This window comes from Camellia sinensis, chromosome 11, assembly GCF_055761805.1.
Source record: "Camellia sinensis isolate YWXY chromosome 11, ASM5576180v1, whole genome shotgun sequence".
NCBI lineage: Eukaryota > Viridiplantae > Streptophyta > Magnoliopsida > Ericales > Theaceae > Camellia > Camellia sinensis.
Window position 1 is genome coordinate 92228529 of NC_138971.1, and position 60948 is coordinate 92289476.

General features: G+C 37.7%; 1 protein-coding gene across 3 annotated transcripts; it reads left to right on the forward strand.

Annotated features, from left to right (window-relative positions):
- The first annotated feature begins 42127 nt into the window (after positions 1-42127).
- LOC114314844 (appr-1-p processing enzyme family protein) lies at positions 42128-60728 on the forward strand. Of its 3 annotated transcripts, none has more exons than XM_028261350.2 (15): positions 42128-42270; positions 42699-43138; positions 44273-44350; positions 51990-52045; positions 52988-53107; positions 53229-53299; positions 53597-53690; positions 53862-54071; positions 56594-56845; positions 58583-58691; positions 58910-58977; positions 59683-59752; positions 59832-59906; positions 59997-60088; positions 60383-60728. In XM_028261350.2, exons 2-15 carry the CDS (start codon positions 42827-42829, stop codon positions 60456-60458), a joined length of 1683 nt encoding a protein of 560 aa, XP_028117151.2. In that variant the 5' UTR covers positions 42128-42270; positions 42699-42826; the 3' UTR covers positions 60459-60728. The 3 variants fall into 3 exon arrangements, 2 of the variants coding, with proteins under 2 accessions (XP_028117151.2, XP_082750443.1); XR_014344240.1 differs by having other exon boundaries at positions 42135-42270; positions 59676-59752; XM_082894317.1 differs by having other exon boundaries at positions 42269-42365.
- The last annotated feature ends 220 nt before the right edge of the window (positions 60729-60948 follow it).

Genomic DNA, 60948 nt, shown 5'->3' on the forward strand with positions numbered 1-60948 from the left:
ACAATGAATGCATAAAATAGACTAAATAAGCTAAAACAAAATAATGAACGTCCTGGAGGTCTATGCAATTGAGTCCCCACTACGCCATGAGTCCACTCTAAGTCCTTCTATCACTTGGAAATGATAAACAACTAAGTCAACTAATAGCTCATTGAGTAAAAGCATGGATAGTAAATACAGTTTTGAAAAACAGGGTTCAATTCCAAAATAAGATGTATATCACAAAAACTAGTTTGGCATATAGTTTTGATAAAGACAATTTGTTTCAAAAAGAAGGTTCCGCAGTTCAACAATTAAAATACTCATGTCTCTCAAGAACATAACAAATGACATTCCCCACTTAAAATAGATTACAACATGATCATCAATAACTTTCTGGGTAACAAGAATAACAAATAACACGCCACAAAGTTCTCAAGGCAATAAGCCTGTTAGATCCAATATCGAACGAAGAGTCATCCTCTGGGTGGCAACCCGGGCCTTTTCTCTAAGACAATTCGATTGAAGGTCACCAAGCATAGCCCAGCCTAGGTTTTTTCTGTATAATCATTGAGCACTAGAGTCATCACAGCCCAACCCGAATTTGTTCCCTAGTGGCCAAAGTCACCACACACAGTGGAGTAATTTCCCTGGACTTTTATATACAAATGGTCCTAATAATCAATATAATTCAGTTTCGCAAAACATGGTAGTTCACCATTATAAACATGAGACCATAAAATATAGTTTACAGTATGCCAAGTTTACACATGTTTTAAAAATAATTTAATTCCATTGATACCATAATAATTTATCAAAACAGTTTAGTCCTAAAACAACAATTTAATTTTCCAACAATTCAGGATAGGGGAACATTTATAAAAATATGCAGCATGCAACTACTCACCTAAAAAGGAAATAATATAATCTTCGAATAGAGTATGAAAGTCTAACTAGTGCCCTGAACCAAGTATGAAAACTACACGTCACTACTAATTCAAAAATACTAAAAAGAATAATAAACCCCACACTAAAGTGCACTAACACAGCTCAACCCCACTCACCATTACTCTTAAATAATATCTAAGTTCATGTTCTTCAAGGTCTCAAATTACTCAAGACATGCCTTCAGATCAAAACTTAATTAAATGTGACTTTGAGATAAAATAGAATTTTATACAAGTTTTCACAATCTATTTGATAACTTTGAAAATTAAAAACCCACTCCACAGTGTTAGAAAAATTCCAAAACATTTCAGATATCAACTAATATATCCAAAATTTCAAACCTAATTTGTTTTACTTGATTTGCTTGTCAAAATAATTATTTACAATTAATTATATCCAAACAAGTTGTTTTCTGCAGCACTTTAAAGAAATTGACGGTTCTCTTAATATACATGAGCAATCAATGCAAGGCCAAAAATTTAAGAAACAACACTCATAACTGGTTCTAAGGACGCTGATTTGATAATTTTCAAATTTATACCCCAAGAGAACGACACTTCCAAAGTACTGTTTTGTATTAGTTTTGTGGACAGATTTGAACACATCAGTTTATATGGGTTTTGACTCCCAAAAAATTATAAGCAAATTCTGGTATGAAATTCAATATGTAATTAATATACTGTAAAAATTTCAATTCAAAATTCATTCGTTTGATATGATTCCTCTATTTTTAAAATTCATGGTTCTGTACAGAATTTTTAAACTAAGAATTACTCCCATTCTTTATACATGAATTTAGCTCCTCAGATTTTTTTTAATAGTATATATATAATACATACACCTACAACCTCTCCATCAATGAATTAAATAATAATGGAATAAGGATAAAAAAAAAAACAAAAGCCAAAGGAAGAAGAAAGTAAGAGAACACACCCAAAAAATTTTGTTTGTTGCTACCTCTTTTCTCTTTTCTATTTTCTCTCAACCCACTCTCACGTTGCTGCTGCTGCTATGGTATTGTTAGGAAACTGGGGTTGCTTTATATATCTAAACCTAAAAGACTCTAGATTATTATCCTTTGTTTTATTTTATTTTATTTTCTCTCACCATTAATTTAAATAAAATACAACTATTATTAGATCAAAATATACTTATTAACTTGTCCCCTATTTTTTGGGGATTTTTTTTTTTAGGTCCTTGATATTAAGATTTATAGCATAAAGGACATTCAATATTTTCATAATGTCTAAGGTCCCTCAACATTGATCTAGAGAAATTTCAATCCAGAGAAATTCTGGACTTTCCAAAGAATTTCTCTGGAACCCAGAGAAAATTCAAATTTCTCTGGGTTCATTTTGTCCAATTTTCTCTGGTTTCAAATACAAATTCAAATTTCTTTGGGTTCATTTATAAACCAGAGAAAATTCAAATTTCTCTGGATTCATTTTAACCAATTTTCTCTGGATCACAATATCATTTTATGAAATCATTTTGACAGACCTTAGACCAATTTCTCTGAGTTCAAATTCAAATTCTTCCTCCAGAGAAATTCTTTGATAGCCTTCATCATCATCATCATCATCATCATCATCATCTTCTTTCTACATCAAATAAGTAGCTGTAGTAGCACCATGAAAGCCATATAAGCAAGAGCACTTTGATAGCATCAACAAAAATACACAACATGACAAATGATCAACTGGAGGTAGCATAAGGCAATAACAAAGCTTCCAGAGAAATTTGAACAACCCAAAGACCTACCAGAGAAATTTGAACAACCAGAGAAATTTAAACAAACCAAAGACCTACCGAAGAAATTTGAACAACCCAAAGAAATTTGAACAACCAGATAAATTTGAACAATCCAGAGAAATTCTCTGGTCCAAACCATTGCAAGGTTTATGTTCTTAAATCTGTTGTTTAATTAATAGTTGAGGTTGATTTATTCAAATGGTTATTGTTGTTGAAGGCAGAGAAAATGGTAAACAAATCAAAGAAAATTTTAAGTAAACCGGAGAGAATTTTTTTAGTTTGGAGAGAATTTCTCTGGTTTGGACCAGAGAAATTCAAAGCTAGATGGTTGTTGTTGTTGTTGAAGGCAGAGAAAATGATAAGGAATTTCTCTGGATATCTACAAAGTTGTGTTCTCATGGGAAGCCACTGATCTTTCTCTCATATTTGGATTTTTGATTTCTAAATTCTTACACTAACAAACACACTGCAGACACATCCATTGGAATGAAAAAAATTCCTTTTTTCTATTAACCTTTTACACTTGAATGCAAACACTAAGCATCAATTTTGAAAGCTTTTGTGATTTGTCTTTTGCAACCCATTAGACCAAATTAAGCAAGCACTGAACAACCTTTCAAAGGGAGAAGAAGAACTGTTTGAAAGCCAGCTATTGAACCAGTCATCATCATTCTGTGGTGGAGATTTTGTAATGGCGAAGATCTATTGCGAAGTAGTGAGTGATAGCAAAGCATCGATGACGTGGGAACCAAGTTCACGAGTGGCGAGGCATCAGAGAATAGAGATCCAACGGTTCAAGTACGTCGCCGGTGTGGCCTTGCTTGAGACTTCAAACAAACGGAAGCATCAGAAACTAGAGCACGATAACGAGGCTAAAGATGGCGCGGGAGGAGCGGAGGAAGCTGAATTTAGACTCGAACTGGATGATCTTCCATGCGACGCGAGATCTGTAGCCGTGTTCTTGTGCTAGATGGTAGTACTTGTCCAAACGATGTTTGCCCTTGACTTTGCCCATCTCTTCTCTCTAAGGTTTCGGAGAGAGAGAGAGAGAGAGAGAGAGAGAGATTGGAAATGCTGCTCTGTAGTAGAGAAGGAAAGACAAAGAGTCAAATTTCTCTGATATATGTTTAGGGACCTTAGACATCAAAAAATAATATTGTGGATCTCTGCCATTACTAAAAATGGGAGAGAGACCTTAGACTAATTTTTTCATTTTTTTTAATAATAAATCTTACCTCTAAATTAAAGACTTTCACCATAAATTTATTTTAGGTTTAAAATTAATTAAAAGATCGTTCAGTAATATTTAATTTGCACCTTAAGATTCACAAGTAAAAATTTTGAGGTTTGTAAAATAATTATTATTTAATTATTTATTTTATTTGTATATTCAGGTTCTCACATTCTCTTCCCTAAAAAAAAAATATAGTTTTCGTGCTTGAAACTAACCTGAGTGAGTCATGAGAATAGATGTGGGTACTTCTCGCACATCTCGTCCTCGCGTTCTCAAGTCGCCTCTTCAACTAGATGATTACGCCACAATACCTTAACTAATTTAATGGCCTTTGTACATAACATTTTCTCTTTCGAATCCAAGATCTAAGTAGGTATCTCCTCATACGAAAAATCCTCTCTAATCTAAAATGGCTCATAATCTATCACATGCGATGGATTGTGTACATATTTCCTCAGCATAGACACGTGAAACACATTGCGCACTCCTGCCAACCTAGGGGGTAAAGAAACACGGTACGCAACCTCACTAACTGTGATACCCCTGTTCCGTAATATGTTAATTGGTCCTTAATCCAAGTATGATTATGTGTTTAATATGATTTTGTGTGCCATTATGTGAAAATATGTGGTTTTGAATTTCTATCTGTTCCCCGTAGGAATATCTGTTTGATTTTTCCACTTCGGAAATTAAATTGAAGGCCTTAATGGCCACCGAAACCAAAATTGATTGCGCCATTGTGATTGGCATAACTTTTAGAGCCTACGGTGAAGTTTAATTGAAAATTTGATTTTGATCAAATTAAGTTGATTAAATTGGTGAATTAGTGTCCAACTATTTAATATTATTAAATAAGCATTAGTGGGACTTTTTATATGGCCATATACACTCTCTTTGCTCCTTTTTTGAACTCAAAAATCTGAGATAGGCATGGAGAGGGTGTGAAGGCCGGTTATAGAGAGAAAGAGAGAAGAATTGTGCAAGTTTTGCTCTTGAACTTTGAAAGTCTTGAAGATAACTCAAGAATTTGCCATAGATTGTGAAGATTAAGACTCCTAGGTGAGTATCTCATGGGTTTTGTTTGGAATTTGTAAATTCAAGTTTGATTAATGGCCAAGAACATGAATTAGTTTGATTATAAGGAAATTTAGTTGATTTTATTGAATTTGAAGTCATAGAACACATGCATGTAGAGAGTTGTCATGGATTTCCATGTTTGAGCTTAATTTGAGTAATCTATGTTGAAGTTTGATTGAAATCCATGTGTATGACCATTTCTTCACCAAATAATTTGTTAATAATGTGTATTTCTCACATGCAAGAATAGATCATGAAAGTGTAAGCATTGCATGTTTGAATTTGATGTATTGGTGATAAATTTTGATTAATTTGAGACATGCATGTAGGTAATGCAAGAAATTGAGCTCAGAAAGCCAATCGCATATCATCGCACTGTTTGTGCACCCCTTGGTCTAAGGAGACCTTAAATCCTACATTCGCGTAGTGCGATGATTTGCGATTAATTTGAGACATGCATGTAGGTAATGCAATTCTCAATAAGTTCCTGTCATTCCCAACCCTGCACTAGGAAAAGATTAAAAAGCCAAGGCAGTGCCTGTCGACCCTTTCGCTAGTGCGTTTAGCAAGAACCCTCAGACTTCGAAGTATCTGCCTCGAGGGTGCAGAATCTTTCATGCCCTCTACATGCCTTTGTCTAGGGCATTTCAAATTTTGGCTAAAAATGGGCATCTTAAACCTCTCGAGCCTCGGCCTCTCCCGAAGAATCTCCCTCTCTCACATGATGCTACCTTGTACTGCGCGTACCACCAACAGTCCGGTCACAGCACCGATGGTTGTTTTCGCCTTCGTCATGAAGTGCAAGATTTGATCGACGATGAGGTCATCCTCCCGCCTACCTCAGCAAAGTCTGTTACCACTGAGCTGTGGTTTCTGACTTAGGTGTTGAGTCAGTTCGGTAGTCTTGTTTTGAGTCTGTCTCTTTGTTTTGAGTCAGTCTTTTTGATTAAGGGTCTGTCTTGTCGCGTCGAGTTAGTCCCATTGTATAGAATGTCGGGTGATTCCGAAGTTGTTGCCTTGAACACCCTTTTGTTTTGTAATTACCCTTTTGCTTTCTTTTGAGTCTGTCTCTGCCGTGGAGCCAGTTGTAACCAGGAAATCTGAATGAAATAGCTGCAGCTATCATGTTTCTGTGCTTACTGCTATTTTGAGCTAGTTGTGCCAGAGGATTTGAATGGAACAACAGTACATTCCACCTACTCTCTTGTGCCCTGAAAATCATTGCATTGACCTAAGTTTTTCAAAACCTTTTTGAACACTGCGGTGAAAACAAAGAGGAAGGAATTCCTCGGGATTTGCAAAACTTTGATCAAATTGAGAGAGAGAAAGGCGTGCTAAGCTCTTAATGGTTGAAATCGTGTTTGTCAATGTGAATACTAAGAAGAACCCTGGCTTGATCCAGACTGGTTCCACACTATCTTCGGCGCGAGCGATTTGTCGCTTCTTTAAAAACTTTCAAAAACAAAATGTTTTGCGCGGTCCTGCAAAGACCTGTGTGGAATCGTTCTTGAGATTGTGCAGCTTAGGATCGCTCTCAGCCTCAAGACTCGAGCCCCTGCTTTAAAACCTTGAACCACAATTCAGAGTGTTCAATGATCGACCATCAAGAGGGGCCTGTATGGCCAGATCGGAGGCAGCTCTCGAACAAGAGGCACCAAAGTCAGATCAAGAAGATCAGATCCCATCAGAAGAAGCTTGTGAAGCTAGAACAGAAGCACCCATCCAACTAGGGTCAAAAATGTCCGACATGCTCGAAGAGCCCAAAATGGATCGCTCTGCAAATCAAAGAAGGTCGGCAAGAATGCCAAATCCCAGAAGGGAGGAAAGAAGACAGTTTCTGCTGAAGAACAACTGAGTTCCTATCCGCAACACTAGGGGCAAAATCAGCCCCCCGTTGGATAGACTCCTGCATCGTCAGCGAACAGCAGCCATTCTCCTGGATTCAGATGACTTCAAGATCCTAAAACCATTTGACATGGACAAAGCTACACTTTTACCCTTGAGAGGCTCGCTGGGCCGAAAACCCGGAAGGGCGACCAAGGCAAAAGTTAGAGCAAGAGAAAGAAGAAGAAGAAAAAAAAAATACAAAAAATGAAGAACAAAGAAAAGAAAAAGAAAAGATGAAAAGAAATGAAAAATCTGAAAAGAATTGAAAAGAAAAGAAGAACAAAGCTCGCAAGGTTGAAAACCCAGAAAGGGCGGCCTTGGCAAAAGTTAGAGCGTAAAAGGAGAGGTTAATACCCGAGTGTACCTTAAACCCGAACTACGTAAGGCTTGATTCCCATGTTTGGGATACGTAAGCAACTTCATCTTGAAGTCCAGCCCCCAACACGTTCATAGCGACTGAGTTCATGTAATGGTTTTGATCATCCTTGCCTTCTCTAAATCCGATAGTTCGGTTGTGACGCCCCCTGAACTACGTGAAGCTTGATCCTCATGTTTGGGATACGTAGGCAACTTCATTCTGAAGTCTAACCCCCAACGCTTTCAAAGTGACTGTGTCCATATATTGGTTTTGACCATCTTCGTCTTCTCTATATCCGAGAGTTCAGTTGTGGTCATCACTAAGGAGGACTGTTTACAATATGCTGCGGCGTCATCCTGACAAGGGGCAACTTTCCGTTGCCATGAGTCGCCATTCAAACCAGGGGCAACTTTCCGTTGCCATTCAAAGTGTTGCGGTGCCATTTAGACAAGGGGCAACTTTCCGTTGCCATTCAAAGCGCTGCGGCACCATTCAAACAAGGGGCAACTTTCCGTTGCCATGCAGTGTCCTTCAGAAAAGGGGCAGTTTTCCTTCCGATCTAAGGTTGTACATCTCGAGAGTAAGTTCTGCGCTCGTTGAGCAGTGACCGTTTGTAAAAATGGTTTTTGAGAATTTTTACTGAGGTTGACCATTTTCTCAAAAATTGTTTCATTTTCCAAAAATGGACCATTTTCTTGGACCCAAAAAAGGAAAATTTTCAGTGCTCATAGCCTGACTTGCATGATTTCAAATCAAAATCGAACAAGCATGTTAATCTGACTCTCATTTTGGTTAAAATTTGTTTTAGTAGAAAACCAAAACAAAAAAAAAATGGTCAAAATGATTAACTAGGGGTACAGTTGAGTCAGGCTTCCTGTCTTTCCCCCGTCGCCAGCATACCTGCCAGAATAGGGCACAACTGAAGTCAACGACAAAGGGTTGAAAGCTCTCTCACCCTCCAAGAAGCAAAGTATCAAGCCAAGTGCGAAGCACGAATTGGAATGGATTAAAACACTCCACTCCCTCATCTGGAACATCGACTAAACGTCACCGAAGGAAATAGCTGTGAGCTAACAGTGTTGGGCATGAACCCACGACCTCTAATTTATCCATCAACCATCCAGGGGAGGGATATAAAATGAGAGATTAAAGAATAGAGAGATGTAAGTTGAGAGAAAAGTGAGCAAAAGGGTTTTGAGTGAAAAAAAACCGACCCCGAGGGCCGAGTGATGTGAGAATGACAAATAAGAAAGGGTGGGAATAATACCCGAAGAAACTGGCTCCTCATAATATGGGAAGTCCCTCATTTTTATAACGCGTCTGTGTGTCGTGTCTTTTGTTTTGTTTGCCTTAACTCTTGCTTTGGAGTCGTTCCGAACGTGTCTCGTCGTGTTTAGGTTGTTTACCTTTTGTTTTTCGTTATTGAGTCTTTTTCACTATGTTCAGTGGTAGGCTCAATACCCGGTTGAAAACCCTTTTTCTCAAATCGTTTTGTGCTCAGAGTGCTGTGCCATTCTCCACATTTCTGCAAAAACAGGTTTGGTTCTTTTGTAAAACCACAGGGGTTCAACCTGGGTCACTCGGAAACAGTGAACATGTGGGTTCCGGATTGCATCTGAGTGTATTTCAGCTTCTGCCGATTCTACCTTTGTATTCCGTCTTTTCAGATTCAGACTGTTTTCCCCGTGTGCAGAATGAACTAAGAATACTGTGTTATGGGCTATGAAGTTCAGAATGAGCAGTGTTCAGAATCAGTTGTGAGCTGTGTGGGCTGTATGCAGATTAAACCAAGCACTGTGTTACGAGCCGAGTGTTCAAAATGGGTAGTGGTTTGTTTGAGTTGTTTTGCTGTTGGCCAGTCGGCCAAATTTTTGGCCAGTAGACTTTTCTGATGGCCAGCGGACAGCCGATGACCTCCCCTGATGGCCGGTGAGCCTCCTAAAACCTTGTTTGGGTCAGAGGTGTGGTTTGGGGCCTTTATTGCTCAAGACAGTGCAAGAAAGTGCATTTCCGAAGCTCAGTCGATCTCCGTTTCGACCTCAGACCGTGTCTTCTGTGCGTGGCACCTGAATATGGGTGCGGTGTATCCTTTTTGTGTCCTTTTGTCTCTTTCAAGATTCGAAAATTGCCCCCACATGCATTGCCTTGCACTCGCATACCTTACTTGCATTGTTTTGCATTTTAAATCGCCCTGGTCTGGCGAGACCTTAAACACATATGGTCTGGCGAGACCTTAAACTCGCTCAGTCTGGCGAGACCTTAAACACGCTCGATCTAGGAGACCTTAGATCCTCTAAAGATACAAGACCTTTGGTTTTTGCATGCATACATACGTCGTAACAAGCACAACTTACATTGATGTGCACTGCTCACATGCGTTTTCATGCATCTCAAGCAATACGCGTTGTCGCGCATTCGAGTCCATATGCATTATCATGCATCTCAAGCAACACGCGTTGTCGCGCATTCGAGTCCACACGCATTACCATGCATTTCAAGCGACGCGCGTCGTCGCATATTCGAGTTCACATGCATTTCAAAAGCCGCGCGTTGTTGCGCATTCCAAGATCATTTGCATTGTCATGTATTTCAAAAGCCGCGTATTGTCGTGCATTCCAAGATCATTTGCATTTTCATGCATCTCAAAAGCCGCGCGTTGTCGCGCGTTTCAAAAAACAACATACACCATTTGCATTTCAAAAAAAAGAGAGAAAACAACAAAAACAACATGCATCATTTGCATTTCAAAAAAACAAAAAAAAAAAAAAACGAACATGCATCATTTGCAAAAAAGAAAACAAACAAAAGAAAACAACAAAAACATGCATCATTTGCATTTCAAAAAAGTGCATTATCATGCATTTTCCCTTCAACATGCATTGTCATGCATTCAAAAAAAAAAAAAAAAAAACAAATAGTGCATATGTCATGCATTGCATCGTAAGTAGTGTATATGTCATGCATTCATTGTAGATAGTGTATATGTCATGCATCCCTTGTATACATTGCATATGTCATGCATTTCATTACAAATAGTGCATATGTCATGCATCACTGTAAATATCGCATTTACATCCATCCATTGCATATTTGTATATATTGCATTGTAGCTTGCATGCATTCATTGCATCACATCCATCTACGGCTTGCGCCTTTCCATGTTGAGCTTGGTCTGGTATGTGCCCATACTTTTCGCATTAAAGCACAGTTCTGCATGTGTACGCGCCTATTCCACTGCTGATATTGTGGTTTGAGGGTTGCGGCACCTTTTCTGTGTTAGACGCAGTTTGTTTATGTACATGCCTTTCCTAGGCAAGATTTGGTTTGGCCCGCGTGCCTTATTCGCCTTATCCATTGTATCCTACCCATCCATTGCATATTGTATATATTGCATTGTAGCTTGCATGCATCCACTGCATCACATTCATCTATGGCTTGAGCCTTTCCATGTTGAGCTTGGTCTGGTATGTGCCCATACTTTTCGCGTTAAAGCACAGTTCTGAATGTGTATGCGCCTATTCCACTGCTGATATTGTGGTTTGAGGGTTGCGGCACCGTTTCTGTGTTAGATGCGGTTTGTTTGTGTACCTGCCTTTCCTAGGCAAGATTTGGTTTGGCCCGCGCGCCATATCCATTGTGTATATTACATTGTAGTGTAATTTGTTGCGTCCAACATTTAGGATCATTGTTCTTTCATTAGCGGGTCATTTCCCCACTTATATCATTCCACCCAATTACTTGTTCTTGTGTCCGTCTACATCGCTCATAGTTCTGCATGTGTACACGCCTATTCCACGCTGGTATGCTAGTTTGAGGGTTGCGGCACCTTTTCTATGGTAGACGGACTTTGCATCTCCATCAATCTATTTGACATTTGTGTGGTTTTGAACCACTCATGATTAGGTCATGATTCAATTGCATTGCATATCGTTTGTATTGTTTATACATAGTTTTATGTGTTTTGCATATTATTTGCATTGTTTTTACATTTATTTTGTAATTTTGCATATCATTTGCATTACATTAGATTCAATCGCATATCATCGCACTGTTTGTGCACCCCTTGGTCTAAGGAGACCTTAAATCCTACATTCGCGTTGTCGCGCAACTTTCGATTGCATGTTACGCATGTTGCTAACGATATTGTACCTGTTGAGTTTTCTTTCTCTTTCAGGCACGATATTGTATGTACGGTTCATTTGAAGCTGGTGCAACCAGATGAGCCGCGCAGGTATTGTATTCTCCGAGCGAGACGTATTGAGAATTGCATAATTCTCTTACATCCTTTCTGCATTGTAATGTAGTCGGATTTGTGTTTGATTGCTTAAAACTGTCGCATGTTATGCTTCGTTACAGCTTTCTTTGCATGATCATAAGTTATGTTCGGCTTCTTGCATTTTCAGTTGCATTTCGCCCCTGCCTTCGGGCGCATATCTTTATTGTCTTCCATGTTTGTGTAAGTCTTCGGCCTTGTCAACAATGGGTCGTCTCTGGGCTTTGACATTCACTCCAGTCATTTTTATGACTTTCGAGTTCTGTCAAAGAGTGGCAACTGTAGACACCCCATTTTTGACCATCCTCAAGACTTGGACGTCACCGTTTGAACACTCGGTGATCATCCTTGTTTGTGTTCGTCTTGAGTTCCCGGAGGTCTCGGCTATGCGCCTCGCCTCAGGATCTCTCGACTCGACTGTTTTGTGTTTGGTTTGCACCAAACACTTGTGTTTTTGCTTTGGAGGGCAGGGAATGGCTTGTTGGCCATCCCCACACTCCATCGGCCATGGCTTGAGGCCACCGGCTGTGTTTTGTTGCCATCGGCCAAATGTTTGGCCGACCGGCACTATAGATGGTCGACCGGCCATCTATTTTGGTCAAATTGCATTTTTGACCGGCCGATCACTGTTCATCTGCTTTTGCAGATATTTTTATGCCAGCTGTGCTAGCTGGCATACACTTTGTTCCCCTCCATACACGTGTATGGGGGGATCTCCCTCTTGACTAGCTTACTTGAAAAGCTTTGCAAGAGGGAAGCTCTATAAGAGGAGGCCTCTTCTCCCTCCATTAGGGTTACAAAAAAATCCGGAGGAGTTCTGATATTAGGGTTAGGTCATAGTGTCTCTATCCTATCTCTATATTTCTCTCTCTCTTGCCTTGTGTGTGTTTTGTCTTACTTTTGTGCACAAACACCTAGTTCTACACCTTCTCTTGGTTGCTGAGGGGCCATAGGGTTGTTCTTGGTGTTCTTGACTGGTTTTGAGCTTTGAGGACCAGCTGGAGAATCATTCTTGAAGAAGGTCAACAAGGGTAAGAACTTACCCCTTTTTACCCCATATTTGCATAGTCTTTTTGCCTATCTTGCGATTGTTTTTAGACTTTGTGTATAACATATAAAAGCCTTTTTTTTGCCTGCTTTAAATAGTTGTTTAAGGGTGTTTTAAGCTTTGGGGTTGTTTGACCCCTCTTAAGCCTTGTTAGGCTCTATTTTTGTGCCATTTTGGTGAGCTCCTGGACCACCTTGTTTGGCCCTTCTCACCACTGAAATCTTGAGGGATTTCAGTGGTGAGGATGGTGGTTTAGGGTCCTAAGAAAGAGAGGGTCACCCCCTCTCCTTGTTGTCCTTGAAAAGGGCCATTTTTGCCTCATGTGTGAGCACCTAGTTTAGGTCCATGTTGGCCATGCCTTAACTATTATTTGGTAATATTTTGCCATATATTACCTCTGTTTCATGTTGGTTTAAACACACCTTGCATGCCTTGCATACGTGTCTTGTAATGCCATCATTTTGCCTTAACATGTACTTAGCATGTAGATTACCATGTTTGCTTGTTTTGGCCAAGCTTTGTGAAGCTTTTAGGCTTGTTTTGCCATACTTAAGGTCTGATGTAGGTTGTCTTAGCCATGCTTGCCATGCTTCGTATAGCCCTTTTGCATTTTAGCTTGTTGGCTTTAAGTGTGTGAACCATGAGCATGCATTACTTGCATCATTTTTAGTGGTTTAGCACCACTTATCATGTCATTTCAGTCCACTTAACATGCTCGCATGCTTGCATTTAATGCTCCTGTGATGCTTTAAGAGGTTGTGTTGTACACTCCATGTTTAAGCACTTGTGCATGCCTCCATGCATAGATCATTTAGATGCCATCTAAGTGGTTTTTGGGGCTTGCCTTAACATGATTTGGGACTGATTTGATTCATTTTGATCATTTGCTTCATGTGTCACATGATCATGATTTAAGCCCTTTGGCTTGTCTTGGATTTTGGGTTTTATTTGCATGCCTTGTCTATCTTGTTTACTTGTGGTTTGGCACCATTCTTAACATGATTTTCAAAGCTTAATGTGCATGCTATATGTCCATGTTTGCATCCTCTTAAGTGTGCTTGAGAGTTGCTCTTCGATGCCTAAGTGTTGGTCCTTGTGTGCATGCATGCTGACATGTTATTTGGTCATCATCCTCTTAGCATTTGGCCACTGTTTTGCGCCTAGTATAAGGCTATCCAAATCAGTTTAAGACCACCCCTTGCATGTTGATGCATGCTCACCTTGTGTGTTGTTGCATACTTGTGTGTGGTTGCATGCTTGAACATCCACATTGTATCTTGTATGCTTGTTGATTAGCATTGATGCCTCATACCTTGCATGCTTGCTTGCATAGGTTGCATGCCTAATATGCATTGTGCGTTGCTAGTGCCTATGCTCATGTTGCATACTTAGTCCACATATCTAGGTTGCATTGCATTGGCATGCATGCCTTGCCTCTTTATCAAGTAATAGAGGTTGGGCCTCTTTGTTTGATTATGTGCATTGCATTTCATTTGATATCAAAGTGCATACTTGGTTTCTTGGGCCATCACACATTGAAATGCGCGATTGGTGGTCCGAGAATAGAGAACCATGTCCCTTTGAGTCATAAACATGATAAGGGATGTGTTGGTGTACACATTTGCTTGAAATGCATTGCCATACCCTGTTTTGTCCTCTGTTGCTGTCAAAACAGGATTCTGCAGGAAGCTTTGGCCGGCCGGCTATCTATACTGCCGACCAACCAAATATGGATGGCCGAGAGCCCAACAAATGGTCGATGACCATCTTGCTATGGCTGGTGATGATTTATCTTAGCCGGTGGTGATCCACAATGTCCAAAGAGTGTTCCTTGAGAATTGTGCCATTTTCAAAGGACAAAAATAGTGGAAACAGAGGCAACTTGTGAATGGTGGTGGGTTTCCAAGCGGAACCGAGCGTGCATGCATTGGGCCCTCTTCCCGAGGCTGCTTTTACTGTCTTATTAGATTAGTTAATTTGCTTAACTAGTTTAATTTGTCTGTAATAATCAATTAGCTTGTAGGTTAATTAATTGTATTATTCTTTTGGTCCCTCCGAGCGAGGGCGAACTTGTAATAAGTGTGGGTGCGTGTGTGCATGTTTTCCAATCCCCACTTCTTTATCCCTTTTACTTACCTGCTTTGATGGTTAGTATTAGGACATATTTGATTTAGCATACCTTATGCTATGCATGCGTGCATCATTCATCAGTATTGCATGCACCGGGCTCGGTGCATCATGCTAACTGCATAAGTATTTCAAATCTAACTTGAATACGTGCATCAAATGGTTGCATTTCACATGTCATCCTAGGATTAGCCGAGCCTATCCTAATTGCATTTTGTATGCGTCGCATTAGGCACTTAACATGAACTAGGATCACGTATATGATTACTAACTAGTTCATTGTTTTAGCACGGAGTACTAGGTGAGCATTTATGCTTTAGCATCTCGCATGAGTGTGAATGTTAACATGACAGCATGCTTACCATGAGGCTACTTGCTTATATGATATAACTGCTTGAGTGCCTGTGGATGGAGGTTGAATTACCTAAATTGGAATAATGCACTAAAACTGTGAGTTTTAAGCCCACTAGATAGTGGCAAAACCATCTTTTCTAAAGCCCACTTGAGGGCGGCAAAATCTGCATTTTAGCCTACTCATGAGTAACAAACCATTTTCAAAACAAACATGCAATGTTTCGTTCCAATTTAGGCGATTTGGTCTATACTTGTTTGTTGTGCGCATAACGTAGTAATTCTAGGCTAATAACCGGAATAGGAACACATAATGCTTTTAAAACAAGATATCACGGTTAGTAGAGGCCGATCTTTGATCAGGCGAGAGGGGATGCTCATAGCTGACCTTCCCCAATCGTACCCAAGTTCCCGAGCCGAGGCAACTTTGGTGATGATGGACACGTGGCCTTTGGCACCGAGTCAGGGTTTCCTAAATTTCCCAAAATAAAATATTTCGGTGGCGACTCTGTATTTGGCAAAGCAGTTCATGTTCGGCACTTCTTTTCTAAAAATCTATTTTCTTAAAACGATTTTTCGGATTTGGACTCTTTGGTTCAGATTAAGAACCGACAACAAATCGAGTCCGAACTGTAGAGTGAGGCCCTCCCGGGGCGCGTCTACACCATGATGTCCGCTCGAGCGGGGAAGTTCACGCTCGAGCGGAGAGCTATGTGGAATGAACTTCCGCTCGAGCGTCCAAGTTCACACTCGAGCGTAAAAAATGATACATCCAGTACTTTTTGCAGACATGGTGTCCGCTCGAGCGGGGAAGTTCACGCTAGAGCGGGAAGCCATGTAGAGAGGCCTTCCGCTCGAGCGCCAGAATGAACGCTCGAGCATAATTTTCACCTATCTAGTACTTTTGCAGGCCTCAAGGGTCCGCTCGAGCAAGGACCCTATTTTCTGAAATTTTGAAAGTGCATTCTGTGTTTTGTTTTCTATTCTCTTTCACTTCTAAGTACTCTTAGGCATGCATTGAGTATTGTAATTGAGTTAAAGAGATAAGAATAAATCCTAAAGAGGAAAATGTGAATTTGGGAACGGATTGAATGGGTGTTGACCCTTTTGTGTTCATGAACTGTGTAGGATCGAGCTCCAGGCCAAACTAACCAACCGATCACTGTGAGTAATATCGATATTTGAAACTTATCAGTTGTTCAATTGCTTATTTCCTTATAAGCCTTGCGAGTTTGCCAGTTTGAATTATGGACAAATGTCTGATACGAATGAACGAATGGGCCGACGGCCGTTTTGACATGAATGAATGGGCCAAAGGCCGTTTTGACATGAATGAATGGGCCAAAGGCCGTTTTGACTTAAATGAGTGGGCCAGAGGCCGTTTTGATAGGAATGAAGAATAAATGTTAAATAAAAATGTGAATTGGGCCCAAGGCTGTTCGGAGTATGTTGTTCTACATATCGTTTGTGTCTTCTTATTTGATATTATTCACTGGGCTATCGCTCACGCTCATTCATGTGTTTGTAGGTGAGCCAAGAGAGGTCCAGACCCAGCCCCAGTGAAGTCTGTGTGGAACAACCGAGTTTTGGAAAGTCAGCCCATGTGTCTCACGCATAAGACTCGCCTTCGCCTTTTGTCATTTTGTTTTATGTTGTTATATTGGCGAAGTCTTTGTTTTTGTTGTATATAGTTTTCATGGGTTGACTTAGTTTTTGGATGATCCTGTTTGTACAGAACTTATGCTACTGCATTTCTGTTGTGAGTTATTAATGTATATGTGTTTGGTTGTATTGATGTGCCATGTAAGCACAGCTCTATGGACAAAGTTTTTGAACTGCTTCCGTTTGGCCCCCATTAACTCTGTTAAATTACATTTGTCTTGGTTCGAGGCCGTAGGTAATCTCATGATTACTGGCCGATTATGTCCTTAACCCACGGGGGCGGGTTCGGGTCATGACACTAACCTTCTCCAATACCCCAAATGGTCCAATGTATCTAGGACTCAACTTCCCTTTCTTTCCAAACCTGATGACTCCTTTCCATGGTGATACCTTCAAGAATACCATATCCCCCACATGAATCTCTAAATCTCTCCTACGATGATCAGCATAACTTTTTTTTATCTACTCTAAGCAGTCAATAATCTCTCTCTAATGGTGGCAATTTTCTATGTAGCATCCTCCACCAAGTCAGGTCCCAACAATTCCCTTTCACTAACCTCATACCAGCACAAAGGAGATCTACGCTTCCTTCCATGCAAAGCCTTATAAGGAGCTACTCCCAAACTAGAATGATAACTATTATTATACGCAAACTCCATGAGTGGCAAATAATCATCCCAATTACCGTCGATCAGCTTCGGTGAAGTTTGTTCCGGTGTACGAGGAGTAGAGGGAAAAATTATCAAAGCTAAGGTATCTGAACATAAGGGTAGCATAGGTAAGAGAATCTGCAGAATTTATAGGATAAAAGATTTTGAGTGTTTTATCAAAAATGGAAGGAGTAATAAGCAACCAATATCGGACTACCCTTGCGTAACGGAGGTTAAGGACTCTGACAGCCAGTGGATATAAGCGAAGTTACCATGATCGTGCACCTTTTAAGGCGGCATATGTATGCAGACGGTACGTACAAAATAGTCCCTGATATATTAAGAAGACTAAGAGGGGAGTAAGGAAGTTACAATTGTACTATGAACAATTAAGAGACGTTAAATTTGATAATAAAGGTGTAGCGAGATTGCTGAATGGTATTGAGCTGGATAATAAAATATGTGACCATCAATCAGACAAGATCGTAGTTAAGGGTATAAAATCAATTGGGAATGTTTAATTGGGACAAGATGCTAAAAACGAAGCTGTGGTCCACTATGTATTGTTTTTCGTCATAAATGATAATAATCCGTCAGATTCAGTCCCCACATCTGACAAGATATTTATTGGAGTTGGTGAGGGTAATCTTGTTGATCCTAACCAATCCGACCGGTTTCAGATGCTAAAGAAAATAAGATTCAAGCTCGTTGGTGACAAAGACAAAGAGTACATTTGTCATGGAATAGTCCTCTCCGATTGCCCATCTGTCTGAGGGTGGTAAGCTGAACTAAAATTTAACCGAGTACCCATAGCTGACTGTAACACACCCCAAAACTTAGACACAAAATGAGGGTCCCGATTTGACACTATTGACACAAGTGCACTATGCAATCTAATTATATCCTTCATATACAACTGTGCAAATCAAGCTAGATAATAGTTCATCTGTACTGTAATAAAATGTGTTGACTTGGTTAATTTATCAACAACTACCCAAATTGCATCGTGATTACTACTAGTACGAGATAATCCACACCCGAATTCCATGGTAATATGATCCCACTTCCAATCTGGTATAGGTAAGGGTTGTAGTTTCCCCATAGGTTTCTGATGTTCTACTTTAACCTGTTGACACACCAAACACTGAGCCACAAACCATTCCACCAAAAATGTTCATGAAGATCCCAATACATCTTAGTACTTCCAGGATGAATGCTGTAACTAGAACTATATGTCTCCGTCATAATCTCCTTCTTCAAATCGCCACCAGTAGGAACGCAAACTCGGCTACGGAATCTAAGCAACCCATCATAACTAACCACAAAGTCTACATGCTTACCCTCTGCCATCTCTCCTTTAATACGCTCACACTGGGGGGTCAATCTCCTAAGCTAAACGAATCTGTTCTCTCAAGGTCGGCTAAACTGTCAATTGACTACAATAAGCCCTATCACTAGGCGTAACAACCTCAAGCCTCAAACATCTTATGTCTTCCCCCAAACAACTCTCAATAGCCAAAGCAACTACATCTCCAATTGCGACTTTTCTACTCAAGGCATCTACTACCACATTTACCTTTCCTAGATGATACAAAATAGTCACATCATAATCTTTTAACAACATAAGCCATCTTCTTTGCTTCAAATTTAGTTCATTCTGTGTGAAAATATACTTCAAACTCTTATGATCAATGTAAATCTTACATGACTCTCCATACAAATAATGTCGCCAGATCTTAAGAGCAAAAATCACTGCTGCTAACTCTAAGTCATGCGTAGGATAGTTTTTATCATGTACTTTCAACTATCGCGATGCATAAAAATCACCTTCCCATGCTGCATAACCACACATCCTAAACCCTGTCGTGAAACATCACTATAAATCACAAAACCATCCCTATCAGTAGGTAAGGCAAGGATTGAAGCTAATGTCAATCTCTATTTAAACTCTTGGAAGCTACGCTCACAATTATCATTCCACTCAAACTTTACCCCTTTCCTGGTGAGATTGGCAAGCAACAAAGCAATATAAGAGAAACCTTCCACAACTGTATGTAATATCCAGCAAGCCCTAGAAAACTGCATACCTCTGTCACAGAAGTAGGTCGTGGCTAATCAACAATTGCCGCCACCTTCGAGCTATCCACAGATACCCCATCTTTACTCACCACATGACCCAAAAAGGATACACTGCTCAACTAGAATTCACATTTCTTACATTTTGCATACAATCTCTTCTCCTTAAGGATCTAAAGTGCTACCCTCAAATGCTGCTCATGCTCTTCCTTACTCCTTGAATAAATTAGGATGTCATCAATACACACCACTACAAATTTATCCAGCCATGGTTTAAATACTCTGTTCATCAAATCCATAAATGCGGCTAGTGCATTTGTAAGACCTAAAGGCATTACTAAGAACTCAAAATGCCCATAACGGGTTCTAAAAGTTGTCTTAGGAACATCCTCATTCCTTACTTTCAACTGGTGATAGCCTAACCTCAAGTCAATCTTAGAGAATACCTGAGCTCCCTGCAATTGGTCAAATAGGTCATCAATACGTGGCAAAGGATACCTATTCTTCACTGTGACTTTGTTCAATTCCCTATAATCAATACACAATCTCATAGACCCATTATTCTTCTTCATAAACAACACACGTGCTCCCTAAGGTGAAACACTAGGCCTGATAAAACCTTTTTCTAACAACTCCTGTAATTGAGTTTGTTGCTCCCTTAACTCCAACAGTGCCATTCTATAGGGAGCTTTAGAGATAGGTATTGTATTGGAGACCAAGTCAATGGAAAATTCTACCTCACGGTTTAAAGAAAGACCAGGTCGATCCTCTGGAAAAAACACCAACAAATTCCTTCACTACAGGCAACTCCTCTAACTTCTGCTCTGGCTGTTCGATACTCACCACACAAGCTAAGTAACCATGACACCCTTTTCTCAACATTCGGTTAGCCTGAAGGAAAGAAGTAAAACAGATAGAAGACCCTTTCCTATCTCCCTGAAAGAAAAACTCAAGTTGTCCTAACATAGCAAAAACTAACCTGTTTCTAAAACAATCAACAGAGGCAAGATGCTTCATCAACTAATCCATCCCCGAAATCACGTCAAAATCCTTCATCTCTAAATAAATCAAATCCATTAGGAAAAATGCTACCATCCAATACTACTGTTTCTCTTAATGGAGTAGACATGGTAATACATGCATCCAAATGCACACAAGAAATAGTCAAACAATGTAAATAGCTAGGTGTCATCTCTTAACCTTCAAAATGAAATCAAGAGAGGCTTAACACAAGTTTAAACAAAACTAACTCAACCATACACTACTAAGGACTATAGGGACCCAGACCTCGTCTAAATGATGAAATGCAAGATATGTAACTTGATAAACCTATAGCTCTGATACCACAATGTTACACCTCAAATCCAGGCATGACTTGCCGTGGCCCACAAGGACATAGCCCGAGGCACACGTAAGCCTAAGCAAGGACCCAATATCACAAAGAATAAATGTAACAATAGTCTAGAAATAAATAAATCAAAACCCAATAATGTGACATGTCACAAGTATAAATGGTAAAACCATCCATAACCAACTTCAAAAATATATACTGAATGGAACACAAACCGCCCACAAAATAAAATAATTCTAAATAAAACACAACCACAATGTATGCACAAAATTGACATAGCAAGCTAAAACAAAATAATGAATGTCCTAAAGGTCCATGCAATTGAATCCTCGCTACGCCATGAGTCCCCTTTAAGTCCTTCTATCACTTGGAAATGATAAGCAACTAAGTCAGCTGATAGCTCAGTGAATAGAAGCATGGATAGTAAATACAGTTTTGAAAAACAGGGTTCAATTCAAAATAAGATATATATCACAAAAACTAGCTTGGCATACAGTTTTAATAAAGACAATCTGTTTCAAAAATAAGGTTCTACAATTCAATAATTAAAATACTCATGTCTCTCAAGAACATAACAAATGAAATTCTCCACTTAAAACAGATTACAACATGATCATCAATAATTTTCTGGATACCAAGAATAACAAGTAATACGCCACAGAGTTCTCAAGGTAATAAGCCCGTTGGATCCAATATCGAACCAAGAGTCATCCTCGGGGTGGCAACCTGAGCCTTTTCTCTAAGACAATCTGATTGAAGGTCACCTAGCATAGCCCAGCCCAAGTCTTTTCCTTACAATCATTGAGCACTAGAGTCATCACAGCCTAACTCGGATCTGTTCCTTAGTGGCCAAAGTCACCACACACAGTGAAATAATTTCTCTGGACTTTTATATACAGATGGTCTCAATAATCAATACAATTCAGTTTCGAAAAACATGGTAGTTTACTATTACAAACATGAGACCATAAAAAATAGTTTACAGTATGCCAAGTTTACACATGTTTCAGAAATAATTTAATTCCATTGATACCATAATAATTTATCAAAACAGTTTAGTCCCGAAACAACAATTTAATTTTCCAACAGTTCAGGGTAGGGGAATATTTATAAACATATGTAGCATGCAACTACACACCTGAAAAGGAAATAATATAGTCTTCGAATAGAGTATGAAAGTCCAACTAGTGCCCTGAACCAAAAATGAAAACTACACGTCACTACTAATTCAAAAATACTTAAAAGAATAATAAACCAAGTACCCCACACTAAAGCACACTAACACAGCTCAACCCCACTCACCGTTACTCTTAAATAATATCTAAGTTCATGTTCTTCAAGGTCTCAAATTACTCAAGACATGGGTTTAGATCGAAACTTAATTAAATGTGACTTTGAGATAAAACAGAATTTTAAACAAGTTTTTCTAATCTATTTGCTAACTTTGAAAATTAAAAACCCACTCCACACTGTTAGAAAAATTCAAAAACCCTCAAGATATCAACTAATATATCCTAAATTTCAAACCCAATTGGTTTTACTTGATTTGCTAATCAAAATAATTATTTACAATTAATTATATCCAAACATGTTAGTTTCTGTAGCACTTTAAAGAAATTGACGGTTCTCTTAATATACATGAGCAATTAATGCAAGGACAAAAATTTAAGAAACTAGACTCGTAACCGGTTCTAATGACGATGATTTGATATTTTTTCAGATTTATACCCAAAGAGAACGACATTTCCGTAGTTACTGTTTTGTATTAGTTTTGTGGACATATTTGAACGCATCAGTTTATATGGATTTTGACTCCCAAAAATTATAAGAAAATTCTGGTATGAAATTCAATATGTAATTAATATACTGTAAAAATTTCAATTCAAAATTCATTTGTTTGATATCATTCCTCGAATTTTAAAATTTGTGATTCTGTACAAAATTTTTAAACTAAGAATTACTCACATTCTTTATAAATGAAATTTAGCTCCTTAGATTTTTTAATAGTATATATATATATATAATACATACGCCTACAACCTCTCCATCAATGAATTAAATAATAATAGAATAAGGATAAAAAAAACAAAAGCCAAAGGAAGAAGAAAGCTAGAGAACACACCCAAAAAACTTTTGTTTGTTGCTACCTCTTTTCTCTTTTCTCCTTTCTCTCAACCCACTCTCACGTTGCTGCTGTTGCTATGGTATTGTTAGGAAAACTAGGGTTGCTTTATATATCTAAACCTAAAAGACTCTAGATTATTATCCTTTGTTTTATTTTATTTTATTTTATTTTCTCTCACCATTAATTTAAATAAAATACAACTATTAGTATATCAAAATATACTAACTAACTTGTCCCCAATTTTTACTTTTTTTAAATAATAAATCTTACCTCTAAATTAAATACTTTCACCATAAATTTATTTTAGGTTTAAAATTAATTAAAAGATCGTTTAGTAATATTTAATTTGCACTTTAAGATTCACAAGTAAAATATTTGAGGTTTGTAAAATAATTATTATTTAATTATTTATTTTATTTGTATATTCGGGTTCTCATACATACAAAGTGGACTCGAGCGACGATTGTATCGCTCGAGCGAAGTGGCCGAATTCTGGAATTTTCATAATAGAATTCAAGTTCCAAAACATGAATATCTAAGTCCAAAGCTTGCATGGTTGGTAGAGACATGTACAAACACTTTATAACTCTTGAATACATGATCATTTTCAAACCATAGACCCAAAATCCCTTTCAATTTTCAGAACAAGAACCCAAAACTCCATAATTCTGCTATGCATGTAAAGGAACCAACTCCTTTCCTTCAAAATATGTAGAGCCCTTAAGAATAACAAGTTTGAGCTCCATGCATGTAAGAATATTTGAAAAACCAAACTTAAGGATGATGAAACATGCATGCATGTCTATAATTAACTCATGTTCACTATATTCATGTTGATTCTAACATTCTTCTTTACAATTATATGAAACTCGCTCTAATTGCTTCATGAATTCAATGCTAGATGAATTATCTACAAGGCTTATGGTTGTAATCAGTGGCAGAGGGACATAGGGGTGAGGGGGGGTCACGTGCCCCCCTGACTTTTCAAATTTTTTTTTTTTTTGTGGGTTCTTGCTTACACACAATGCCCCTCCTATACATAATACACAGTCCTCCTAATTTACCAAAACACACTGACACACCCACACACACCCACATTTTTTTTTTAATCCCAATCCCAACCAAACACTGACACAACTTTTTTTTTTTAGGTGAGTGCACACAACTCCAATTACGGCAAGGCTAAAACCCTAAAAGTGTATGAAATTCTTTATTTTTTTTATTTATTCATAGTACTTGTTAAATGTCTTCGTATTTTCTTTGTCTCCCTTTGTTGCTTTGCAATTTACTGACTCGCGATTCACCAGATTAGGATCACACAGCACAAATTTGGGACCACACTACAACCTTGGTATCTTCTCTTCATTGTTTACAAGTAACTTTATTTATTATTTTTTACTTTTAAATAAAAATTATGAGTATTAATTTATAGTTATTTGTTAAGTTTTGATTTGTAAAAAAAAAATTATTTGTTATTTATGTTAAAATAAGAGATTTTGATATGCTAAAATTATGAATCTTAATTGGTGGTGATTCATATTAAAATTAGGGATTTTGGTTTGTTGTCGTTTGTGGTAAAATTAGGGATTTGATTTGTGCTAAAATTAAAAATATTAATTTGCAGTGATTAATATTTAAATTAGGAATTTTGATTTGTTATAATTTGTGCTAAAATTAAAAATTTTGATTTGTTGTGATTTGTGGTAAATTTAAATTTTTTGATTTGTATTAAAATTTGAGATTTTGATTTGTGAGGGTTTGTGGTTTTGGTTATGAATTTTTATTTTGATTTTTAGTTTTTTTCAAATAGTCAAGGAGAAATATTTCAAAAGAAAATCAAAATTAGAATCATCTCTTCCTTAAGAAGAAGATGATAATTATTCTTCCGCAAAACAAAATCACATAGAAATCAACTTAGTAAACTTTTTGTAATGAATATTAATTTTTAATGTTTAATATTAGCTCGAAAAATTATTATTATGTTATTGTTATTGATTAGGGAAGAAAATTTTTGAGATTTTAATTAATAGGTGCCCCCTATATTAAATTCCTGACTCCGCCACTGGTTTTAACCTAGAGCTTGAATTTGAGAATTTGCTAGCTTAAGTCCTTCAATTCTTCCTCTCCTCTTCACAATTCTTTTTCTCTCTCTAGAAGTTGAAGCTCTCAACTTCTCTCTTTAAAATCTCAGCCACAAAGAGTTGAAGAATGAACTCAAACACTCTTAATAACACACACACACACATATATAAAAATTAGATTAGGCTAATTAAGTATGCTTAAGACTAATTAATCTAGTTTAGTTCTAATTGATTCTAATCTATTATAACAATTAATTCTAATTAATTTAATCTGAATCAAATTTTAATCAAACCTCCCATATGGTTCTAAATATTCTAACTAGCCTATTGAACTAGTCAATTTCGGTTTCTAAATTCGCTAAGACTTTCAATTTCGGTTCAAAGTAGGCATCCAAATAGATATTCCATAAGCAAATAGCTATAAGCAAAATTAAATACATAAGCTTGCAAATTCGCATAATAATTCAATACGCAATAATGATATGCAAGTCGAGGTCGTCACATAGGGTGTGTGAGTATATTTTTTAAATTTTTATAATTTCGAATATATTCTTAAATTGGTGGCTCCTAGTGAGTGTAAGATCATTGATTACAAAGATAAAAAAATTGGTGGCTCCTAAGAGGTGTTAGACCACTGGCTACACAATTTTGAGATTGTGGTTCTTAGTAATGAACAAATTTTGATCACATGTTAAGACATGATGGTTCCTAATAGTAAAAAAGTCTACTAATCATATGTCAAGACATGATAATTCCTAGTAATGAAAGAATCTACCGATCATATATCAAGACATTGTGACTCCTAGTAGTGAGGTGACTACTGATCACATGTCAAAACATTGTGATTCCTAGTAGTAGAAAGTCTTCTGACTATATGCTGGAAAATTAGTGATTCCTAGTGATAAAACTACTGGCCATGTTATGGAGTTCTGAATAGTAGACTATTGATCACAAGGTTATGATTCCTAATAGTAAGGCTATTGACTTCTAAGTGACGTGTTGGACCAAACCTGTTTGGTGTCTTGAATTTGGGAAAGATCTAATTCGGTTAATGACGGTCTGGGAATATTTTTCTGTGATATGGTTTTGAGGGTCTCATAATCATTATGACACAAGGTATTGTATAAAGACACTTTATGAATTTTTGAAAAGGCCGAAAGCCTTCATATAAATTTTACAAATGTGGAAATGTCGTACAAAAGGTGGAAATACCTAAACCCAAGCGAATATGGTATGCCTAAAAATTTGTTGACTTTGTGTTTAACAGTTATGCACAATATAGTAGTGCATATCGGTTTTCTTGTAGACGAATCTAATATTCAGATTTACACAAGGATACCATCATAGAATTAAGGAAACGGTTTTCATGAGAAAAGAGACCAAAATATTGTGAGAAATTAAGGAAACGGCTTTTTGTGAGAAATTTGGCTACACTATGTTGTCAAGTGGGTTTTTATAATCCACTACAAAAAAATCAAGGTTTTAAGGACCAAAATTTAGAGACAAAATTATTTTTAAGGGACCAAATGTTTTCGTTGCGAAAAATGTCGTTATTTTATTTTTAGCAACGAAAATTGGACATTAGTGATGAATTATTATATTTTTTGGACCAAATTTTTTGTCTCAAAAAATAAACCCTTTTGAGACAAAATTATTTTGTCCATAAAAGTGTATTTATTAGTAACATTTTCAAAATTTTGTCACTAAAAGCCTTATTTGTGACTTTTCAGGACGACCTTTTACTCACTATCCTCATGACGATAGAAATTGGTCCCTAAATGTTTTTTGCAACAAAATTTTCACTTTTAGAGACCAAAATATTTAGTCTCTAAAACTCTTATATGTTGTAGTGATCAATGGGAATTGACAAATGGTTTTATGTCAAAGACATAAATGATAAGATAGGTCATTTTGTGTTTATACGTTGATGACATGCTCATTGTTATGAGTTATGAAGAAATGTTCAAAACTACCAAAAAGTTGTTAAACTCTAAGTTTAACACAGAGAATGGCCTTGCCGATGTATATCTAGGAATTAAGTTTTTCATAACATTTGATGGTGTTTTAATTTCTCAGTCTTTTTGTTAAGAGTCTTGAGAAGTATAAGTCAGATATAAGTGGGTCAAGGACTTCAGTAGATTTTAGTCTCCGTTTGATCAAGAATAATGGAATATTCTTAGATGTTAGGAAATCTATGTATCTAATGAGTTTTATAAGGCCAGATATAGCCTACTCAATATGCAGGCTAAGTAGATACACGAGTAATCCCAATGCCTGCCTTTAGAAGACATTTGTCTGGGTACTAATGTACTTATGATGAAGCCGGGATTATGGGTTTCCATAACACTTGATATCCCGTTGTACTAGAAGGGTACAAAGGCACCTACCGAAAATATAATGTAAAGACTACGAATCTATTAGTGGATATGTTTTCTCTATTGGAGCTGCAACCATGTATCACGATATCAACGATGGAATCGAGTTCAATGCTTTAAATAAAGCAACTGGGAAAAACTAAATGGCTTCACTATTTCATTGAAGATATTCCTCGGAGGTCGAAACTTGTGCTATCAATGTGTATTCTTTGCAACAACTGATTAGCTATTGGTAGGACACAAAGTAATACGTGTAATGGAAGGTCTAGACGTGTTCATCGAAGAGATAATTCCATATGACAACTATCCTCATGTGTTGTCACTATAGACTATGTACAGTCTAAGGACAATATTACGAATTTGTTAACCAAAGGGTTAAATTGAGAGTTAGTAAGAAACCGTTAAGGGGAATGTGGTTGAGGCCTTTTGCAAGAATGTTAGCGGAACGAAAAACCCAACCTAGTTGACTAGAGATCCCGAGATCTAGGTTCAGGACAATTTAATTGCATGTAATAGTTGAGTCACTATAGAGGTAAATCCTCTTGCCCATTCTTACATACAATGATACCTTGTGGGGTGGAAGGTTAAGTTGATGCTTTTAATGACTTGTATGCATTGATGAGTCAAGCATGGTATAGCATGATATCTTAAAAAAGGTTACCTATGATAGGAGAATTGAACAATGGTAGGAGACTTGACAAGGCTGAATACTTTAAAAACATTCACTAAACCAAGCAAGTGTTCCAGGGCCAAACAAGACACAACAGTAAGAACTGAACTATGGTAGGAGAATTTCTGTGTGAAGTATGTTGTCTTGGTTTATACAAACGACGGAACAGTTCAAGACATCACGTTCACTAGTTAGCTAGTAAATCCGATGAGCTTTCACTAGGACAAGTTCAAAGCCAAAAGTTACCTTATCCGATGCAGGAATTTTCCGTGGTGCTCTCTCATCGAGTCTTTGTTGTATCTCCTTTTTTCTTTATTCGGCCAATCTTATTCATGTGAGGGATTGTTGGAAAATAATAGTTTTTCAACAACTTTAATGTGAAATAAAAGTGGGACCCAATTGTAGATTGAGGTAGGTCTAAGTGATTTTGATCTCTTAAGTGAGAAGGTTACAACATGAAAAAAATGACCCGAAACCATTAAGTTGTGAATGAGAATTGTCTCATAAAGTGGGCATCAATAAAAATGGGCCTTGGCTTGTGCTTGTGCATGTTCTGGGTTTGGACTTGGACCTAGTCTTGAGTATGGGTTGGGCTGGGCTGTGTTGGGTTTAGCTTGTGCATGTGTTTGAAATTGGGCTTTGATCGGGTTATGACCCAACACCCATATTTGTTTTGCGACCCATTTGTTTGAATTATTCAAACATCATTATATACATATTTATTTGTATCTATTAAGCATATGGTAGTCTTAGACTTTTGTAACTTTCATCTTTTGATGATAGAGTTGAAGACCATATCAGTGGCCATAAGTTTTTAACTTTTGCAACTCTAGCCCTAATGGTTAGAGTTGATGAATATTGATGCTAAGGGTTAATGATAGCCCTCATGGTTAAGGACTCCCTTATTTGTATAAATAGAGGCATTTCCCCTCCAAATTGAAAGCATGATTTAGAGAGGATTTTTGAGATGAAAAATTTGTGGTTTCTTTTTGCCATGAAGTTGGAGATGGTTGTTTTACACCAAAGAAATTTTTTCATCTTCTTTTTGCTAGCCCCTTCTTTGGTTCTTGTTAGTGAGAGAGTGCTACTGTTAGTTCGTTTGTCAAAACTACTAAGAATGTGCTTTTATAGTAGCTGGTTTCAACTGTCATATCTTGGGAGACAGACTCTGACCTTCCTCCAGCACCCATTGGTGAGGTGGCGAATCTGTTTTAAGGAAATTATGGATACCATAGGTTTCAGTTTGCTTTCTTTTTTGTCATTTATTCTTTAATTTTTCAGAATTAATTTTACCTCGACAAGTTCTAATCTTTATTTATCCTCATTACTAATTTTTTCTATTAGTGATTTTGTTTATGCAAGTTCCATGATGTAATCAAATTCATTCCTGCATTTTTAGTTTTGGAGTTTGTTTTGTATTTCATTCTTTAATAAATAAATAAAAAATTATTTTGTCGCGTCTATTTAATTTATTTTTCTATTATTCTTATGGGAAAATACCGACATATTTCACTCGACACAATCCCTCATTATTTATTGTATCTTTAGTTCAAAAATAGAAAAAATGGCTTCTCCTCTCAAAGGTGTCAAGAAAGGACCATCACAGATGAAATGTATTATGTATTTTTTAGCTAATTATTAATTTATAAAATATTTGGTACCTATAAAATATAAAGGAAATATTTGAAATGTATTATCTTATAATCTTATGAAAATTATTAATTTATCACTTTAGTCCCAAATCAGGAGCACACAATTTTATTATTTGAAATAAATTATTAAAACATCGAGTATTAATTTAAATAGGTTATACGGTAATTTTTTTAGGCATGTTTATAAATGTGATCAAGCTTGAAAACAATGCCCAAAGCCCAACTTATAAATTTATTTATATAACAAATTAAAAAAATATTTTATATTTTATATGATGTAAATTTGTTGTTAAAATTAAATAAAAAATGAATTGAAAATTAAAAATGAAAAATTAAGTACTGAAAACTTAATATTAAATTTTTAAGATGAAAAATTATTTTATAAAATTTTAATTATTGAACAAAAATATATTGTTTGATATATACATTTTTGTATTGTGGTGGTGAGATAAAATTGGTGCGCCAATGATGAAATGGTGAGGTGGAGAAATAGTGGTTGCAGTGTAAGCATGACATAGTGGAAGTAAAATAGTGTTGGCGCTGGTAGTTGTGATGGTGTGATGACCAGGACAGCAATAGTGGTTGTGGTGAAGACTGATAGTGGAGAAAGTGAAAGCTTGTAGTGCTGGTAAGAGAAGCAACGGTAGAGATGTGATTCTATTGGCAAAATTATGGTAGTGGTGTAGTATATTAGTAGTAGTGTTTGTTGTGATGGCAATGGTGTGAGTATGGGTAGTAAGGGCGGTGGCGGAGACCATCGCTGTGGGATGTTTATGTAAAAAAAATAAAATTAAGAATTATGAAAAAATATCATGAAATACTTCATGAAGATTTTTCATCTTTTAATTAGTGTGTGGTGTTTTATTGTATGTGTAATTTAACGATAAATGATCTTTCATGATCATCTTCATGATATTTTTTTTATGATCCTTAGTATTACTCATGTAAAAAAATATAGGTTTGACCATGGGCTGGGTCAGGCTAGGATTGATGAATACTTCTCTAGTGCAAATGTGTTATTATGAGCTTGTTTGGTAACTTGATTATTTTAATTGACTTTTTGGTTATTTTAAAATCTCGTTTGGAAATAAATTATTTTAGTAATTTTTTAGTTTTTTGGCTAAAATATGAGATTAAAAAAATTAGCATGTTTGGTATATTTTTTGGCTTTTTATGAAAAGACTTACGAAAAGTAGAGAGAAAAAAATCTTTTTTGTACAGTTTATTGGCTTTTTAACTTTTTTTGGTATTTTTTGACTTTAAGGCTAAAGTTGAATATTGCCAAGTGAGGCCTTAGTCTGGCTAAAAAAATTGTGTTTTGGATGATAGTTGACTTTTTTTTTTTATCCTCCGTCTCAAAATATTATTATCTTATTCTATTTTTCATTATTCCAAAATATTAGTCTATTTTCAAAAATCAATGACTAATTTTTAAATTTATTAACATTAATATTTTCGAAGTGTAACAATTGTACTATTAAAGGATAATTTTGAAAAGTTAATATTTTTAAAATATAATAATTGTACTATAAAAAAAAAAAAAAGATTCCTCAAAAGGGACTAACAGTTAGGGACGAAGGGAGTAGTTGTTCTATAAATTGTGGGATCACATGGAACAAATAAATTCATATTTTATATTTACAATTATAAATTACAACATCATGCTAGAAATTACAAGTAGAAGAACAGAAATACATAATATAAAATCGCAACAGAAGGCAAACTAAAGCCTGCACTAGACAATGTCCTCAAAACAGATTCGTCGCCTCAACGGTTGCGTGATGGAGATTGTTCGATATCTGTCTCTCAGGATACGACAATTGGACCAGCTACAACAATGCACCAACTGAGTAGCTTCAGCGAACAAAACTTTGAAGCACTCTCTCATAGGGAGAATGTAAAAATTGGAGAAAACTTTGGAAGACAAAGAGAAGCAAATTTTCTAGGTCAACAAAATGAAGGAGAAGAGTCTTCTTTTATACACATAGAGGGAGAGATGAAAAGGCAACAACCATCAAGGCCTATCACAAATGCAGAAATCAATTCTGTATTAATCTGCAAAACAGATGGATTAAATCCATCATGAATAGAGGAGTTACCAGCTCTATTATACACTTAGATTTTGTGTATATATATCTGCAGTCCACAGATCTGGCTTGGCCTAAAAAGATTAAGATGGGTGGGCCAAGCCCAACCCCCACACTCAATCAATTCCAGCAAGCCTCAAGATCCAAGTTCCAAGATCCATGACCCAAGGATCACAGACCAGGACCTGGTTCGGTTCGGTCCAGCCAGGCGGCGCACATGCGTGTGACAATTTTTGCATAACCAACTTGGACTATAGTCTTGGCCCAAGTCCATCCTTAAAACATTTATAACTCCCTTGCTTCGAAAAATTTGAATGCCCCAAAGGGCTTACACCCTTATGCAAAAAATAATATTTAAATACTCATCAATGCTCTCCTCTAATCAATGTGGGATACAAGGTTTTATACCTTTCCCAACACATTTTTCATGAGGCCAACTTAATGAGTCAATTCCTCATACAAACCTTAATAGTTTTTAGTCATTCTTTTTGTAGTATAAAGATCTCACTACAAAGAATCTAAACCTACTTTACTTCACTTCAATTGAGGATTGACACTCACTTTAATATTGCATTAAAGTCACCAAAAACTCATTATTTTCCAACAGTAGTTAATTTGATGATTGTGAAAGAAAAAGTGAAATAATTATAATTTAGATATGATATTTTACCTTATTAACTATTTAAACATATTGTCTTTATTGACATTTTAATTAAAAAAAAGCTCATCAGCCCACTTCCCAAACATGGTGCGAAAAATTCGACCCGATTTATCTAAGGCCTCATTTGGAAATAAAGTATTTTAATAACATTTTAATTTTTTATAAAAGTTGTGTAAAAAAATAAAGAAAGTAATGTAACATCTTATAATTTTTTTAAAGGAAAATTTATCGGAAAGTCCTTTATGGGTGAATTGTGTTCCATTTAGTCCTGCTGATTTTTTCTTTGATTGACAACTCCATATTAGGTGGGATTCCTTACCCATAAGTCCTTTTTTAAATTTTTTTTGTGTGGCCTGGACGGATATGGCCTCAGCTATTATATGGGATGTTTTGTTTTTCCATATTTGTATGCGCAATCCTAGCAATTGTGGAACCTGACAGTGGGTCAAAATTCATTGAAGAGGTATTATAATTAGGGTTTACATTGTGGGTTCATCATCGTCTCTGCGGCTTAGAAATTCAGCCTCTTACGTTCACACCGTCATATCACACAGGTTCTCTCTTCATTTTCCGTTACGGATCCCCCACTCATCATACCCACACTTCAGTAATCCCGCACAATTTCGTCGATGTTGTGGAACACACCGACACGTTAATGTTTACAGATGAACATTCGACTTCATGAACACAATAGCCAATTCCATGTATTCCCGTTCGCTACGCACTTGTAACCACACATTGACAACGATGCACAATTTCCCATTGCAGTTGCATTTGTATCGCAATTTTTTTCATCTTCGGCTTATGGGTCTTTCTCACATACTTAGTCGTGTGTTATTTCTTACTTATACCTGTGCCGTTATGCAGATGGACGCCCTTTTGATGCTTCTTTGTTCTTACCGGTCCACGAATGTCGCATATAATCTGCAATCGTCAAACACATTTGCTGAGGTTGTCGATTATGTTTGTTCGAAGTTTTCCGGACTCCTGCCGGGAAATTTCGAGTTGTTCTATAAGATTCTCGGCTATAACAACTTCTCCTTACAGAATGATGTCGACCTGAAGAATATGGTTTGCCTTGCACGCTCGTTCCAGTTGTAGTTAATTGACGTGGTCATTGAACAACATCATCAGCGGGATGACAACACTCATGCCATTGACCCAATGATAATCCAAGATCAAGGCACATCGGGGGATGCACTACTTAATGATTTCGGAATGGATGATGAAGTCGACCTGCTGCAATCATTTTGTCCCCACAAGGAGAAAGTCTTCCTTTCCGCTCCATGGGCAAAAGGTTTTACCCACATTGGACAACATTTCGAAGGTGGGGCTTCTGAATTTCGCAATGTACTACGGAAATACGCCGTTGAATGTGGGTTCCAGATCAAATTTCTGAAGAACGACTCCGTTCGGGTAACGGCTATATGTGCTATGAACGAATCAAAGTCTTGCACGTGGTCTGTGCACGGACGGAAATTGGAGGCAAACGGATTTTTCTACTTACGAAAATGGAACAGTGAACACATTTGTGGCGTGGCTGTGCGTACGTCCACACACCCACTTGTTGGGTCTGATCTTGTGGCCGACATTATATCTGAACGTGTGCGTGATAGACCTTTAACCCGTCCGACCGAAGTGATATTGGACTTGAAACAAGATTACGGGCTCGATATAAGTTACCGGGTGGCCTGGCTCGGTGTTGAAAAAGCGAGGGGAGAATTGTTCGGTGCACATTCCATTTCGTTTGACCAGTTACGTTGGTATAGTAATGCAGTATTGGAACATAACCCCGGGACCTACATTAACATTGAATACGATGATCACACCCAACAGTTCAGACGCTATTTCATTTCATTCAAAGCATGCATCGACGGGTTCCACCATTGCCGTCCTCTGCTTTTCCTAGACGCCACGTTCCTCAAAGGCCGTTTCAAAGGTTTTCTACTTGCGGCCACTGCAAAAGACGAAAACCAAGGTTAGTTCCTTCAATTTACACAATCACAATACCCCATTCACATGACAACCAACCGCACCACCAGTAAACTATATTTTAACGTGGTCATTAACCCCAGGCGCTATGTTTCTGTCACAACCTTTGCATGCAGTACATACTTAGTTCTACAAAATTTTCCAAATCTGCAGGTTTGTTCCCGCTATCATATGCGGTGGTGGATTCCGAAAACACCTCAAACTGGTCTTGGTTTCTTCATCATCTCGCGTAGGTGGTTCATGGTGACAGACCTCTAACATTCGTATCGGATCGGAACCTTGGTTTGCTTGAGGCAATGCCCACCGTATTTCCGAATGCAAAACATGCATTCTGTCTACAACATTTGCAGAGGAACTTAAGGGACAGGTTGCGTTACACAAACAGTATGCATCGGGCAAGTTTGGTTAGCAAATTACGACATTGCGCATACGCACCAACTGTTACCGCTTTTAACCACAGAGTAGAACAATTCCAAAAATCGGGCCGGTCTGTTGCATCTGAATTCCTAGCAAATACACATCCACAACATTGGGCAAATGCATTTTTCAGGTCCGTCCCACATGTTACTCATAAAAACCACATGCACAACACATTTCCTCATAATGTTCATAATTATTTACCTACATTTTCTACTCATTTTGCAGGGGGCGACGTTATGGCGAAATGTGCTCAAATGCTGCAGAATCATTCAACTCATGGGTTCGTGAGGCCCGTAACCTCCCAATCACAAGAATGGTTGACAGCATACGGACCAAATTGATGCGACAAATGGCGAAACGTAGAGACGCTTCCCAAATGTGGACCGGCACCATATGTCCCAAAATGGAAGATCGTTTAGAAAAAGCATTCAACGAAGGTAGATCATGGAAAGTGAGCCAATCAAACGCTGATGTGTACGAAGTGCACTCTTTCCCATCGGTCACTGTTGACATCGGACGACGAACTTGCTCATGTTTCAAGTGGCAACTCAATGGGTTCCCTTGCGCACATGCGATGGTTGCCGTCCGTAAAAGTGGCCAGGATTTGAACACATTGGTCGAACCATACTTCCACGTATCCGAGTTTCGGGCCACTTACGCATCAAGCATTTTCCCAATTCCCACTGTCGAGCAACCGCCTTTCAACCCAAATGATTACATCATAAAGCCCCCTGCCGTGAAACGTCCACCCGGTAGACCGAAGAAGAAGAGGATACTGTCAAAGGGGGAACATGTTCAGCAAATCAGATGCGGCAGATGTGGGCGCATGGGGAATCATAACAGGAAGACATGCAACGAACCCATTTAACCACATCCTTCCACCCGGCCACACTAGCACTAAACTATTATTACTATTCAAGTTTTTTCCTCGCCATATTCGACACAATAATTGCTTATTACTGTTCCAGTTTTTTCCTCGACGCAATTTTTTTGTTTCAATTGTTTTTCGATTTCAATAATTGTGTGCGACGCCACACGACAATGTCATAGCCAATTTACTATCATTGGCACACTCAGTTATTAATAATAGGTTTCCTTCATTTAATTTCATACGTGTTATCTCCACAGCAGATAACGTAGCTCCGTCACAAACTTTGACATCCGTGTGTTGAACCAATATGTCAGCTTATACCTCCCATACCATTTTTTCACGTGTCTTTACGTGAATCCCGAACTGCAGTATTTTTACAACTACAACAGAACATGCAAATAATCTGCATTCGTGTTTGGTATGACAGCATGCAGGGTAACCAACCTAAGCGTGTGGACGTCATGTGGTGAATATCACACCAGCCTTTGCACATCAACAACATATTACTTCCTCTGTCATTAATTCATACAAGATTAACAGTGCGAACATCATGCCACAAACACACATTTACAATGCAAACATCAACCAAAACTTGCAACTCACACCATCACCACACACCGACATTCCAGACACCAACTAACAGTTGCACCCTACCCGAAACGATGCACTTCAAACACCGCCAGCAAGACGAACAGAACAACAACCAGTAAGTTAGATTTCCATATCGATGTAACTACAGATTAACACTACAACGTCCCCTTCGAACAGGATCAATAACTTAGCACACATAAACCCCCTCCCATCCAAGAATTGCACCATACTACACATACTACACTTCTTACCACGCAAGCCAGAACCAAATTACAATACCATATCAGTCCAACCTAAATCCCATTTCGACAACACATTTATATCAACAGAGGCATCCGTGATGCCCCACCACATACACGTACAGCACGCCACACACACATTCACGGATGAGATTAATGCAAACACACATACATATAACCAAGACATAAATGCATAACACTTTGTCAAAAAAGGACCAACAGTAAATCAGTATCTCAAACGGCCGCATTGATCACTATAATTCAATACAGTTGCGAAACGGAGTAACGTAATAGTTTTTATTTGTTTATAATCTACGCATAATTTAATTTCAGCGTAACCAAAAATATCCACGACAAAACCCACATTATATACCAAAAGCCAATGCGAAAACCCAAAAACCAACACACAAAATATAAAACAGTATGTACTGCAACTACCAACCAAAAAACTATTTCCAAATTGTAATCTATGCAGCAAAATATAAAGTAGTTGCAGTACGTAGTAACGTAACGGTAATTGAACTTCATTCACCCAACCATTCGGCCCATGTTGCTCATCACCCCACGTATAGGATCTCTTATGAATCTTTTCACCATGTCCGCACGTAACACGCTACAGTTGCCTCCTTCCAGCGACCGCCCCACATCAACATGATTCACATATTGTCTCATTATTGCGCAAACAATAATCGCACAGTCCGTGCTGCAATAACACACATTAGAAACGGTCAGTCAACAAAACACATCAGAAATCTTCTACAGGAACAAGCTTTTGTTAAAAAGAATAAATAAATAAAAACATGTCGCACTTACGTTTCCGCACGCTGCTGAGGGCATTCCGAAACTGATTCAACCATCATATCAAAGTCCTGCGTACCAACCAGCTGATCCAATCCATTTGCAGCCATCGCTTGCCGCTGAATGTCCGTTACAATTTTTTTCTGCGCCATAAAAACAAACCCAATGAGAATGTATAACATGTACCTCCAATACACGTAAGTTAGTCCAACACTCGTCAACTCTATCATTATTCAAATCAACACACCAATTTTATAGCCTCCGCATAGTGCACACCGCCGGTACCCGTCCTGCTCCGCATCGAATTGTAGTGCTTCCAGTTTCCATCCTCAGTATCATAAACCACTAACGTCCAATGAACAAGGTGGAAAACCGGGAAATGGATGTAACGTGCATCCCTACCAGCATGTAAATTGCTCGTCACGTACTTGAATTTTGCCTCCACATTGTCACCTTTCATCACGTCTTGCACACATCAAACACACAACAAACCAAAACAACAAGATCAGTCAACACCATCCACAAACAATGACACACAATGGATACCTGAATAACACTTACCCAGCATATGCTGCTGAAGAAAAAGGAGTTCTCCGGGAAATCTTTCCCCGCATTCAACCTTTCCTGCTCATCAGACAGCACCTCTGCGAAGGCGTCAATAACCTGCAACAAATAGTGCCAGAATCCAAATGAAACCAATATTCACACAGTCACACATATTCACAAAACAGTTATTTCGGTAAACTAGTATGACCCATAACGGAGTTGGTAACACTTACATTCCCCCGCACACCTAATTGCCTCACCAGTGATCTAACGTCCGAAAAATATACTGCATTGCCATCAATTCGACCAACCCACATTACAGCCCTACACACGTGTCAACATATAACATTACAATTACATAAACAACACTAACATTGTGTACTACGGTACAAAAAACTACCATTGCAATTAGTAGTGCACAACTTAAAAATTAAACCCACAAACACACACCGTACTGACCTATCACCGTATGTATCATACGCATTGCTTATCACATCTTTTTCTGTCTCTGTCATCATCTTCCACACTGTGTTACGATTCGTGATTCCAAAACCTGTGAAAATTTTCTTCCCGTCACCAACCCTGTCCACATCAATTACACTTTGGGTTTTCATCACATCGACACTACATCTAACCCCCCCGGTCTTAGAAACGTTCACTTCGTTGTTCATCACCCGTCCCTTACGCCTCAACTCTGGGTACTCAAACCCCGATAACTTCAAATTCTTCCTCACTTTACCTTTGATGTTACATACAAAGGAGTTCATACCACCCACAGCACTGCCACCTTCCGTCAATAACGGACTCACAACAACAACGTCACTGTCATCTGCTAGGATGGGATCGTGCATTTCGTTGTTGTCAACTATGGGAACATATGCGACAGGAGAGGCGTCCACCATGATACCACCTTCAACAGTGGGGCAGTGGTCCTGTACATTACCAACACCATCCCCATTACGAACAACATATCCGTCAACATGAGGGTCCGTTACATTCACACTGGTAAAATGTTGCGTCACACTATGCACTGCTTGCTCAGCAACTTGTTCCTCAAGGGCTGCAAGGCTCCGTCGTAACTCGACATTCTCAGCTATAAGTTTCTTGCATTCTTCATCTTTCACCTTAAAAATGCTCTCGAATCCTGCCACCAAATTAACTAATTGCATTTCATTCATCCTTTTCAATCTATCAACTTCGTTCTTCAATTCCATTACAACTTTGCTGTCTTCTGCGTCCACAGTTACAAAATCAGGAATTCTTGAACCAACATGTCCATAATTGCTCTTCCCGGTCGGACTACTGAACGGGGGTAAGAACTTACCATCCCCTCCCTCCACCACCACGCTGGATACACCCCCACGTTCCAGACTACGCATGCCAAACGGCACATTAACGTCTTCTTTATGTATGCTCCCACTACACTGCTTACCATGGCTACTGCCCTCCACTGTAACAGCCACTTCAACAGTCCCACTAACAGCCAGCCCTATCACTTTACCATCCTCTTCTTCAACCAGACCCACATTACCTTCCCCCAACATACCCTCCCCCTCCAACATTGACAATTCGTGCACCTGTACGCTCAACTCGTCCGTGACCACCTAGCCAAAACAGCATATTTTACAACCCAACGTCAGTGCAACCACACATAACAACAACAGCATAGAACACATTATAACCTGTCAAAAAACTCAATGATTCATAAATAATTACCTCAAACTTATTTGTCTCGGACAGCTTCAGACCTTGTGAAGTGGAGAGCAGCTCACCAACGTCCCATCTGAGGAATCTGGGGAACCTGTGACCATATTTCGGCTTCACAATGTTTGTATGTTCACACAACCAGAACTGCAACACAAACAAGCAGGAAACAAGCAAACCATAATAACAACCACTCCAAAACCTTAACAAAAACCATAAACTTAGGTTAGCCAATAAATTAACTACCCACAGACAGGTTATACACTTACCGTTAAAGCAACTACGCATCCGGTAACTTTCTCCGGTGTCCGATGGAAGTCCCTTACCGAACACATGAGCATATTACGTACAGCTGCACCCCAATCATATAATTTCATGGCGTCAAAGTTGTCCACGTACCGTATCAGGGTCCAACTCATGGTCTCTCCGGACGTGGCAAACAAAAGCTTCCCACACACATACAGACAAAGAAACTTGGCCGTATCCTCATGATCGTTCGGGGTGTCCCCCACCGAGGCCTCCATCAGCAAATCTTTCACAAGTTTGGCCGTTATCCTGCTTGTCCCTGGACACCTACGCTGGACAAAATCAGATGCAGGCCTTGGTCGTGGCGTCAAATCAAGGAATACATTACCACCTTGCAGCCCGAACAACAGCTTCATATCCTCATCCGTCAAGTCAACTCCACGTCCCCCCAGAACAAATTTGCCTTCCCGTACACTGTATGACCTCAGGATACGCACGATCAAATCGTCGCCTTTTCGGAACTCTGTGTGATCAATCTGGTTGATTAATATAGCTTCAATCATAATCCAAAACGGTGTCCTTCTCAAGTATGCCAGGTGCACTTCCCGCAAATTGACTGCGTAAACCAATTTAATGATCCCAGCAACGTTAGACCGGAAATTGAGCCGTGGTTTGACACCCTTCCTAGCACCAACGGACCGGCTGACAATATTGGGCTGCTTAAACAGGACTCGTCCAGGCATGTTAACCCCGATTTTTCTTCTCGATGCCAAGCCCAATGCCTCTTGCCTTTTACGTTCACATGACCGTGTCCACCGAGACCCAGCAGAATTAACCCCTACAGTTCCACAACTCACATAAGCAACAAATACAACTTCACCACAAACTGACAAATTTCAGAAAATCATATAGTCATACATTACCCAACGCACTCACAACAACACAATCTGAAAAAAAAACATGTCACTTAACAAAATTACTTATAACTCCAACAAAAAAATGTTCACACCACATTCACATATCGCCCGCGTACACCACACACATCAACAAACCCTTTGACCAACAATGTCAGTGGTAAAGCAACATAATAAATAACATTTGACACTAGCATACACATGCCACGTCCACACAACTTCCACACACACAAAAATTACTCCATCCCCACAACCAGATGCATGCGGTCCCCTCACACAAAGCACTTTTCCCTCGACAGTAAAAAACCCCACACCATAACTAATCCTTTTCACAAACAACTTCAAACACATACCCCACACTGCCACTACAAGTACAATTTTGCCTACGTTTCAAAACCAACCATAACTTTATTCAAACAACACAACAAACAAATACTCAGAAACACGCCATTACTGAAGAAATTAAAACGACAATCATACATACATATCATATTTGACTGTGCGGAGTAACACATACCATGATCGCCCCAAACCAAAATCCCTAACCACGTCAATATATAATGCTAAACATAAAATAATAACCCAATCCATTACCAACTTACCTGTGTCAGGCATTTCAAATACTTTTCCGTACCCCCGGCCAAACAAACCTCAGTCTAATCTGGAATGTTCGCAGGGCGACAACCAGTTCCACGGAATGTATTAGGGTTCTTGGCCACCACGAATAAACGATTTCGAACCCTAAGGATTCTTTTACGCATAAAACGAATGCGTCAAATATTTCCAAAATCAGGGTCGTTGGTTCCGCAATCAACGAAATTTGAATTTCAAATGACACAAGGGATGATCGTATCAGATTCTGCGTTTCACGTCGACACCCAAAAACGAAATCTTACAAACCCCCAAATACATCGAACAAACAGTTTAGAACGGCTTCGTGGGTCGGGTTACACGGTATCACGCGACCTGAAAACTGACCCACATCACTGGCAGCAACTAAAAAAAGGTATTAGTACATTTTGTAATTGTTACGAGACACACAATCACACCCCCATTGCCACAAACCCACGCGCGTCCCAAATACCCACCCCTAAATTTAAGGCCTCAATGGCAAATTGGTCAACATACACTCAACGGGACTAAACGGTTACAAAAAAAACAATTAGGATCATATGATCTATAAGATGGGAATATAGGATTTACTGGTCAGTTCCCCTTTTTTAAACATATATGATGATTTTTTTTATTTTTTATCTAAAATATTTAGTTCCGACAGAGGCCTAAACGTCGCAGTTAGTTGACACGGGTCCGACATGGCAAGACAGAGGCACGTGTCAAAACCACAGAAAAAGACAAAAAAAAAAAAAAGTAAAATAAAAATTGAAATATTAATGTGTCGTATTCAATTCTGGGCAAATGAGGAGGATTCTCGCAAGCTCATACTCATCAGGTCCAGCTAATTATTGTCTTTGTCGTCTCCAAAATCATTTGCCTTTACATTTGCCGCTTCACACCCTACAGACAGGTACATCTCTCTCTCTCTCTCTCTCTCCTTAATTTCTCGTTTAGATATCTGTACGTCGAAAATCCGCAAGCTTTCGATTAAATCTTCAAATTAGGGTTCGTATATGCATATTTACACATATTATGTATGTATATATACCATGTATGTATGTACTTGAGGGGGTATATTTGCATATGATGTTGTATTGGTCAATTCACAATGTTAATTGATTTTTTGATTGGTAAATTCGAGATGATCATGCAAAATTATGGTTTCAACATCGTCTTGATTGATTCGAGGAAATTAAGCTTGCTTTAGTTTATCTAATTTGATTGAAATTATGATCCTGGTTTTGTATTTGCTTTTATTTTGACTGTTTCTGGAGTTTGTTTTTCTGTATGTGGAAGCTGTAATTCATTAGCTTCTTTATTTTAATGTATATTTTGCAGGAGTGTTGAAGTTTCAGTAGTATGTTTCTGAAACTTGGGCTGTGAGTGTGAGGGTTTGAAGGAATTCATGTGATTGTGGGATTGTTAAGGGAAGTGAAGCTTTGGTTGGGAGGAGTTGGCTAAGAAAGATGTATCGGCCTGTGGCTGCCACCACTACTCGGGGTGGATTACCAACCGATAGTGGGGATTCTGTGGTGACACTTGACCAAGTTCCACGTTGGAGTGATGCTGAATACAGGTTTTCATATGAGAATGAAGATCATGCTTTCCCAAATTCATACTTTCCGGACCCTTTAACTTCTTCCTCAGGGGCAGAGACTAGTGGAAATGGGATGGTGCCCAGGTTTCCTGTGGATCATGAAATTAATTCCAAGATTTATCTGTGGAGGGGGTACCCTTGGAATCTTGAGGTGGATGCTGTTGTTAACTCCACAAATGAGGTGAGCTGTAATTATTTTCTAAAGCAGTGTTAGTTGTGCGATAAAAGATATATGTTTATTTTTAGAAACTGACGCCTTAAATGCCTACTTTTGCATGTGTGTGTCGCGTGGGCATTTTGACTTGTTTGACTGTGCTATAAAAGGGTTGCACCCCCTCAGTGCCTCTTTATTGATATTTCTTAAACTTGTAAAAATAAAATAAGGTAAACATGAGACCACTTGTTTTACTGAATTTGGATAAATGATAGAAGCATGAATGCAACATTTTGAGGTTTTGTTTCATAGGTTCTATATGTTGACTAAGCTTATAAAGCTCACCTTTCTAATTGTTTGTCTTGGACCTTGGAATCATGAATAATTATATAGCTTATCTGCACCTCCAAAGTTTTGAACTTTCTTCTTAAACACATCTTGCATGCAAAATAAGTGAGAGTTCTCTTCAGCTGTCTCCGATGTTCGAATTTGCGGCCCAAGGATGGAATGGGTACTTTTTCTTTATGTTATTTTGATGTATCAAATTTGAAAGTGGTGACAGAGTTGATCGTGTATTGTTAGTTGAAGTGAAGACCTTAGAGACCCAAAACATTGGTTTAAATAGTTATCCAAACCAAACCAAACAAAACTAAACTAAGCTTTGTGTTCCAATCAAGTGGGGTCGGCTAGGTTTAAATTAGTTATCCAAAAAACACAAAAATGGTTTAAATTAAATCTACCAGGGTGTTATTTTAAAGTTTCTTCCAAAGAAATTACAAAAATGTGCCCGCTTTTCAAATTGGATTTTATGATAGTTAAGTAGCCCGTTCATCATATTTGTCAGTGATGTACTTTTACCAAATAATGCAGTTCAGAGCTTCTCTGGAAAATTGTGCCACCCAAAATCATGCAATATTGACATATTTATTCAGTTCAGAATTCTGAATTTGTTGAAATAAATCATAATCTATTTAGCTAACTGCAACTTAGGGCCCATTAAATGCAGTAATGCACCTTAGGACCAGTTCTATTTCTTTCCATCACAACAGACTGCAAAGCATCCTTTAGTTCATCATCACATTAAGCATGTTGGGCTTAGATCACTGACAAACGAATGTATTTATTTTGTTCTGAGTTATTTTTCTATTGGGTGGTTGACAGAACCTGGATGAAGCACACAGCAGCCCTGGTTTGCATGCTGCAGCTGGGCCTGGTCTTGCAGAAGACTGTGCAACACTGGTATGTTATTTATATATCAGAAGACACTTTTACTCATTTTTTTCCCTTACTCTAGATTTCTTTCTTTGTTGCATAATGCAGATGCATATTTTGCATTAAACTTGAGAACTTAATGATTTCGCATATGTATGTGGATACATGATTTTAAAATATGGTTAAAAAGATAGTCGTTCTTGCAAAGATTGGACACACCGACACTAAAAAATTTAAAAAAATATAGGACACGACACATAAGGGATATGCTTAAAATATATAACTATATATATTATTTGTCATATATAACGATAAGCAATTGACATAAATATGAATATTTCATTCCAACATAATAATAAAATGTAGTGTAACTATAGTTGTTAAATCAAGAAACATATATTGTGAATCGAAATCTTAAATTTACGATTCGTGAATCAAATCGAGAATCGTTAAGATTTAGTATAAACTATAAAATAAAATAAAAAAATTAATGATGTTAATCTTATATATGAAAAAAAACAAAATAAATTGATTTTGACATATGTTATAAAATAGTTCTTATATAAGGAGATGATTATACTGTCTGGGAAGACATTGCCTTTATTGCAAGAGATGTGAGTCCAAATTCCGCTAACCATAAAAGTATTCAAAAACCACAATATAATTTCTCTTGATATTTAAAAAATGGACCTAGGAATCTTATATAGAGTATAATATTAAGAGAAAATTAAGTAGGATCCTTGAGAAATAATTATATGGAGTCCTTTAATTTAAAATCTAGAACACTTTAAAATGTGTGTATGTTTTTTGTTAAAAAAAGATTAAAAATAAATAAAAATTGTGGAACCATTGGGTTTAACTGATATGACCAATGTAATATTGGATTTATAATTGTTTCACTAAAATGGCCATAAATAAAACATTCATAGAAGATGTATTATGATGTTTATTTTTTAAGGAAAAAATGTTATGAACATGTTGGGTTTGACATGATCTAATTGGATCCTATTATTAAAAACCCTTTGATCATTATAAAAAATAACAATCCATGCATATGTATTTTTTTCGTATTGAACACTCTTAGATGTTGTATAATATCATTTCACTAAAAAAAATAGGTAAAAGGGTCGAATCTATTGGACATGATAGTTTTGAAAATTGCATGAATTGTAAAAAGTGAATCAAATTGTAAATTGTGCAGTTCACCATTGATTCTATCGTATGAAGTGTGGATATGAAAATGGAACATAATATTATTCAGATACCACGATACAACAATTTTTTTTTTAAAAAAAATAAAATAAATTAGAATATACAGGTATGACTATAATACATTGAAAAATATATATATATATATATATATATAATTTCTGGTATAATATTATACATGAGCTCAAAGAATAGTGAGAAACCAATATTTAGAAATTAGATATTAGCTAAGAAGCATGGAAACGGACAGGTGACATGACATAGATACAACACGGACACACCGACACTCTAATTTTCAAAAAAATGCAAGACATGACACATGAGGGACACATGGAATATATAATTTTATATATTTATTGTATGTTATATGTATGAATATATCATTCAAAGATAATAAAAAAAATGTAATGTGACACTAATTCCTATAAATTTATATGATTTTTGTTTTATTATTGTATTTTCAGTTGTTTTATTTAAACTTATAATTAGTTTCACTTGTGTCTAATCTTGTGTTTAAGTGATAGACATGTGTGTCCTCCAAGTGTTCAGAGAGTGTACGGGTCTTTAAAAAAAATTAAAAAATACAACATGTTTTAAAGAGTGTCGAACACGTGTTTGGTAAGTGTCCCAAGAATGTCGGTGTCCGACACGGAGACACGAATACATCACTTTCTTAGAAGTGTTCGTGCTTCTTAGGATATTAGTTTAAGAGCTATTAGTCAATTTAACTTTTTTCAATGGATATGTTAATTTGATAAAAGTTGAAAAAGTAGAGCACTACTTAAATTTCACTTTTTTCTTATTCGGTTAAGAAATAAGAAAATATTATTTTTTCTAACAATTATTGTGAGAATATATTCGTATATATTAGGTATTGTATATATTAGGCATGTTAGTGATGACTGTATTTCCTTTTTTGGTCCCATTCTTGTATTTCGTTTTTGGTTAGTCGTTAGGGTTATATAAACTAGTCTTGATGTAATTGATACACAAGTTGAATATATAGAAAAGCTTGCAGAAATCTTACATGGTATTAGAGTAAGGTTGAGAAACCCTAGCGCCATCGATCTCTTTTCTTCTCTCAGACGTGGTTGTTGATCGAAGCTCTTTGCTTCATCGATCGTCAGTCGCGAGTCTTCTCCTTGGCTCAATCTGGTTCGCGATCTCTCTATTTCTCTCAGACTTGGTTGTCCGTCGAAGCTCCTTGCTTCATTGATCGTCTGGTTCGTCTGGGGTTGATTCATTTGATTCGTGGCTCACTTGGTTCGATCTAATGCTCATCTATCCGTATTGAAGCTTCGAAGCTCCTTCCTAACCCCTGTTTCTCTCTCTGTGTTTATTCATGCTCTCTCTCAACTTCGACCTCATTCGTCTCTCTCTGGTTCTCAATTTGATTCGGTGGTTCTCATCACTGTTATCAAACTCTGCCTGGGTATTACGCTTGACACCCTATTTCAGATTTATTACACCAAAACCCCCAAAATTTTCTATTTATTATAATCTGCCCCAATCAATCCTATTTCAAATTTATTACACCAAAATCCCCAAAGTTTTCTGTTTATTATAATCTGCCCCATCAATTTTCTTCTCTTGGTGGTTCATTACAATGCCGGATGATAAGATTGCTAGGCCCGAAAATAGTTCACTGGCTTCAGATGAGTGTGCCTTCTGCCATCAGAGGGGTCATTGGACGTACCACTGTCTCAAGAAGGGACGTCTGCCTGCCACGTCTTCTCAACAGTCTCAAATCCAATCCCAAGCTCTTCTTTTGAGTACTTTTCGTCCCTCCGTCAGTACCACTGCATCTGCTCCGACTCTTGATCCTGACTTGGCTTCCTTCAGGGCTCAGATTAGTCAACTTCAGTAAATACTGTCTACATCCCGGTCCTCTTCGTCTGCTTCGGTTGTTTCCTCTCTTTATTCAGGTTTGCTTGGGTCTTCTTCAGGTATCTCTTCGTCTGTTTGGCTTTTTGACTCAGGTGCTTCTCATCATATGACTCCTCATCTCTCCTTACTTCAAAATTATATTCCCCCTCCCTTACCTATTACTGTTAATGCTGCTAATGGGTCTAGTATGTCTGTTATATCTGTTGGGTCTGTCTTATCGTCTGCTATGTTTGCTGTTTCTATTCCATCTGTCCTTTATGTTCCTCAGTTATCTGTCAGTTTATTATCTGTCAATCAGCTTGATGCCTCCGGGTTTGATATTATCTTTCTTCTTTTATCTGTTCTGTGCAAGATCGGATGTCTAAGCAGCAGATTGGGACTGGCCGCAGAGTTGGAGACCTATGTGGTGGAGAGCTTGCATCTACCTATGACAACTTCTTCAACTGCTTTTTCCTCTTTTCAGTTAGATTCTCTGTACAATCCTTTCTATTTATGGCATTTTAGATTAGGACGTTTGTCTGCTGACCGCTTACGGTCTTTAGCTCAGTCAGGTATATTAGGTTAAGTTTCTCCCAGTGAACTTACTGAATGTCAAGGGTGTAAACTTGCCAAAATGACAGCCTTACCTTTCCGTAACAGTACTTCTATATCTGCTACACCGTTTTCTTTAGTTCATACTGATATCTGGGGCCCTTCTCCTGTTCTCACCAAGGGAGGTTCTGCATACTATGTGTCATTTGTTGATGATCCGTTACACTTGGGTTTATCTTATGACTCATAAGTCTGATTTTTATCAGATATACCGTACCTTTCAGCCTATGATTACTACTCAGTTTGGGTCTACCATTAAAGTTTTACGATCTGACTTGGGTGGGGAATATTTTAAAAATGAGATTTGTGAGTATTTGGCCAATTTGGGTACCATTCATCAAACTTCCTGTACAGATACACCTGCCCAAAATGGTGGAGCCGAGCGCAAACACCGTCATCTCCTTGAGACAGCTAGGTCTCTTCTTCTCTCTGTCTCAGTTCCGGCTCTATTCTGGGGGGAGGCAGTTCTTACTGCTGCTTTTCTTCTCAACTACATGCCTACTCGCCTTCTTTCTGGTCGGTCTACTTATGAGGCTTTGTTCTCCCAAATTCTTAACTATTCCCTTTTTTGTGTGTTTGGGTCCGTCTGTTTTGTCCTCCTTCCCCATAAGGATCGGACCAAACTCAGTGTCTGGTCTGTCTTGTGTGTTTTTTTGGGTTACAGTCTTACTTAGAAAGGCTACCGCTGTTACGACCCTGTCTCTCGTCGCCTCTATATCTCTCGTCATGTTGCCTTTCTCGCACGTCTATCTTACTTTCAGCTTCCCCCTCTCACTACTCCCGTTTCTAAAGAGGATTTGGTTCACATCGTCCCATTTCCTTCTGAGGTCCCATCAGATGAGTATATTGCCACTGTTCCTTCTGAGGTCATTCCTACTTCTCCATCTACGTCACCTATGGCTTCTTCTTCTCCTTCGGCTACTTCTTCCCCTCCATTGTTGGCCTATTCTCATCGCAAGGCTCCCCCCCCACCAGTTGTCTCTACTCCTGTTGTTGCTCCTTCTGCTTCTGACGACTCTGATCCTGCTGCACACCGCTATCCTCCTCGTGAGCGTCATTCTCCAAATAGGTTGGGTTTGTCTAATACTTGTTTTTTTGCTTCCTATCGTATTTTTTTGTCTGTTATTCTCTCTTTTTCAGAACCTCAGTCTTACAAGGAGGCCTGTCAGGATCCTCATTGGGTTTAAGTTATGGAAGATGAGTTGTCTGCTTTACAAAAAACTCGTACTTGGGAGTTGGTTCCTTTGCCTGCTAGTAAGAATCTGGTTGGTTGCGAATGAGTCTACAAAGTCAAGACTCGTTCTGATGGTTCTCTTGAGCGCTACAAAGCTCGTCTGGTTGCCAAAGGTTTCTCACAGGAGTATGGTATTGATCATGAGGAGACATTCGTTCCTGTTGCCAAGATGACTACTGTCTGTACTTTGATTTCTGTCGCTGCTGTTCATTCTTGGCCTCTTTATCAGATGGATGTTAAGAATGCTTTTCTTAATGGCCATCTCACTGAGGAGGTTTACATGCGTCCTCCTCCTGGCCTTCACCATTCTTTTGGACAGGTTTGTCACCTTCGGTGTGCTCTATATGGTCTAAAGCAGTCTCCTTGTGCTTGGTATGATCGTTTTCAGACCGTTGTTTCCGAGCTTGGGTTTCATCCTTCTGCTTCCGACTCTGTTTTGTTTTCGAGACATACCTCGGCTGGTTTTGTTGCTCTCCTCCTCTATGTGGATGATATGATCATCACTGGCTCTGACTCTTCTGCTATCTCTGAGGTCAAGTAACATCTCTTCCACACCTTCGAAATGAAGGATCTGGGACCATTGCGGTATTTTCTTAGAATTGAAGTTGCTTCTTCTCCCAAGGGCTACTTTCTGTCTCAGGCCAAATATGCTAATGAGGTTCTTCACTGTGCCCGTCTTACTGACACTAAGATTTCTGATACCCCCATTGAGCTTAATGTGAAGCTTAACACTACTGATGGTGTCCTCCTGGATGTTCCTACTTTGTATTGCGAGCTTGTGGGCTGCTTAGTCTATTTGACAGTTACTCGCCTTGATCTTGTCTATACTGTTCATGTGGTTAGCCAATTCGTTTCTGCTCCCCGCTCTCCGCATTGAGCTGCTTTGGTTGGGATTCTTCGCTCTCTTCGAGGTACTATCTTTCAAGGCTTGTTGTTGTCTTCTACTTCTTCCTTGGCTTTGGTGGCTTATGCTGATGCTGATTAGGCGGGTGATGTGACTGATCGTAAGTCCACTTCTGGTTTCTGTCTGTTTCTTGGTGATTCCTTGATTTCTTGGAAAAGCAAGAAACAAACCGTTGTTGTCCGTTCTACTGCCGAAGCTGAGTACTGTGCTATGGCTCATGCTACTGTTGAGGTTGTCTGGCTTCGTTGTCTCCTCTTTGACTTAGGTGTTCCTCAGTCCTCTCCGACCTCTCTCTACTATGACAACCGAAGTGCTATTCAGATTGCCCACAACACTGTTTTCTATGAACGAACGAAGCACATTGAGATTGATTGTCACTTCATCCGTCAGCACCTCCAGTCTGGTTCTACCTCGCTTCCTTTTGTCCCTTTGGCTCTACAGCTTGCTGACTTCTTCACCAAGATTCACACCACTGCTCGTTTTCGGTTTCTTCTTGACAAACTCTCCGTGTTTTCAGCTAAGACACCTTGAGTTTAAGTGGGGGTGTGAGAATATATTCGTATATATTAGGCATTGTATATATTAGGCATGTTAGTGATGATTGTATTTCCTTTTTTGGTATTTCCTTTTTTGGTCCCATTCTTGTATTTCCTTTTTGGTTAGTCGTTAGGGTTATATAAACTAGTCTTGATGTAATTGATACACAAGGCCTCGTTTGGGAACCCTCCCTCTTAGCCAAAAAGTCAAAAAGTTACTAAATTAGCCAAAAAGCCAACAACCCATACCAAAAAGTCAAAGATTTTCTTTTCTCTTTACTTTTTGCACATCTTTTCGTAAAAAGCCAAAAAGCCAAAAAGTCATGCCAAACATACTAGTTTTTTTTAGCTCATATTTTAGCCAAATAGCCAAAAAGTTACTAAATTAGCCTGTTCCCAAACGAGGCCTGAATATACAGAAAAACTTTCAGAAATCTTACAATTATATTCTAATAAGATGCATAAATTATTACAATTTCAATTTCATAATAGTTTGGTACTTGAACTAGTGTTTCTGAAAAGTATCCAATAGTTATCAAATTGACATCAAGGATACATATCAGGTATGTATCAACTAGTATCTGAGTATCAGTATCTGATATCGGTAAGATACAAATACGACCCTCTTTTAGAAGTATCCTTGCTTCATAGATTCTATCCTAAAATAGATTAGCCCATAGATTTGAATTGATCTATGCTTGAATTGTGAACTGAATCATGAATTGAATTGCAAATTGTACAATTTTGACTCATAGATTTGTATTAATCTATGTAGGAATAGCGAATTGAATCGCGAAATCGTAAGATTCTGATAAAAAAGAATATAATACTAATTTATAAAGTCTAAAGGAGGAGAATATGTATAAATTTAATTTAATATAATTTATATTATTTGGATTCTAAGTTATTTTATTTAAACTTGTAATGTGTTTCATGTGTGTCTAGAATGATAGACACATGTTCTCCAAGAGTCTAAAGTGTGTCCAAGTTTAGCAATTTTTTTTAAAATAGTAGGACAGGATTGGAAGTAAGTCCAACAAGTGTCAAGTAATGGCTGATGAATGCCATGTCATGTTGGTGTCCAACATGACACACAACTTTCTTTGAAGTTTCCGTGTGTCTTAGGTCAAACATTCCAGTGTTGTTAAGTGAGAATTTTTTTAAATGCTTTTTAAAAAATCTGAAATGAAGCAAGTTGGATCAAGCTATTGTGGTAAGTATTAAAGATGGAACATAATGAAAATACTTAATAAAAAATGTCCAGAGCTGAAATGGATTGGTTTGGTGTACTTTGTTTCTTCATAGGGTGGCTGTCGAACAGGGATGGCGAAAGTTACTAATGCATATGACCTTCCTGCAAGGTGAGTCCATGGTTTATCTCTTCCAGGTAGTTTACTTGTAATTTATGCAACTTCATTTTCATATTTACATTAATTATGGAGAAAAGCAGTAATGCATTGGAGTATTATTCTAAATGGTCACTCCTGCATCAGAGTATTATTCTAAATGGTCACTCCTGCACTCTGTTTTACTTATCATTGTGCTTAGGGAACCAGGAATTTCATATTCAACCATGGAAAGTTGCTATTGTTCTTTTGTTTCTTGAGTTTATCAGACTTGCCCTCTGTCTTTTACCATGTTGTATGGTGTCTTAGAGATCATCCTGCATACTGGTGGTTGTTTACAAACCAAATTGACTTTGTATTAGATTATTTTTGGGAATCTTGTTTGGTCCTTTTTGCACCATGTACATGGTTTGTTTTTTGAATTTGAATAAGTGGATTAGCATGTCTCTGTTATTTTTTGCTTTGTCTTTATAAATGAGGCAGAGGAGCCATCCTGTTTTATGTCGTGAGGGTTTCTTGTTTGCAAGAGTTGCTTTTATTATATTGAAGAAGCTAGAATTGTGTACCCTTTTAGCCTGTTCCTTGCATGGTCCTAGTAAAGAGACATTAATTCGTATGATCATTTGAAACTGGGACCTGTTACTCGCCAATTTGCCATCCCAAATCATTCAGCATGCACATGTTTTCACTGCATGATGTCATAGTTAATATAGCCTTTGGCCTTATGCTAACAAGAGTTAGTTGAATGTGAGATTTTTTAGGTTGTACCTGAGGCATGTTTCTTATTTTGAAATTTTCATGCTGAACTGATCACTTTATCATCCTTGATGATGTGACACCAACCACTATTCATGTGCTCTGTTTATAAGTACTGATGGAAAACAATGAACTTGATTCGTGATATTTTGATATACAAAATCTTTGACTTAATTACGGAATTACATTTCTATTTTTTAGGAGGGTTATTCATACTGTGGGTCCCAAGTATGCAGTAAAATATCATACTGCTGCAGAAAATGCTTTGAGTCATTGCTATCGGTCTTGCCTTGAACTTCTCATTGATAATGGGCTTCAAAGGTTTGTTGGTTGACAGCCTACCACCTCTGCCACATCCTTTTCTTTATTTTATCTCTGTTTATCTCTTTGGTTTCATTTTTGTCAAACTAAATTTACTATCTTATAACATCTGTGAATGCAGCATTGCTATGGGATGTATATACACCGAGGCAAAAAATTATCCTCGTGAACCTGCTGCTCACGTGGCAATAAGTGAGATACTTTCCTATGTGCTATTACAATTCTTTACTTAGTTCTGGTAGCATGAATGCGTGCTCATTCATGCATGCCGTTGTGAAAAATATTTCAATGGCTATTATTCTTTTCGTTGACATCTACATCATGTGCATGCTATGTTCATTGTATGCATCTGTAAAGTGTAGATGATCTATGCATGTATGACTTGTACCTTTACGTATGGCAGTAGATATTTTGTTTTTGAAATTTTTATTTGGAAGTTTGAGTGTTTCTTCTTTCAATCCCTATCATCAAAATTATCTCTGTTTTTAGGAACTGTGCGACGGTTTCTTGAGAAACAGAAACATAAAATAAAGGCTGTTGTTTTTTGTACTACAACGTCATCTGATACCGAGATATATAAACGGTATGTTATTTTTCTGTTTGTTTGTATTAACTAAGGCAATGCAGGTGTCTTACTTTTTTGTAAGTTGATATGAGACCTTTCTAGGGCTAATGGCATTAGAATGATATAATTTTGTTTGTTGTTAATTACTATATATGTTGTAACTCAATTCCCTCGTATTTCAAAATGCAGATTGCTTCCGCTTTATTTTCCTCGGGATAAACTTGAAGAGGAAGTAGCTATGGCAAAGCTTCCTGCAGATGTTGGGGATGAAAATGGCGAAACAGCTATAGATGAACGAAAAATCAGAATAAAGCCTTTGCCTGATGTGAAAAAGACCGTCTCTAAACCACTTCAAGCATCAATGGATCTTCCTGTTAGTGATGTTGGCTTGACGAGACGGTCAGTGAAAAAAGTTTAATCTCTCTTCTGTTTTATTTATTTTTTTCAGTGATGAATAAAGATTGCTTGATTTTGCGTAGATATTGGAAATTTGGAATAGTCATTATTAAGCTGAATTGGTTTGCTTGTCAATTGTCATTCAGCATAATCTCTGTCTGATTTGTAACACATTTTGTTCTTTATGTTTAAAAGTTATGGCTGTTGGTTTATTAGTGAATCATGATCTCATTGTTGAGTATTGTGTTACAATGTGAGTAGATTGTTAATATTACAATTTTTATCCCCTACTAAGTACACCTAGTTTAGCGCCCATTGCATAGGGGTTTGGGAGCGATAGATTGGATACAAACCTAACCTTTTGCATAATTTGCACAAAATGGTTGCTCTAAAGCCATGTTACATGGACTCGGGTATGAGTGTCGAGTGTGGGTATGAATCTAGAGGTCGGACTCATCAAACCATAAATTCAAGGGTACGCAGACTCGGCAAAAAGATGTCATATTTTTATATTTTTAATTAAGTGTGTGAGATAAAATAGTGTTACAGTGTCAAAAATACATTTATAGCAATTATACAACAATATGTACATATAATAATAGTGTTAAATACAATTGTATAAGAAGTGTTCGATGAAAAGTGGCCGGCATATATTCCATACCCTTGTCCGAGTGTCGGGTGTCCGATACGGGGATTTGATTTATTTTGAAGAGTTCGTGGTGCAATGCTCTGAAGTTCAAGCCCACAACCCCATGGTTAGTAGGCCGAGTTTTAACCACTAAACCAATGGCGCCAGTCTTGACAATTTTTATCCCCTATTCGGAAATGTGACAAGGCCAAAAAGAATATGAGTCTTGGTGGTGAGAATTAGATATATGGCCCTAGATGGACCGTGTAGCCAATCACATCTGCTTGCAACTTGAGATTTGTTGAGTTGACTAGAGTTAGTGTTAGCATTTTTGAAAAGTCACACAGTCCGTTTAACGATTTGGATTTGCTTTGCCCTTCTTGTTGTCATTTTTAAAATTGATGTAGTCTTAATGAGTTGCCCACCTAGGTTGAGACTGACTGTATACCCGTCACACAAAACATTTATAGGCTTCTGGTGATCTTGCGACATTTGGGAAGAGGTCATTTGGTCAAGAGATTGAGATGACTAATGAGAGGTCTGAAATATGAAGTCTCAAGAAAGGAACTTGCACGGACAATGAACAAGATGGGGTGATGGGTTCACCATGATAAATTTGTTTGTAGTGTTTGGATGAAGGGAGACTGAAAATGGGAGAGACTAAGGTCATTCTAGCTCTAAATGTGGGTTGCCTAGGCTGCACAATGATGTGCTGTATTAATTTCATTAAGACTTCCCACTGATCTTTTAAAGGTTGTTTGATGGCAAATATCACTCTCTTTTTTTCCCACTATAGAGTGTGCAGTGTCTTGGGAAATAAAAAGGGTATCAGAGTTACATTTAGTTTGCAAGGAATTATTTCTGCATTTGCTGCTTTTTCCCCTTCTGATGAGAATCAACAAATTCTCCCAACCAATAGTTTTATTCAAAAAAAGGGGAGATTTTTATTGGTAATTTTTCCTTGAATGTCAGGGAAAACTTCTGCTTTGAGCTCTTCCAATAGATCTATTAAAGATCGATATAATTGCTAACCGCCTCATTTTTTTTGTTTTGTTTTGTTTAGAGGAGTATGCGATTAATTCTACTAATTTTTAGTTTTAAGAAATTATGCGGTGATGTTTCCTTGACTTTGGGGCAAAAGTGGGCTAATTTTTCCGTTCATTAATTTTCTTGGATAAATGACAATATCTATCCAGGTGTTGATTCTGCTTTTTGAAGATTTTGGCATCATTAATTTGCTTTATTTTGTGTCTGTGTGTTTGCAATGTGTACCAGCCCTCTTTGGGTGGGGGTGGCTCACTTCTTTGCAACACTTTCAGTTGCATGGATTTCACTCATGCTGAATACTTTGGTGGTTCAAAGGATTGCAATTTGGAGACGACTGTGGTACTGGTATGATATAATTGTACGGTCTAAATATAGTTGTGCTGATAATCTTGGATACCATTCTTGTTGAGGTACCATTCCAATAAATGTGGGGTGGAGGGTTTATTTTATTATTCCCTTCTACATCTACATGTCGGCGATAGGGAAGTCAGGTGTAACATTGCCCAGATTAATGTTGGACTTACAAGCCATTGCTCCTCACCGTACTACAAAATTGTGTAGTAGTACTCAACAGACTTTCCCTTTCCCTTTTTTGATTTGTAGTGTTTTCTTTTCATTTTTGATTTGCATTTTTTAGGGAAGTTCAAAACAATTTTTATCACTAAAGCAAGAAAAGTGTGACTAAATGTACTGATCACTTCCTTGTCAAACAACTTGATGTTTATGTAATTGTGAGGTTTCCATATGCTTGCATATCTTTTGTGCCCCATTGTTCCCTCTCTCTCTCTCTCTGCAAAATTTATTGTTCTTTTTCCACTAACTGAACTTACTGGAAGATTGTTCTGAACAGGAACTCATCATATTTGGATTCATATATAGATCCTGCTTTCATGTCCCTGATTAAGGATCCAGATCAACGACGCAAGGAACAATGGGAAAAAACTGCTCAAGCACGGAGTGGATGGAATTGTGCTAAAATACTTGGATATGGTGACCTTGGGGGACCTCCATTGTCTGCTGCTGAAGAATACTCGCTTCATTCTAGATATCTTGCTAAAGCAAATTCTGTTAACCTTTCTGAAATTGCAGAAATGAAAATAGTGTAAGCACATGTTGGTTGTCATTTTTGTGGTAGTAATAGACCACTTGTAAGCTATGAAGCATGGACAGGGAAAAATTAGCGCCGTGGCGGTGTCGGACACGCCGGGGACACGTACAGGACACGCCATCTGCCATGTTCCTTTAATTTAGTTGTTTTTCTTATAGGGGACACGCGTGTCCAGATCTAGACACGGCGTGAGACATAACAAGGAGGGAGAGACAAAGGAGAGAGAGTGTGAAGGAAGAGAGTGAAGAGACTAACCTGTTGCGCGATATCATGTTTGATCGAAGCTCCATCCAGCCGATCTAGTCGAAAGCTCCATCCAGTCGAAGATTGAAGATCAAAGACCTCTAGTCGAAGTGCCATCCAGTCGAAGATCGAAGCTCCATCAGTCGATCGAACAATCGAACACCGCAGACGATCACGATCTGTCTCTCTCTCTATCTCTCGCCTTCTCTCTCTCCCTCGCTTCTGTCATTTTATCTGAGTTAGGATTTAACTATTATATAATAACTATTATTATATATTATATAATAGTTATTATATAACATATAATATATTTATAAGATAATATATACTTATACATATTAATAATAAAAAAAAATAAATACATGTATGTAAATAAAATTAAAAAATTAATTGGAACACATTATTTAAAAAATATAATAAATAAATAAAATAATTAATGTGTATTAAACTAAAAATATTTATAAAAAAATTAAAAAAATTGCCATGTCCCCTGCCGTGTCCGTGTCCGTGTCCGTGTCCGTATGCGTGTCCATGTCCGTGTCCGTGCTTCATAGCTTGTAAGATTGTTAATTATTGGAATTATCAAATATTTAGTTTTTTGGTGACAAAAAAACTTGCTTATAAGTATATAAATTTTCAGAAAAAAGACATGCACATATTTTTAGGGCATTTAATTTTGTTTTTAGAAATGTTCTTTACATCTTATTGAATTGATTAGATATCTTCTAATCTACTTCTTTAATACTTTGGGATTATATTAGTAGTTTTTTCTTTGATATAATATGCCACATTCTTCTATTGTAATTATTAATATCGCAGAATTTTTTTTTTCCAAAACCTATTTATGTTTGACTAATAGCAACATGGAAAAAGGTTTGTGTGGTAATGATTAGATTGTTAAGTTGTGTTAGAATAACTGTTAGAATAACTGTATAGAGAAGGGGAGAGAATCAATTATGTATATATTGATGTTATTATTGATTGATTTATATTGATATCAATTACAATGATTCATGATTCCTATATATAGAAGAGGGTGAGTGTGTAGTAGGTAAGGAGTAGGTGAAGTGGAGGTGGTAGTGGTGTAGTGGGTTAGGTTTAGTGGAGTAGGTGAGGTGGTAGTGGTGTAGTGGGTTAGGTTTAGTGGAGTAGGTTTAAGTGGGTGAAGTAGGTGGTGGAGAGTAGGTGGATTTTAACAAGTTGTTTGAAAGGGTTACTTATATTACCTAAATTCTAACAATTCCACTTGATGTTTGGCTATAATAAAATAGTCCAGATGCATATTGAGGTCTCTTTATTTTGAGTCTTACAAAGTTATTTGATTGAAATTGTAAAGTAACAAAAGATGAAGGGTAATCTTGGAAAATATTAGTGTAGAGCCCTTGTCCTGCGGAAGTCCTTGCAATTTTTCAAGCATTTGTTTCAGCCAAACTAAATGCATTGCACAAGGACAGCAAGAATTTATATAGCACTTTATTTCTGTTTCAGTTACCGTGGGGGGGTTGATAGTGATGGTCGTCCAGTGATGGTTGTTGTAGGAGCACATTTTTTGCTGCGATGTCTTGATCTGGAGCGATTTGTGCTCTATGTAGTAAAGGTAAAGGGACTCTCTCCTGCTTCAATTGGCACAGTTTGCAGCTGAATTTATTTTAACAAATTTTGGAGTGATCTTTGGCATCGGAACCTCCATGTTACTCTTTGTTTTGCATTTGTTCTTGAACTGTGGTGGATTATTGACTCCGGTGGTTCATATACTCAATTCTTTAGTATTGCCAGTTAGAAGTTGGGTAAATTGTTCTCATTTTTAAATTTCAGGAGTTTGAGCCCTTGATACAGAAGCCTTATACCATTGTTTACTTCCACTCTGCGGCATCTTTACAGATGTAAGTAGTGTGTATTTCTTTTGTAGTTCTTGTTGACTTCCACGTCACAGTTGCTTCAGGTAAAACACATGTTATTCTCCGACCAATCAATGTGAAGTACTGTGCAATTCAAATGATTCTCTAATAGCATTATGTGAATCAGTAAGTTTTATAAATAAAATTTGCTGCTTCTTACTATAAAACGGAAGTTAAAGAGGGTTGGGTTTGTTTTATGGCATATGTGCTAGGAAACACATGGCTTCTGTGATGTAAGGTGCTAGAGAAATATTTTATTTTATTTTATGTTTATTAATGCAGTAGCATCTCCTTAAATTGTGGGCTAAATTAGATAACTAAGACTCCTGAAGATAATGAATTCTGGCACATGCCAAATATTAGTTTATTCTTAAAGTGCCATATCTTTGAAAGATGGCAACAAGTCGCAAGTGAAGTGCATTAGTGGAGCTTTTAGCCTTAGTGGGTGTTTGGGAAGTTGCTATTTTAGTAGGTTAAAATTTTTGTGTTTGGAAAAATAGTTAGATTTTTTTGTAGTTGGATATGATGTTTGTGAGAGAAAAAATGAAATGATTATGGTTTGATGTGACATTTTGTCTTATTGACTATTTTAGCTTATTTTGTCATTTTGTGGATTTTAGCCCAAAAAACCAAAAAAAAACCGTTGCCAAACACCCTCACCTTTTGATTTTTGCTTCTTGGAGTAAATAGGCAACCAGACCTTGGATGGATGAGGAGATTACAACAGATACTTGGTCGCAAACACCAACGTAACCTTCATGTAAGTTTTTTTTTTTAATCCAATAAAAAAAAATTGCATTTCTGCTTTCTAAAGTTTAATCTCCCTGTTTGCAATGTAGGCAATATATGTTCTTCACCCGACATTTGGACTGAAGGCTGCAATTTTAGCTCTGCAAATGTTTGTAGATAGTGTGGTATGTTGACCCCTCATTAATTGATGATTGGAGCATGAACCTAGTTACTCCTCTTTCAGTGAGCTTATTCAATTTTGGGGAATCCTGTAGGTGTGGAAAAAAGTGGTATATGTTGATAGGCTTTTGCAGCTATTCAGATATGTTCCTCGAGAGCAGCTGACCATCCCTGACTTTGTGTTTCAGTTGAGTTTTCTGTGCTTCTTATTCTCCTTTTTATTTAATTTTTAAAATTCTGATTTGGGGCTCCCCGGAGATGGTTGGGTGCTATAGTAGCCATAATTATTAGGGTTAACCTTGTTATTTTTGGTGTTGTCCTAGTCGGTTGCTTGGCCTTGCTAGAAGACTGATTTTTGTGATCAGAACTTAACCGTTGGTTGCATTGTTATTAGGACAACAATTTTGCTCAGCAGTGACGATGAAGGAAATGGGAATCATTTTTAATTCCAAGTTTTCAATATATTTGTGTTAATATGCAGGCATGATTTGGAAGTGAATGGAGGGAAGGGCGTAATTGTGGATCCCAGAACAAAATACGTATATCATCGACCATAGTTATTGCATTTCAAAATTGGAGCAAGTGATTGAGCAGCAGACCTTTAGGATTGTGTTTTCTTCATTTCTTTTCATTTCATCGTGCGAGGATATTGGGGTTGTGATGCAGTGTTATTTATGTACAAGTTAGATCTCAATTCTTTTTTTTCTCCCATTATGTTTTTTTGTTTTTGTTTTTTTGTGTTTATATATTTTTCTAAATTATTTTTGGAACGGTGTTCTGTATTATGTTTGTAGATGGAAATAAAGGTTGTTTTTATCCCCTTGTAATTTCTTGTGCCTTGGGTGAGTCACTACAAATAATTCAAAATGGATTGAGCATATTACTGAAACTGATACTGTTAAAATCTACCTACTCTCCACCTACTTCACCCACTTAAACCTACTCCACTAAACCTAACCCACTACACCACTACCACCTCACCTACTCCACTAAACCTAACCCACTACACCACTACCACCTCACCTACTCCACTAAACCTAACCCACT

Bases quoted from the DNA above. Each gene is read 5' to 3' on its own strand.
- LOC114314844 (XM_028261350.2), top strand. From the start codon at position 42,827: ATGTATCGGCCTGTGGCTGCCACCACTACTCGGGGTGGATTACCAACC. The intron at 43,139-44,272 runs GTGAGCTGTAAT...GGTGGTTGACAG, and splicing joins TTGTTAACTCCACAAATGAG to AACCTGGATGAAGCACACAG. The intron at 59,907-59,996 runs GTATGTTGACCC...GGAATCCTGTAG, and splicing joins AAATGTTTGTAGATAGTGTG to GTGTGGAAAAAAGTGGTATA.